Here is a 72,089-nt window from a genome sequence, read left to right on the forward strand (position 1 = left end):
AAAACTTGCCACTTTAAATTTCATTTTAAGCAGAAAAAAAATGTTTTTAAAGTCTCAGATTTGGAAGCTTTAACAGAGCTTAATAAAAATTCACTTGGGCAAAGTGCAGTAGACAACTGTATTTGTACTGATGGTTTCTGTTTAAAAAACATGTCTCTTGTTTGCTGCATCTTGCAGCTGCTGAGATTCTTTGTCTTGCTTCCTCTAAGTCTTTCCCTCAACATCTCACAGGCATCAGAGAAGGGAGCAAGTGCCTCCAACACTACCATTGCAGAGAATTTGGTTTTCTTCTATGTCATATGACTCAGACCTTTGTACTGCTGTGGGAATGATCTGGGCAACAACCAGGGATGCTGGGAGAACGAGATGCTCTCAGTAAATTGGGATGGTCAAACACTCCACCATGTTTTATAAACTATTGTTAGATACTTAGGCAGCAGGGTGGACAAATGCACGAGACTTTAAGGTAGGAGAAACACCCTTAATCCTCACTCCTGCTTTGTGACCCTCCTGTCAGGTAACTGGACAAAGAGCTCCCAGAAAAGCTTCTTGGGACAGAGATTATGCATGTTGAGCTGTCTTTAAGGCTCTATAGAGACAGGAATGACAGTGCTCTGGGAATCCTGCTCTGCTTTTGGATTTGGCATTCCAAGGACAGAAAAACAACAGCAAAACAGCCCACAGAGTAACACAGACTATTTCAAGAAAATGATTTAAGGGGGAAAAAAATTACATATGAATGTACATCTGTCTGGAGAGTCCGGGATCTGACTCATCCTGCTGTCACACTGCTGGATGGGACATCCCTCGTATCTCTAGGAAGAAGTTAGCAAATTGAAGAAAAGGAAATAAATAAAGTTAATCTCTTGCCTAGCTAGTAGCTGTATCTCTTTACCAGCTTAGCACTTCTGGGCTTTATATCCATGTAGGAACCCCAGTTGTACTTCTTTTTATGTGTATTGACTTAGTGAAGTGCAAACATGTTAAAAAGTTCACTTTCTCCTTTATACGAGTCTATAAAAAAAGCTCTTAAAACGGAGTCATAGTGTTTCAATGAGACAAATGAACAATCAGCTGAGACCCAACAGTCCTTTCCAATGGATTAGGTGCTTGTGTGAGAAATTTTAAGATGCTAATCAGCCTGGAGAGTTTTCATGCCTCCAGCACTATGTAATGACACAAAATATTGTGATGCCTCCAAGTTATAATGGGATAGGCAAGGGGAATGCAGTAATAGGTATCATTCCTGATATTTGATTCCAGCCAGAGCAAGACTTTCAGAAGTCTCTAGGCAGCAGAGATTTCTTATGCATTTATGGACACTGGAGTAAAACTAAACATATCCACACTAGCCTGGAATTTTTTCTAACAGCTGTTTGGACACAGTAATGTACAAAACTAATTATAAACACATGGACAAGTACATCAGTGTGTGCTTTCTGTGCCTGCCTTTTAGAGGAATCACACATTAACATATTTTCTGAATTTTGCAAATGCACTGCAAAATTGCAGCTCAATAAATGGAACTTTATATATTTGCCTAAACTGATGACACCAGTGTAAAATAAAGATATTTTCCAGTTGGGATTTAGGAAGCTGTAAGACATGACAGAAGTGTTCATAACTAGACATTTCAGCACAAATTTGAGTTCTCATGATGTTGATCCAAAAACAGTTCTCCAGCAAAGCGTGTATCTGTTTAAACACTTACTGTGGAAGGGATCGGTCCCACTGCCAGAGCAGTAAAATGCACATTTGCTGTGATAGCATAGAAGTGGGTCACAGTTTACCAGGAGGAATCACTTACAGTATAGAGCTGCTAGACTTTATTTCTGTACATTTGGAATTTTTGAGTTATGTCCTGTCACAGCTGCAGGCATGCAAGTGCTGTGTTTATATTCTGTGTTAGCCATTGAGAAAATAAAGAAGGAAAAAAGAGGGTATTTCCTCAGCATGAGGGTGGTGAAGCCCTGACACAGGGTGCCCAGAAAAGCTGTAGCTGCCCCATTCCTGGAAGTGTTCAAAGGCCAGGTTGAAGGAGGTTTGGAGCAACCTGGTCTGGTGGAAGGTGTCCCCGCCCATGGCAGGATGTGGAATGGGATATCTTCAAGTTCCTTTCTAACCCAAACCATTCTATGATTTATTTATTTCTAGGTGTGGTATTGTTTTGGGAGATAAAGAGTAAAACTGAGGCATTTCAAAACAGCCCTCAGCATGGCTGGCTATCTACAGGCTTCACTTAGCATTAAAGGATGCACCTGAGTTGGGGTTGAAATAGTTAAATAATAACACAGGGTTGGGAAATCAGCTTTCTGCCTGGCACAACTGCTTCAGGAATCCTGCCAGGAGCCAGTAGCTGAAAGCCTCACTAAAACCAACAGGACAACACTATTAAATTTCTGGAGTCTTAAATGATTTGTGGTTTGTCAGGGTGACACGCTTGTGGTCTTCATGGAAGTGCAACCTGAGAGACATCCCTGCTATTTACAGAAATGTGTAAGCCATGGAGCTTGTGTTTGTGTTGACATTACAAGAACAAAATTTTATCTGCATAATTACAAAGTTTTATTCTGATAGGGTTTCTTATTTAAGCCTGTTACATGCTCCAGCAAAGCAGAAAATCCCTTCCTGAGCACCGTTAATAATGGAGCATTAAGAATACACTGTTTTCTTTTCTTGCTTTATGCATCTATTTATTTTTAAAACAAATGTTTTCTGATGCTTTCTATGATTTCTTTCCTGGGTGCTGTAGGGAGCATTTTTCTGGAGCTAGCTACAAGAAGGAATATCTGTACAGCCACATCTGGTAATACTCCTGTGCCTTACTGGGACCAGCCCTTTCCCTCCACAGTCTGCAGCAGGGCCTGGGATAAGGAATTTAGATGGCCAAGGTTCATCAGCTCTGAGGAAAATGCATGGCCCAGGAGAGGCTGAAAACGTTAATGGATTTCTTTCTGTAAAAATTAAACTGAACTTCATTTTGCAAAAAGTCATGATATTGAGTGGTGGGCTTGGCAGTGTTAGGTTAATGGTTAGACTTGATCATATATTTTTTCAAACTTAAAAGATTCTGTGGTTCTATATGATGCCGGAGGACTAAAATATCTCTAATTTTTTTCCCCCTAGCAATCTTATTAGCAGAATTCAGTGGAGTGAACATGCCCTCAGAGATGCCCCAAGCATGAACTCATACCTGGGCAGTATCACCTTCAGGATGGAGGGCACTGGGAATCCTCCTTGGAGACTGTGGGGGCTTTTCAGGACTTGCTGTTATGCAGGGTCCTTGTAGCTGTTGAGGAGTGGTGTCTCAGGAGGCCACACCAGCCATTTCTGACGGGCTCAGCCACCTGAGCTTGCTAAGCCAGCCCTGTCCTCTCCAGACCTGGGGAATGCAGGGGCATCATCATCCTATTCAGTCTTGTGATGGGTTTGGGAAATATTAAATAATGTTCTTTGAAGTGAAAAGGGAAGGAAAGGAGTGGGAATCCCACAAAGAGAAGCAGGTGAGAAGGAAGGGAGGAGGGAAAGGCAGATAGGGTAACTCCTGGCAACTGAGCCTTTCTGGGGGCAGCTCCACTCCCTGGGCAGAATCTGCTCCTTTCACTGGTCCTGCTTGTGCACAACAGGACAAACAGCCAATGATGTTAAATAAAAGGCCACTATCAATCAGTGAACAAGGCAGCCCTCCAAGGAAACTGGTTTTCTATAAGGATTTCCATACAGCAGCATCCTGCTGTGGGAGGATGGCTTAGCAGGATAATCCAGACTAACTCCAGGCAGTTTCCTGCAGTGGTCCATGGATGTATCGCCCAGTGATGTGGGAAATAAGCTGGTCTGGTCAGTTTAGTTAAGGCACAGCAGTAAATTAAACAGTGCTAAAAGAAAGCAGGATTGACCCCTTTCCTGGGCACTTGCAGGACTGGAAGTGTAACACCAGTGTTAGTGGCTTTATTACAGGCATGTGCATGCTTGGATTCCAGGCCAGTGCCTACACTGAGCAAACATTTGTTTGGATGGGAGGAGGGAAAACATCTATTTTCTTGTGACAGTACAAAGGATGACTAATTACACCAGGAACAGCTGCAGTGCACTTGAAATTATAGAAGATCAGCTGATCCCTACCGTGCTTCCCCAGCCAACTGGCAACACCTGAGCCCTGCCAGGTAAAAACCAGGCTCTGTGCTTTGTCCAAGTCATTAGCGCTCCACTTGGAGAGAAGTGAGCAAGGAACAAGCTTTGCTTCACTGCTTAATGTTGCTCAAAAAGAAGAAAAATACCTGGAATAAATATTTCAGTCCAAAGTAATATTTACTTGGGTGCTTAAAACTTTGTAAAATGCCCTGAAGGTCATAAGACATTCATCCTGCTGAGTATTTCTCTTTAAGAAGGTGCTTGTAAGTACTACTGGAACACGTGTGTGATGAGGGGTTGCCATGGCAAACAGGTTTTGGCACTATTTAAGAGAGGGTTTTATTGCACAGCAGAATAAATAAGCATATTAAAGCCACATACTGTAACTTGTTGGCACATACATTAATGCTCCCAAGGGCTGCAATAACTTAAGCACTCTCCCTTTAAACATTTTTCAGTATTTTTTCTTTTTTATTGACTACCATGCATTTAGTATTAGACTAGGAATGTCCCATTTCCACCCTCTTTTGAAGTGAGTAATTGAGGCAAAAAAGGAGGACTGTCTAATAAATCATAAAGGGGCATTGTGCACAGACAAGAGGGGCAATTTTCCCATTCCTAACATACATGAGGCTAAGCCAGTGTGAGACCTGTCTCTGTGCTAAATCCTGACTTGCTCTCTCTAGACATAGGAATAGATTGGTATGTTCATATTTCTGATGGAACCTGAATAATCAGCAATAGTTTCACACAGTTTTCTGCAGTTTCTGTTGCTCTGTTGTGCCAACCCAGTCTTCTCCCACATCACAGCAGCAAACTCATTACTTGGGCTTTACTCATTTTTTGAACCACCTGCTCTGTTTCCAGTTTGGCTCCCAGTTCACATTAGTGCATCCCAGTGTTGAGGAAGTGCTGCAGGGAGGCAAGAGGCAAATCTGTGCCTGTGAGACGGCTCAGGTTTGTGGTGTTCTTAAAGGTGAACATAAATTACATTTATAATGAAAGTTCTGGTTTAAGAAGGGTTATTAGTGTATTAGTCCGGGTTTTATTAGCTCGGAGGTTTCACAGCCACGTGGGAGGTGTGACATTGGCTCCCTCTTCCGTGGGAACCCGTAACTTTTCTGGGCTGGAGAACTTTGAAGCCGCCAAAGGCAGAGAGGCGGGGCACGGCTCTCTCCTCCCCCGGGAGGGAAGGATGGCCAGCATTCAGCAGGGGCTGCTGGTAACTGTGCTTGTTTAAACCTGGGAGCTTGGCGAGTGTGATGGACCCATTGGAGAAATGGTTTATTGGGGAAGAGGGACAGAAGCTACATCTCACTCTAAAAGGAGAGCACAGGCAGTGCTGAACCCCATTATAGCCAGAGGAAAAAAATCTGGATTACATATTCCCTATAGTTTTAGGATGAAAGCTGTAACATCTTTTACTCTTAGAACCTTTTTTTGCCTCCTGCCTCATCACCAAAATTACTTCACACCCTTCAGTAAGGGTAATCATCACAGTAAGACTTCATCAGAGCTACTTGTTTCTCCAGGCCAGGCTGGATGGGGCTCTGAACAAGGTGAAGGGTGTCCCTGCCCATGGCAGGGGGTTGGAACCAGGTGATCTTCCAGGTCCCTTCCAACCCAAACCATTCTGTGATTCTCTTCTATGATTCTAAACTTTCCTGTACACTCACCAATCACTGAAGCATGCTTGAGCCTCAGGAAACAGGGGAGGAAAATAGAGAGTTCATTATTTTATGAAAGGTACATGTTTGTAATATTGCATACTGATGGGTTCATTATGAATTCCAATTTGCTGAATAGGAGGATTCCTGCGAGAGGGACGTTGCACGGAGAAAGAAGAAAGGCAAAGGGAGGGAGGTGATTTTTATGCCTGTAAAGGTGTCTCCTGGGCATAACCATAGTGAAAGATGTACCATTTCCTTCTAGCTGTTTGGATTTGTTTGCAATTAAAGTCTAGTAGAGCTGTCAGGGGCTGTTGACAAATATATTATAACCAACTTAGGTTAAGTGAGTTACTTAAAATTAATCCATCCCTGCACAACACTCTGTTTCACTTCACAGGAATGTGCCAGGAGGAATGAGTACAATCCTGACCATGTTGGGAGAACTTCCTCAAGGTGGAAATTTGCAAATAGGCCTACTGTAGTATGTAATGAGAAGCTGCAGGGCTTTCAATTATCCCACATAGTCTGTCTCTCTGCAACTTGACTGACAGCTAATTATGCTGGTGCCATTTTTTGGCAGTGGAATTTAATCTCCCAGATGGAAAGCAAATCAATCTGCCCATTGCTGCAGCTGAGGCATACTTTGGCTCAACTTTAATTTATTCTCCTAAGCCTAAGAAGGTTAGTCATTTCAAGGTACAAAAATATCAAATTTCTTCCGCTAACCAGGCTGGTGAAAAAGTGGGGAAGAGTTGGGATTTTATGGGCTGCACTGTGAAACATCATCACTCCTTCCTTTGTATTAGGAAACAGCAGTATCATCTGCCCTTGATTCCTGGTCGTGGAATCTAACAAGGATGTAGCATTTATGAGCAGGTTCCTTGTGATAATGGTTAAACATGAATTGTGAAGGCATTAAGTGGGATTCTACAGAGGAGTGAACTAAATCTCTGAAGAACTTGACACAAAAAGGAATCGGTGGCAATTTTCAAGCACTTTAGCCAGTATGCAATAGCCTGGTTCCCTTTGGGTTTCATGCCAGGGATATAAATACAATCCTCCTACTTACCTGCACTCTTCAGGCCTATCAATTATGTTGCTCCCTCCAAGTTGCTGTTACAACTTGAGGTATTACCGTCCTCTGTAAAACCAGTACAGAGCAGAGTATGTGACTGGTTAACACAGGCTACAGCCCTCATCTCTGAGGAGCCAGCACCTGCAGCTCCTGTCAATGCTGTTTCTCAGACTAGAAACCCCCATTTTAGCTGGGATCAAGGGGAAGGGAGCTCACAAAAACTTGGTGCTAATGAATGATGGAAACCTGGAGCCTTATTTTTCTGTAAACTTTTGCCTCTCTGGTGGTTTCAGTCTGAGTACGGTTCTGATGTCTTGTCTTGTGTTAGTATTTTCCCTTTTGGAGTGCTTTTTCTGAATTTTCTGTAGGTGTTTTAGGCCAGGCTGAGCTGGGGTCTGAGCAACCTGGTCTAGTGCAAAGTGTCCCTGCCCAAGGCAGGGAGCTGGAAAGAGATGATCTTTAGGGTCCCTCTGACCCAGACCATCCTATGACTCTGATTCTACTCTGGTTTTTGGAGAGTTTCTAAAAATAGGAAGGTTCCTGATTCACCTTCTTTTTGAAAAAAGCATTTCTAAAAGTGTTTTGCTCACACCTAATTACTCCAGTTCAGTCTTCCTCACATTTTTACAAAATATCACTTCAGTGACTCTTCCTTAGTACATTTGGTGGCTGATGGATTACACACTCTCCTATCTAGCTATTAACACCTACCTTTTTGTATTTCGTATTATCCTTATGATTATGTTGGTACTGCTCCCAATGGACCCTTGAATTGCATTTCCCAATTGTGATAAAATCTTGTACATGGAAGCATTTTTAGTGGACAAATCTGGAGATATTCTGATGTTGTCACATTGGTGGCTTTGTTAGCCTGCTGCACACTGGGCTTCTCCAATATTATGGTTAAGATGGCTTGAGTTATTTATCTAAAATTATTTTTTTTAAAATCCATCATTCATTAAACAATTACAAGAGTTATTTGTTCTCAACTGTGCTGTTAAATTTAAATACTAATGATAAAATGTAGTGTCAGACCTGTAATCTCTGAGTCAAGCACAGGGAAGCAATGCAGTCCCACCTATTCTTTGCCTAGTTGCTCTAAAATAGGGAGCAGTGGGATCTCCAGGATGCAACAGAGATCAGAAGGGCAAAGTCTCTGCCATGTGTCTGTACCTTCTGTCAGGGTAATCTTTGCTTAGCCACCTGACTTCTACTGATGTGAAATGAAAATCCTATTGGCCACAAAATGCTTTTAACTTTTTTACTTTGAAAGTATTGAAAAAGTCAGAGAATGTCTATTTTAACTGCTGTGTTCAGGTAAAAGCAAGAATGAACTTACCAGTAAGAGATGAAGCTGTAAAGGTACCTCACTGATAATTTTCCATGTGTGGTCTTCCCAAAGTGTGACTTTTTGTCAAGTGACTCTTGCATGTTTAGCTCCAACAGGGAAAATGCCACAGAGATTGCCAAAACAATGTCCTGGCCCCAGTGCACATGCTAGCAGGAATTTCTCCTCTTGTTTTCCTTGTAATGAATGTAACCTGGTATGTTACTTTTTAGGTTCTTGAATAGATGCCATAATCTACTCGGGCTGCCCGAGGTCAAGCTTGTTCTGGGATGTCTGGCTCTCCTGCCAGAGTCTGCTGGATATTGGGACCTTGGAGCAGCATTCCTTGGGCTGATGGAAGATGTGGGTAAACATGGATGGCTCTGGACTGTTGGAGGAGGAAGAAGAGGATGCTCTGGTGTTTGTATGGAAAGAGAATATGGCAATGCCCCACAAGACCAGCTCAACACTGGAAATGATTTTGGTTTTTCTTTACAAAAGCACCCTAATCCCAGCAAATAAAATGGCGCGTCAGAGGTGATCACAATGAAGTCAGCCAAGCTACTGATGGAGCCCACTGCTAAAAAAGGAGCTGAGATGATATCAGAAGAAGCAAGTTCATGTGATTTGAATTACAGTTCTGTTTGCTTTAGGATTTTCTAGTTGAAAGACAAAAGTTGGCCCTCCCAACCTGGAGCAGTGTCAGAGAGATCTATTAAACGACACTGGAGGTTATACTTTCAACTACCTAGAAAACATCTTTGGATAAACACTTCTGTTGACATTAAAACTTCCAGAGTTTAAAATAGTGAGATTCAATACAGTATAGTAAATTCTACACTGAAAACAGATCAGGATTCTGTTATCTGAATGCTCAGTGTGATGCACACTATCCTGTGTTAAAAATCCCCTCCTATGCTGAAAAGGCCCATTTCATTCCAAGCTGCTCATAAGTTTTTTGATATTTTTCAATTCTTTTAGTGACATCTAGCGAAACTTGGAGAAAGTGCAAGTTCAGCTGAACTCCAAGGATCAATCCAACTGCAGTAGCGGATGCTTCACAATTAAATGCCCAAAGTACTGCACCTTATTTCATTTACTGTCTCTTAAGCTGCTGTCCAAGGAATGCACAAAATACATTTTGTATTTTAAATTTTAAAGTTTGAGCTCATATTCTGGTCCAAGGAATGCACAAAATACATTTTGGCAATTATAAATTTTAAAGTTTGAGCTCCTATTCTGGTCAAACACTTTATGCATTTGAGGAACAAAAATAATTTACTCTGTTCCTTTTAACTTTGGGTATACATTTACAATAACTTTTATTTTGTATTTGAACTTTGCCTTCTGTTGTTGATTCCACTGCTCCTCTACACTTGAAGGCTCCAAGTATTTCAACTTCTACACAAAACCCCTCAAACTTTTGTAGGAGTTCAAGCTACACATTTTCAATATTTGGTATTCCTCAACTTACTGAAATGTCACATTTGGTCTGCTTGTTGCTCTGGGCCAATCCAGACTGGATGTGAAATACTCTTTCATCAGCAAATGAAGTTTTCAACAGAGATGGAAAACGTATGCCTCCAACCTAAAAATCAGCTAAAAACTTCAAAGGAAGAGCTGCCTGCCTCAGAGCAGCAACCACATCCATAGCTTTTAACAGTGTTAACTTCTTTTTCTCAAAGTACAAACTCAAGTGACTTCCATAAAGGTCTGTGTTGGTATGGATTTCAAAGGACAGAGCCACCACTACAAACAATATGGAAAAAATACGAAGTAGCTTCAAACAGGCCAGTATTAGATGACTGGAAAGAGTTCAAAAAATCTTAGAGGCCTTGCTGGATCTAAAAGGCTTCAATCTCCCAAACTGAATAGACCTAATTAGGGCACATTCTGAACAGGAGGATCTGAAGCAACAACTGGGAAGTGTGAACACTGGAAAAATCCCAGCTGTGAGTGTCACTGAGGACACTCACATACAGCCAGCACAGGGAAGATGCCCAACATATCCAAACGAGCTTCCAGGTTACGGATTCTGATCTGCTCTCATCCCTCTCACAGCTAACTTTTCAGAACTCAAAAATTTAAAGGAAAAATCAATCCAAGTATCCAAGATCAACAGTTCAAACATTTTACTAAATCAATTCACACAGTTTCAAAATTGTAAATATAATTAAGGACAACAGGGTTTCTGTATTTTTTTCCAGAATCATTAAGACAATAAACAAACACAAATTAGGTTTATAGCATCTGTTCTTTTAAAAAATGAAAGGAACGCCACTTGATGTATTGATAAAGCACCACAACACAGTTACAAAATAGGGTTGGCCTGTTTCTTTCACAAGTAAAAGACTACATACTCCTAACAGCTTCCTGCTTCAATTCATACTTCATTAAAATAAAACTATAAAATCTTCTAGATTACACAAACTTCAGACAATGCCTGGTAAAACAGTGCATTAATAGCACTAATGCCAACTATCAGTGCCAACATAAAACAGTTTAGAGAGGAAAAACAAAACAAACAAAAAATTCCAAAACAAAACAACAAAACCCTCACCTTTATTTCCCTAGATGAGCAAAATTTAAAATAAGGGATGCTCTGCCTCACAATGAGTTAAGGATTTGGGGATGCTGATGGGTGGAAGAGGGGCCTGGTACTGTAGCTTTCTAGGCTTAGTTGGCATCTAGTTTGGCCATTTCCTGCACATATATCCCTATACTCTCACTGTCGAAGAGCACGAAGTACACCGTCTTGATTGAAGAGGACATTGTGGACACAAAATAGCTGGAGATGGCTTTCAGGATCAGCTGAGCAGCTGTTTGCTTTGGGAAGCCATTTCTAGAAGGAGAGAGGAAAAAAAAGGAAGAAAATCAAGACTTGCTGAACCAACTTTTGATGGTTTAACCTCCCAGGGAAGGTTCCGGCTTTTCTCCAACACCTCACAGTAAATCAAGCTGCAAAGCCAGTGTTTAGAATCTGAATTAGAAGCTACAAACTTGATGATTTAGGCGAGACTTAAAATGCTCAAACAGAAGGAAAGGATTCCCAAAATATGAATACAGAGTCTACACACACTGATAGGTTGAACCTCATGACACCTGATGGGTCAATTATTCTCATTTAACAGGTAAGTAAACCAAGAGCCTTCTGTGTTCTGGAAAGCAGTATATGTGCTGGAGCTGCAAAATTAAACTGTCCTGAAACCAAAGCAACTGTTAAAGAAAAGTAAAAAGGGACAGATAACTTGATATAGAATATGAAACATGAAAAGACCCAAAGTACAATATGGTCTTAGCACTACTAACAGTAACTAAGCACAGGATATTCCAAGACCTAACCTGACAACCTTTCTTATAAACTTCTTCACATTTTAATCTAGGAATCCTTGTCTGAAAGATTAATCTAATCTTAAAACACGTCAAGCACAAGTAGAATGGTCTGAACAGAGCTATGACCTGAATTTTATGGCCTGAATTTTATAGGTCATGACAAACTCCTGGAATTACACCTGGTAACTGTGTGGAATGTGGCCTGAACTTGCTGTGTTGCTCCTGAAGTACTGCTACTCACCCAGTGGTTTTACCCTGCCCAGTTCTGAGCCCTCCCCCAGCCTCAGTGATGTGCACTCTGTAGTCAGTCTGAAGGGGAGGGGATGGGACGTGATCACTCTCTTAGGAGTAGCACCCAAAAAGAACCTGAAGAAGAGCCTGTTGAACATCACCTGGTTCCTTGACATGCACTTACAGATACCTGGTAGTTAATACTCCCCATTATAAAGTGTGTACTGTTGATACTACAAATACACAGCTTACACAGATGGACAAGTTTCTCAGCATTTCCTGAGCAGCTCAAAGAAGCTGGGCTAAATCCACTTCTGGATCTAACAGGTGAGCATTTCTCAGCACTTTCTCACTGAAGCATCACACTGGTAGTAAAATGCTGTTGAAATCTCCCTCTTATTCTGTGCTGCAACACACTGAACGTTAAGGGCAACTGCCTGTGTCATGGCCAACTTGCAGCATATTGCCTCACCAAAAAACAATCATAGCAATTCTGTGTGACTCCTGCCTGTAATGTGATATTATACATTCTGTCTTGAAGATAATGTTTGTGTTATTTAAAAAATGATGGCATGAAATAGCTTACACTTTTTTTCTTTTCTGCAAATGCGTGATTTTTTTCTTCCATTGAAGAAAAAAAAAAAGGAAAAAGCACTGTGCACAAAGCTCATACTGTTCTAAAGCCAAATGAGCTGGTCAGGGGTAATCAGCTGTGTGAGAAGTTAATCAGCTGAGAGCAGTTTTGACACAGGAGCTGCTTAGAAGCCAGCAGCCTCCACACCTGAGCACTTGCAGGTTACTTGTGAATGCTGCATCCTGGCATACAGTGAAGAGATCTTCCAGGAGTTTTGCTCTTGAGCTGTCATACAGGGCAGCATTAAAATGCAGACATAAACTGTTTCTGAAGTGTTCTCAGGGGCCTCTGAAGTCACACAACTTCCAAGTGCTCTGGCAGAGTGGCCACACCAGGGCACATGAAAGAAGAGTGGCCTGGTAAAAGGAAGGCACAGTGCCAGGCAAGCTAGTAATAATCCATTGGTCAGGACACCTCTCCCAAAAGAAACAAAAGACAGAAAAATTAGCAGGAAGGTGCTGGCCTGATGGCCATGTACGGGCTGCAACAAAAAGAAGTCTTATGTATTGATCTATAGGTCTGAGTTAAATTCTTGAGAAAAGGCAATTTGGGATTCATCCAAATCAGTGTCAATTCAGATCTGAAGTCTGAGCCTCAGAATGAAATCCCTTCTCAGAGGATGATTTCGTGTTCAATCCCTAACTCTCCTTTCCTTTTTCCCCTGCTGGTCCTACCAGACTGAACTTCAGGCTACCTCTGAACAGCACCCAAGTTGTGCTTTCCATAAGTTGGCTGTAGCTGAGCATCTGGCCCAATGAATGCTACAAGTATGCTATTTTAATTCCCCTCGTGATTTATTTGAACTGGCCTCATGTAATCCCATTCCTCAACTATAAAAGAGAATGAAACTGTTTATGTGGGTTTATTGGGTGATGTCTGCTTGACAGATGCCTGTACTAGAACAGCTGCATACATGTGGTGTCTTTGGCATTTGCTATCTTTTAAAGCTTTACTTTTTTTCTTTTTTAAATTCTTTTGACTTCATAAAAACAAGTAGAGAGTATTGTAAGAATATTTTATGTTGTCTCCAAAATTAACTTATGCTTGAGTATCTCTAATTAAGGGGAAAAAAAGGAAAAATACATAACCTCATAGATTACCAAAGGCCTTTTGATTCCTCTCCATCTTTTAAAAGCATCACTTCAACTGGCTCAAGTAAGAATGACATGTATATGCTGAGTGGAGAACCTGCCCCAGATCCTGCCTGTCAGTAATCAGATTTCAGAACAGAATGTGAATCCTGAGGATTGTCCAAGGCTTCATCATCTTACAGTACCAATCACCTACTTCACAGTAAGGGCTGGGAATGGTTCTTTGCTGGGAGCTATCCAGAAAAGACAGGGCTGTGTGGAAGATATTCAACATGGTCCCACTTTTACATAACCAATTCCACAGTCACTCTGCACTCTCCATATTGGGGGAAAATTCCCCATAGTGGGGGAATACTTTCTCTCAGAGAGTGAGTGAGAGCTTCTCTTTGTACTGAACAGCCTGTGACTCTGTCAGCTAATCCAACAGGTTATTGTGAACCCTCTGTTCTATTTCTCTATTGTTATGCAAAGTTTTCTCAAGTTATCTGCTTAAAATGACACCTATGCAAATTAACCTTAGCTGGAGATTTGTATGATGCAAGCTGATTAAATTTAGTATCCTAATGAAACTTTTATTTCTTGTCATTCACCCAAAATCTCAAATACTCTTTTCTGCCCTAGGCCACAGAATATGCAAGAATTAATCTAGTGTTGCAACACAGCACAATGGGAAGAATATTCTTGTTATACACCCGCCAACTTCTTTCACGGCAAATTCAAGAGGGTCAGTTGTTCAGGGTTAAGAGATACAACTGTGTAATTCAGCCTAGATTTGGCCCTTGTTTTTCCTACTGAGCCATCAATGAGGGCCAGGTGTTCCCAACCTCCCTCTGCACCCCAATCCAGGAGCCTCAGACTAAAGGTGCAGTCAGTCTGGACTGAGACTCTTAAGAACATGATCCAGCTTTCAAAGGCACTGAGCGCACTGTACAGAGCCAAAGGACCTGACCTTTAGACTGAGGCTTTCAAAGACCTTGGCAGGGGTTTTTAAGGTCTTTTTTTTTTAAATTAAATAGTCCCATGATGTAAACTGCATGGAATTCAGCTTATGGATTTTGGATGAAAGCTTGAAGTGACTCTGCAAATCCTGAGAATCAGAGCACTTCAGGTTTGCTGCTTAAACAAACACTAAGCCATGTCTTCTGGCCATCGTAAGACAGTAAGTTTCATTACGCAAAAGTTTCATCAGGCAAAATAGACCCCTTTTCTTCATGTTCTTTTCCACATTTCCAATTTATATGAATGAATTGATAGTCTGAAAGAAGTCTTTTAATAGTCTCTTGAAAGTTCATTTTATATTCTTTATCCCATTTGCATGCTTTTAAGATTTGCAGGCATCACTGAGATCTGCCAACACTAAACTAATACTCAGGAAAACACTGCAGGCTCCATGCACTACCTGAACAAACCTAGAACAGACTCTTAGGGAACCGATTTAAACAAGGAAGAAAAAAAGTCAGCATTGTAGCAATGTGTTTTGTACATGGGAAGGGACTGGAACATCAGATGGCACTTAAAGAATGTGACCTATTTGGCATAAGGTTTGCCTGACAGCCTTACCTGCCACTGCCAATGGAAGGAAACGCGATGGATTTCAGTTTCTTTTCATCAGCCAGAGCCAAGCAGTTCTTCACCGTCTTTTCCAGCAGCTCCTCGCATTTGTCTGAGCCCCAACCTGGGCTATTACAATGGATCACAAATTTTGCAGGCAGTCCATGGCCAGCACTGACAACAGCTAGGAAGAATTGAAAATGAAACATAATTACTTTCCCCTCTTCAGGATTAAAGGAGTGTACATGTGATTAGAATAGCACACAATCAACAGACATTTGTTTAACCCCTGAGAATGTTTTAGATTACAAATCACAGCCTTAAAATATAACATGATTAGAGACTTTGTATTTTCCATTTCCAGCTGCATTTTGCTGTGATAATTTATAAATCATAGCTAGAATCGAGCTTGTTTAAGAGAGAGCAAGAATTCATGGCTGACATCAAAGGAAGCACATTTATACTGAGGACTGGGTAAGGAGAAGGGCAGTATCTATTAGAACCCAAATCCAGACAAGGGATGATCTTGCTTTGGTTGGATTTACTGCAGAGATACAGTAAATACCAGGATGCTGGACAGGCACAAGGGGTTAGACTCCAGTGACCTTCAGCTTCTCCTGCTAAATGTACAGTGTGTTCAGCTGGCTTCTGATCATACCCCAGCCCAAACTGGAGCAGTTCAGAGCTACTAGTGCTCTGCAAACCCCAAGGGGAGGATAGAAAAGAGTTGAATTAAGATTCTGGCTTTCTTTCCAGCTTTGTCTTTGAATAACTATAATGAAGACTTTCTGTGTGATTTCAAGACTTTGGCCCTGGCCTTATTTTAGCTTTTCTGTGTATGGGTCATCCAAGATCACTTGAACAATGCTGGGCTGTTTCTCTCTTTCATCACATTCTTGACAGAGGGGTGGAGAGGATGAATTTACAGATTTGCAGTGCTTGATTCACACTGTTTGTGTACACACTTTGTATGTACAAAGAAATGAAAAAGAATTTTTACCATGCTGATCATCTTTTCACCATATTACCATGGATTATGTGGGGGACTAAGAAGTTGCAGCAGATCCTGCCTACAAACTGCTGAGAGGCAGGGATTCTCCAGATGAGAGGCCTCCTTTTCTGTAGGAGAACACATTCTGGGTTCACCACTTCCCATCACAGAGCAACAACAGACTGTGCTCTGCCTGTCAGAAACCAGGGTAAGAGGATCTCTGTCATTTCTGAACTCACCGGGCTGTGGTTGCAAATAAAGTTTTAACTTCAGTTTGTTACAAAAAAAAAGGTGGAGGAAAGCAAACCACCCTAATCACAAGCTGAGGGAAGAAAAACTATCTGAAATCTCACAAGAGCATATAGTGAGCCTTCCCAGTGAGTCAGCCCCTAAAATATCCCACAAAAGTAGGTGGGATAAAATGGCAGCTTATGTCTTCACAAAACCATAATAAAATACCAGTAAGTTTAAAAAAAATTTTAAAAATCAGTTTTGCAAAGGTGCTTAGAGGTCTGAAATCCTCTATTCCATTCTGGAATGTTCATGAGGCATTTTGCTATTAAAGTAACTCTTTGCACATGATCATCACATATGGATACTATCTCGTGGCTGCTGCAGGAAAGAGAAAATAGACTTTGTCATATGGATCCTGACCAGGGGTTAACCAGAACATTTTGAAGGACAATGGAAGCACATGCATTTATGTTCTTATGGGTTTGCACAGTCCCAACATGTTGAATAGCCTCAGTGTTAGGCAATATTAATTTGTCATAATGTGCAACTAAAATGTTGGCAGATTCAGAATACATCATAAATCCAAGAAAAAATCTATTAAAAGCAGCTGACATATCTCTAGTCAGATGTGAAATGTGGATATCATTTTCATCCTGAAAGAATAAAATACTGTATTGATACACATGACCAACTTTAATATTTCTCAGGGAGTGTTTTCCAGGGTAGTCACTAATTAACTCATTAGGATTCTGATGAGGACAACTGTTCATTACCAAGAGCAGCTGTCCCTTACTTGAAATGCAAATGCACTGAAATGGCACATAAGAAAGAAAGAGGCAACTAGGGACTTATTCTGTGCTAGTCACATTTCAGGTAAGCATTCTGGTTATGGGTAGATTAAAGGGAAGCCCACAGAACTGAGAAATCTGAAAACTGGGTATATGTGGGATTGAAAAATGGATGCATTAGTTCTGCTCTAGAGTCCTCCAACAAGTCCCTAACAGCCAGTTTATCCCAATGCAGTGCAGAGCTACCCTAGAGTAAAACTGCCAAGCAACCCCCAGATCTGAGGGATGCACTAACAGCTGAGAAAAAGAAACTTTTCTTTTCAATCTGCCACCTACTTGGAGTAGTTTGGTCTGGGCAGAAGTTAGTAAAAAGAAAAAAGTGAGTAATTGATTCTGCATATTTTTGCAGAACAAAAATTCCAAGAAAAACTTATTAAAATTTTTAAAAAGCAAGGGAGAAACCCCCAAAGTATTAAGCTCCAGAAGTAAACAGTTGTAATTTTTCCTGTCAGAGCTGAATTCTTACATCTCCCCTTCGGCTGTAGTTAGGATTTGTTTACAAAACTGTGCACACTGTATTTATTTTTATAGCATAAACACAGATGGCAGAATCAGCCTTCTATATGAACAACATGGATCAGCAATTTCACAGATGGTCTAAAATAATATATTGCCATTATCAAACTTTATTACTCACATAGTAGATTTTTCTCTGATATTACATAAATTTTGATAACTAGGCATCAGAAAGTCGTAAGCTTTTATAGTGATGATTTTGGCACTGATTGAACTAAGTACCCAAGCAGATGCTGAACTTTAAGCACATGCTTAAGTTCAGTGAAAGTCGGCAGCATTTCAGCAAAGCAGATGTTCAACAGAGTTGGACTCAAAAATAAGCATCTAATTAATTGCTTTTCTGAACTGTGTCCTTAATGATCAACACTGAGTGTGCATGCCCATACCTGTGAACAGCCTGGCTTTGCTGTAACACTACAGCACTGCCCATTTCCCAGGTGCTTTGGTAAAGGTTACTTAGGATGCAGTGTGTGCAGTTTAACTGTGGAGAATACAAACACACAGCCCTTGGGAGCTGCCTGCAGACAGCAGAGCCCCAGAGCTGCTGCAGGAGGAGCTGGGCTGTGTGAGCCAAGCCCCAAGGGCTGCAGAGCTCTGGGTCAGGGTCCCGAAGCGCAGCCTCACCTCCGGCTATGTCCAACGGCCCGTTCTTTTTGCGGAGCTCAATGACAGCTTCCACAAACTCCTTGCCGCCTTTCTTTTCCAAAGTGCTCCCTGAACAGAGAATTGTTAGTTTACTCCTCTGATCTCAGCAGACATGTGACTCATCATTCGCTTTTGTTACATCACTAGAGTTTTCTGCCCAAATATTTTTTGGGGACTGCAAAGTAAGATCTAAACCTTTTGGGACTTGAGAATTAGCTAGTCATTAAAAACAACAACAACAACAACAGAAAGAACAAGAAGACAACCCTAACAACCCAAAAACCTCACACTGGTATCCCTTGCTAACATTCTTAGACTTGAATTTACTGTCAAAAAACATCTGACATGACATCCCTACCTCCTTCCTTCTCCTGAGCATCTCTTAGTGTGAAATGTTCCAGAAGAATGTGCTAGCTCAACAGTGGTTGAAGGTTCATAATTCCTTCCCCTAGGATTCATTTCCCCTCTTCTCTTACAAATTGTTTTAAAGAGCCATTTGCCACAATAAGAATTTGAAACTCACCTGATCTTGGTCCCTGACCCCAACAGATGGCCCCAGGAATGAAACAGTCTCGTGAGTGCAGCGGGCTGCTTTACTTGGTAACTGCCCAGCTTGTTGAGCCACCTTTAACCAAGAGGAAGAGCCTCAGAAATAAGGAGAATCTCTAAGGAACACATTCCTCCAATTAACTTCTCTAACTACAACTAAGGAGCTGGACAAAGTCATTCTGGGAGGAGAAGAGCTGTGCAGTGTGTCAGGGCAACCAAAAGGTATGCTGTTTACAAAGGCAGTCCATCACTAAATGGTTTAGATCTTATTTTGCAGCTCTAGTTTTAAATATTAATGATAGAAAAAACAGCCCAATAAAGCATTTTCCTAACTACATAGCCATCCCACATAATTTTGCACTGTGCATATTAATTATAAAGGTAGATAAGTAAAAAGCAGTGATATCATAAAGGCTCTGATTTGAGATATTACTTTGAAAACTGATCTCCAAAAATCCAGAACTAGGATCTCTAAAGATCTAGACATTTATTTGGTGACACCCCTTACTTCCACTGACGAAGAAAGAAAAAAAAATGCAATTTCTGATGGAAGTGCACATACTATATGCTCCAGGAAGCAGTCCCTCCTCCAAGATTCAAGTTACTAAATCAGGTTATAGCTCTAGGAACTAAGAAGACTGCTTTTGTTTTGTTTTGCTGAATTTCTTCTGAATGTAGAAGCTAAAAACAATGCATTTGTTTTCCATTCAAAAACTGAATCTGTGACCCTGAGTCTATTTTGTTAGTGGGAGTTTATTGCTTTTGGGGTACAAAAGCTGAGGACAATTACAAAAGCTATGCCTTTTCTTTGGATTTTTTCATAACCAGTTCATAACAGGGTTTGCCAAAAACTGGATTGCAAGGCCCAACTGTGTAGGTCAGAGTGTAATTTGCTCTTTCTGCTCATTTTAAATATAAATACTTCAGCCAAACTCCCAATAATCTTCTGAAACTTGAAATTCCTTATCCTAGTGCAACTGAGTGGGAGGATCACCTTATAAATCTCTTAGAAAAGACACTAATGACTTGTGCTGACTTGTGGCAGCAAGGTGTCCTAGGAGAGTGCTGGGAAAGGAGATCCAGAGCAGCACTGAAATGCTTGGAAGCAGTCTGCCCTTCAAAGGCAACAAATAAAGCACAACACCCTGTGCCCTTTGCTGAGCCCATCCAGCAGATGTGACTGACTCCAGGGTCTTATAAAACCACTCTGACTGAGAAGGAATGGGGAGGGAATGAAACAGTCCTCCATTCTAGCATTCTAGTTATATTCTTGTTGTATATATTTCTATATCATTCCTATTTATATTTATATATATGCCAGTTATATTCCCCATGAGTCTGATCTCTGATCAGTCCTAAAACCCATGACATTCGTAATCCTTAATTTCTCTTGTTTCAAGGGGAAACATAATTAAGCCTTGTGCAGAACTCAGGAACAGCAAAGTTCTATTAAGTAGGTAATTTCTTTGCCATTGCAAAGCTGTTGTACATTTAATGGAATTTAGCCTAGTTTGGTTTAATTCAATCCAGAAGGATCAGCTTTTTCCCTTCTACTGGGAATTAATTTATAATTAAAAGCAATGAACAACCACGTCAGTTTATTCCACTGAGCTCTCTTCTTGCAGATCTGGTACAAAGAAGAGAAAAAGTAATATTTTGTATGAATGAGTGAAATATTCTCCATTTACTCCTCAATTATGCTCTTCTTCTGATTAATAGTGAAGGTTTATATTAAAATAATACTTGACATCTGTGTTGTAAATTAGCTTAATCTGGCAAAGGACAGACTGTATTTAGCCATTCTCCACTACACTAGCAAGTTTCTTTATGGAAGTCTTGCTTCACAGCTTCAAGGTTAGTAGTTTATTTGCTCACAGGCATAAATATGTGTCACTCCCATGAGAACAAGATCATTATCTCATGCTTTCCAAGCAGGCATTGGTATCAGTGTTGAAAACAGTGTTAGCAGAAATTTAGGTTCTAAAATTCTCAGGATAATCCCCCAGTACATTTAAGTTGTTAGGGAAAAAACCAACAAAAAATTAAAAAAAATTTAGATGGGTAAAAGTTAATCATTGGAAGCCAAGCATTTGTGCACTTCTTTCTTACAGCAGTCAGAGGCAACAGGCACCTACACTAAGGAACGAGCAGTCCAGCTTCAAGAGACAATTTTCTTTGCAGGGTAGCAAAGCATTACTTTGTCATAGGGTAGGAGACAGGCACATTGGCTAAATGGGTCTGACAGACTTTGGAAGCACATTCTTCAGGTACAGGCTACAACGACACTCTGCATATTATTTAGCCAGCAAAGTCACAGTGCTTCTGCCCCAACAGGCTGACCAGAGCTACATTTCTCTGCTTGTTACTCAGAAAGCAGCCCTTTCAGAAAAAGCAGGTGGTGCAGGACACATGTCCCTCAAAGTACTGAAAATAAGGCCTCGGGCATGGGGGAAGCCCATTCTCACAGTGATGGTGAGATCAAGACGAGATGCAGAACAGAGTCTAGAATCAGCTGACTTGTTCTTAAGCATTGCCAGCCACTTCTGCATTTAGCCCAAATTCTGATTTGCCTTCTCAAATTACCAAGGCAATTCAATCAAAGTACTCCTACCCTTTTAAAAAATCCTTCAAAATTCTATATGTGAGAGGGGTAAGAGAAGGGCTAGAGAAGAGCTACTCAGGGGACAGTTAAGATGGCTGAATTAAGAGGTCTGTCCTGTTTCCTGTCATTCCTTCTCTCATCTGTGTAGCTCAGGTGACCAATGTGTGTGCAGCACTAGCCTGGGCTTGGGGGCATGAGAACCTTGGAGCAGGGCTAGGAAGGTCACTGGTCTGTAAGGATAATCTTAAGAGTTTGGAAAATACAGACAGGTTAGATCCAGCCCGTGATTCCAGATGTGAACATCTGACATTTGGCATGGACAGGGTGCACTGGAGCTGGTTAGAAATCTAAAGATCAAGACTCAAACCACATTCAAAAAAACAGGCACTTAACATGTCAAACCAACAATGTTGTAATTCATTTTCCTTGGTCATGTGCCTGCATTTAACGCACTGTTCTTGCACTTCAATTTTGGTGGTGCACTCCATTGTTACTTCTGAAAGGCCGATTTGGCAATAAAAACCAAAAAATGCTCACTAGGTTTGTAAATGTTCATTTCTTGTTACGATCAGTCAGGACTGCTGGAAGTGAGAAATGAATGCAAATCTGCATAGCTACAACAAGCTGGTGGCTGCTGATCGACCATGCACACACATACGAACTCCGCAGCACTGAACTTGCCATTACCTACTTCACCACCGGTGTAGAAGTCAGAGTTTGTCGGGTGAACGACAGCATCACTGTCGATCGTGGCAATGTCAGCCTGTACAACTTGCAACTACAACAGGTAAACAGATGTATATCAACCACGTTGGACAGAGACCCAGCACAGGCTCTACATTTACACATGTACCAACGTCCATGTTTTCCTACCTTTACACCTCCAAACCTGGCGCCAAAGGAGTATGCTGAGTTGTGTGTGCAGGTGTGTGTAGAGAAAGGGGTGTAGGGAGCAGGAGGAGGAATATTGAGTATGACATGATCAAATAAATGTTAAAATGACAAGTCAGAGCAATTACATGAGATCATTTCCAAAGTTTTAAAATCAGCTAATGCCCCATTTCACTTTGCAGAAACCTAGAACAACCAGTTCCCCACAGAGCATGACATTAAAATATGGAATCTGTTTAAAAAAGAGAAATTCAGGATCATCAAGCCAAACAAAATAATTAGTTTCTCCATTTCGTCAGCACTAATAAGCTGACAGGAACTGATTTTCATATATAAAACCATTCATCATTTTGTTTCTACAAATGCCAGTTTTCTTCACATGTAGGAAACGATGTATTTGCAGCCAGGGTCGTACACAATTTGCTTTAACAAATACAAATAATTGTTTGTGTAGTTTAAAAGTAAGGCATATTTTTGACTTATGTGCTGGAATGGCTATGACACTTACAGAAATATATGTATTTCAAAAAAGGCTGATATAAAAATTAGTCTTCTTAGACCTTTTCTCTTGTTAAGTTACTTCTCTACATTCCCATAGGAAATGCAGCAGTATTATTGTTGTATTCCATTAAGGAAGTTTCAAAAAGGCAGCAGCAGGTCTACTCAAATAAGAAGGGAACACAGTACATAATACATGAAAGGCAATTTTTGTTTTGCTGAAGAATAAACTTCTGTTAAAAGAAGAATTTTTACAGTTTATTATCAATCTGAAACAAGAGAAAAGCTTTAAAAGTGATTCTTCACCTGTGATAATTCATTCTTGATATAATATCAGTATTTGTTTCCAGCTGAATGTAAAAGTGACAGGGAAGAATTGAATCATAATGGAAACAAATTATTGACTGAACTAAATATTAAATCAAGGTATGGAAGATTTTGGGATAGCTAATTATGTAATAAGCCTTTTCCAAAATTTTTAAGCCTACTCTAAGTATTGAAATAAATCCCCTGAGATTGCAGGTAGAATGGAGAAACTGCTTATTTTGAGAAAAACCTGACAATAAAGTATTTTAGTTCTCAAAGTATCCAAATAAGAAACCACCCAAAATAGCTAACAGTCACATACGATCATTATGGAAAAGAATTTGAAATTTTTGAACTGAAATCAGCTTGAAGATCAGCAATAGCTGCAAGGATTCAGAATTGGTCAAAAAGTATTTTGAATATAGTTCTTCAACAAAGCAGGACCTGCAAGATTTGAATTTCTCTTCTGATTAGAAGTATGAAGCCCTAGGCTGTAAATTCTGGGTTCCATAATTTCCATGTGACCGTTAGTTGTGTCAACCCATGCCCCATTTACCTAGGTCATCTTTAAGGTCAATGTCAGCATTGGTAGGATTGATAATGGCCTCCACCTCGAAGCCGGCTAAATTACTGATTTCACTGTGAATAAGGTTCAGCTGAAAAGAAAAGCATGAGGTGGGAAATAACAGGACAGCTGGGAAATCACAGAGAAGCTGCAGAAAAGTGAGCTATGCAACACAGATGGAGATAGCATCACTGCAAACAAATATGCAAAATAAAAGGCAGGTCATAAAGGGTTATTAGCTGAAAAAAATTCAAACACAAGACTCAAACATTGTTCATACTGGGAGAACTTGAATGTACCTACTAGTAAGCTCTATTTTGGTTTTATGCTGATCACTATTTGGGATTCTTATTATTATCCAGTATCTAAATGGGACTTACAAGAAGTCTGGATAGGGACTTTTCATGAGGACATGGAGTGACAGGAAAAGTGGAAATGGCATTAAACTGAAGGAGGGGAAGTTAGGATTAGATATTAGGAAGAAATTCTTCCCTGTGAGAGTGGTGAGGCCCTGGCACAGGCTGCCCTGAGAAGCTGTGGCTATCTCATCCCTGGAAGTGTTTAAGACCAGGTTGGATGGGGCTTGGAGCAAACTATTCTGGTGGAATGTATCCCTGCCATGGCAGTGGGTTGGACTGAGAAGAGCTTTAAGGTCCCATCCAAACTATTCTGTGATTCTAATTTTGGCATTAAATGGGGGTATTTGTTTCTTCCCCAAGTATTGATGAAGGACACCCTAAGCATCCCTTAAGCATCAATTACAGTGATGAGCTGGGAGCATTCTGCACTGAAACAGGATCAAAGCTGCTGCTCCTCCTTCTTTAAGCCAGCAAACACGAGCCTATCTCTAAGAAAGCAGACACTTGTCTCTAGCAATTCCACCATCCCAACAAGGGGATGTGGGTTTTTTTCTTTCCTTATCAGTGGTCACCATATTCTGTATTGCAGCACTTCAGTCCTCATTACAGCTCTGCAGCTTTTGGGAATGTCTGGTGAGGTACTGTAAGCAGGCACATGATATTACATGCTTACTGCTCCTAGTTTTTATTTTGTTTGCTTTACTTCCTTTTGTCCCTTATTAAAGCAGAGATTTTTAACCCATCCGTTAATATCCATTTACTCCTCTAAGTACCCCCATGTATTTCAAGCATGTCTTTCAATTTCTTTCTTGTTATAAATCAGGATGACTTCTCCTAGGCACACAGGAAACTGCCAAAGGCAGCACAGAGATCTAGAGATTGACCTCACATCTGCATTATGTTTTCTTAAAAGACAGTTTGGGTGTCTCCTCATAGGATGTGACCCACACCACAGAACCAACTCTACAATTTGAGGCAACCTAATGGGAATGAATGCTAAACTTGGCAAAGGTCAAAACTGCAGGTATAGGAGGTTTCTAACCAGGGTTTGACCAGGTTGTGACACCGCTTTGTAGCTTCTGTTGTAAGTCAAATTTCACAGGCACTAAGTTTACTACCGACAAAACTTTAAATACTTCAAAAGTGCAGAAGATTTTTCCAGACTTTTTCATTTGGGGAAATACATTAGCTACATCATGACCTACGTCTGTTTTTACAATATGTATTTTAAATTATTTTTTCAGTAGCTGTTTGGGTGATACAGAAAGCAGCTATGAAGGAGAAAGCTCTCATTCATGTATGCAATTCCTGTAACCAGCTGCAGTTAAGCCAGGCTTTCCTTTTAATCCAAAGCCCTCAGCCTAAAAAGCATAACACACATCTTCAGGTGTGGCACTTTATATCGTCAGTATTAGAATTTTATCTCGTTTGTTGTAGCCCACATTCTTAAACTTCACTCTTCAAATAATTTCTTTGTGTATGTTAATTTATTAACAGGAAATATAAACCAGTCCATGAAACCTGTACAACTGAATGGGACATTTAAGGAGACCAATATCCCTATATTTAAATTTTCTGAAAAAAATATTTCCATTTCATTCGATTCTATGAATTGGCTTTCTTTTTCTTTTTAAAAGCCTGCAATTTCATATAATTTGCATATGTTGCTTGAGTAAATTATGTTACCTCAAACTAGGGTGACTGACAAAAAATGAGTGTAATTCAGCCCTGTTTTAAGTACGTGTCTGTTTGGGAATTTGTAATAAAATCTAAGAAAGCTTCCTTTCCAAATAGCTTGGAATCCTTTAATACTTCACACGTGGTGAGTTATTTATACTGGAGTTTGAGTCTTGAGTTTGACTACAAGCAACTGCTGTTTAAAAAAAAAATCAAATCAAATCAAAATGTTAAAAAAAACTTTGTGAATTTTAAAATTAAAAAAAAAAAAACAACAAATCAGCAAAACACATGCATACACCACGACTGTTTTGTGGAGATTACAGTATGTTCATAAACATATTATGCTCATTCTGTAAGTGATCTTTTTGATTCCTAATTCTGTGCTCTACAAGTTTTTGCCCCAGATCTATCTGCTGCAGACTGTTTTTGTTTTGAACCTTAAATCTATCCCTGAGCCTACTCATATATGGGATTTACATAACAGCCAGCTGGTAATTAAAGTTTCAATTTAACAACAAAAAAAACACTTAAAAAGCTGCCCATGACTGATAGCATGTGTTGGCAGCTAAGTATTATTTTACTAAATTCTGCATTTACTGCTCAATGCACTGTTAGCTATCCAATTGCCAAAAACAAATAAAAAATTAATCAGAATTCTTCCTGTGGAATTAAATCCTCCAATGAGTAATTGCTCAATTTTACTACTCAATAGTATGAAGCATGTATTGGGCAAAAGCGATCCCCTAAAGGGCCACTTTAAAAAAATAAATAGATGCAACTTGCATATCCATGTGCAACAAAGAATGGACGTAACTTGAGGTGATGTTTCAATTAAATGTTAGTTAGATAAAATGCAGATGGCACTTAGCACATCCATGAGTATTTTCTAAGCCAAGCCTGGCATTTCTAATTTCAGACAAAATTACCTTACAAGTCTTGAAGCGTTTTCTAGTATGAGTTTCACACTGAAAACTGAAGATGCCTATTGCAGACTACAAGTTGAGGTCTCTTGGAAAGTCCAAATCTTAAATCTTAGGCTTGAGATCCTGCAATTCTGCCTCTACTTTGTAATCTTCACAGGAAAAACAAACTAATTAATGTGTAAAATGCCACATTTCCACTGGGATGTCACTTGTGGATGTGCAATCATTTACATATCAAACTAGATTTTAGTAATTAATGTGGCACTAATAAACTTCTACAGGTATAACTGCCATTTCATCACCTCTAAGAAGTTCCAGCTGAATGTCAGCAATTACCTATAGATTTAATGAAATAACTGCAATTTAAAAAACTGAACAATACCCAGGTTTGCAACATTCTCATTTGTGTTTTTTGCATCAAATTAAATCTGGGGTTATTAGAAGGATGAAGAGCTGCTCTTGCAAAGAAGTTCCTTCCCTTCCCTTCTGTAAACAGGGAGCCAAGAAAAAGATTTTCCCATTAAAGACTTATGAATGATGTGATATCAAAACCAAGCTTCCTTCTCTGCATTTAGCAAAGGATTTTCTGATCTGGCAGATAATGACTTTGCAAACCAGACAGACATGCTGGAAAGGTGTTCCAGAACATCACAAGGGGTTTGAAAGATCATGACTGATTGATCTCAGCAGCAATTCTTGAAATGCCTTCTCTAACCCTCAGAACATGATCTGTTTGATTTGGAGTGTTCCCTCAGAGAAGACAAACAGGTTTTAATTTTCTTTTAATTTCTCTTTTCATTATGTGTTACACCAAAAGGTTAACACCTGGTCCCTCATGTGCAGGGCTAACTGACAAGGACCCAGTGCAGGGATGGATGTGTCACACCAGTGATTTTCTTAGGGGGCTGCACTCCAAGTGAATGAGAAAGCCAGAAAGTCCACTCACTGGGAAGCTCTACAGCAGACACTGGCTTTGCCCACCAAAGCTTAAAGCAGTCCTGGAGTTCATGTTCCTTCCCAATAGCAAAGCCCCACCGATTTGCTGGGTCAGTCTTGCTGGAACACAACACCAGGTCTTTATTACCGGTTTCCTACGGTAACTAAAATGAGCTCAAAATCAGCTCCAGAAGTCTGATGTTACTTGCTTTCTTGAAACAGTAATGCAGACTATAAATTTTGGGTTCTAATTTAGTTATCAAAATGTTTTTGAAAAAACATACTCCTAAAGGAGTAAAATAAAAAAAAAAACCGCAGTGCTACCAAACCAGCCATTTAGCTGTAGCTGTAACATTAAATGTGGAAAATCAGAAGTCTTGAAAAAAACATTACTCTCATGCATGTTAAACTTGGCAAACAAACTGGAGGATAAATGGAGAACAACCTCAGTATGAAATAAAAATGAGTCAGAGGAGTTACATTCCACAATGGACAATGACTTGTCTTTTATGGCTTACCACACAATGATCTGATTATTGAATGATAGCAGAAAGATGCAGTTTTACTTAAGAAAGTTTTGCATCACAAATTAAAGGCAGGTTTCAGGACAAAAGACCAAATTAATTTAATGACTTGTCTCTTTAAATGGATCCTCTTTAAGCAGATATGTATTTGTATTAAACCAACCTACATCCCAAATCACATTAACAGGGAAAAAAAGAATTGTTGATCTCTAGCTTTTAATAAAATCATAGATCATTATTACACAGCATCAACTTCTGTAAATCACAAAGCAGAACATAGCATAAAACCATTATTATGAACAAATGTCTAAAATAGGTTTTGATAAAAACCTGTAAATCATTTACATCAGCAATGAAGTGGGCTGACTGTTGGAAAAAATACATTTTATGCTTAGAATAATCTCTTTGGCAGATGCTTATCTGTAGCAAGAATGAGACACATTACAAGCACACAGGCTTTCCTTCTAATTAATAATTTAATTATGAAGTCACATGAAGACTTATTTATGTACTTTTAAAAATGTTCTAGAAGTTGTTTCAGAGAATTTCTTTGAAATTAGAAAAACTTGTATTATACATCTCCTTGATTGCTGACTGGGGAAATATGCATTGTACCTAGATGTTTTGTGGAAAATGGGGCAGTAGGAGGGGGTGGTTGAAGGGGCTATTCCCAAGCAGAGCAGTAAAATAAGTATTAATTTATAAAAATGCAGGATCATACCTTCTGGCCAAGAAACAGGCTTTTGGTGGACAGGACTGTGAAACCATCTGCAGGAGTTCCCTCCGTTGTACTGTCAGCACTGGCTGATTTGCTCACTTCTCCCTGCTTCTTCTTCCAGAAATACAGTTAATTAGTTAACTCAAGGCTCTGAGAAAAACAGTTTAATGACACTAGATATATGACATGCACTAAATGCTTAGCAGGCAATAAAATGCCTGTACAAATAGTGGTGTTGGATTTTATCCTGTAGTCCAAGCAAAGTGCCTGATAACAGCTGAAGGGATCAATAGGAAAAATGACCTCAACGTCTGCAGACCTACAGGTGCCTCCTCTTGCTCACAACAGCACACAGTTGAGATGACAGTTATCTTAAATGTTACAGGAAAACATATAAACAGCCCCAAACTTTTAGCAGCTTTCTAATGGCTTGTGTGGACAAAGATTACAGATCTCTGTGTGTGGGCAGACATTCATTCTAAGCTAGAAACTGACTTGTCAGAGAATAAATGTTATCTGCGGAGGGAGGTGCTCCCAGATTTCACAGACTTATTTTTAGAAATTCTCCTTTGTAATGTGGCTGTCCTTAAAAACAGTGTCAAAAGAACATGTCTACTTTCTATCTGCCTGCTTGTAGGAAATGGGCTGAACAATTTTCTGCCTTATTTAACATCATCACCTATTTTCATCTCCAGTGAAACTGCTGGAGGAGAGAGGAGTTCCCCTCAACCACCACTTCTTTTTTCAACTTTATTACTGCAGTGAAATAACAGGTTTCAGGAATTAACTGATTTACAAAAAGGAGAATTAGGAATATTTTGAAAAGGAAGTCAATTCATGAAGGCTGTGGTTATAAACTCAAGTGGTGCCAAAAATAATTTCACATTTTCAATAAAATTATTACTTACAATTTCATACAAATATTTGGTGCCTCAGCAATATTTGTGTTGAAGCAAAGAAAGGAGGCCTGGAATACTGAGCAAGCCACTGTTCCCCTATTGTCCCTTTCCAAAGTATATAAACTAAGTCTGAGGCTGAACAACTAAAATGACTTTGATGCAAGGGTACATTATACTCTTAGAAGCTGTAACCATGCTTTACTTTACACAAGTGTTTTGAAAATTAGATTTTCATGGGTCTTATTTCAATTCCCCAGGAATTTACTATTAGCCAAATAGCAATATAGTAAGCACACAGTACAGTTTATTGTGTGGAAGAAAAACAGAACCCCACAACAGACTTCCTGCTTTTGTAATCAAGCAGGGTAAAAAAATTCCAGATTTAGGGGAATTATTAGTCATGGTTATTGGAAGCACTGCATTTGAAATGTCAACTAATAGGTGTTCTGAAGGGGAAAAATAAATTCAAAGGTCAAAAAAACCAAGAGAGTGAAACAATCAGAAGAGTGACAATGTAAACAGTAACAGGATAAAGAATCTTTCTTGACCCAGAGGCAACTTTCACATTCCATATCCATTTCATGTGAAATTCCTGCACTTTTCTTCCTACTTGCCTAACTTATTGCTTAACTGTAGTTTCTTTGCAAAAGCAAAAACATCCTTAGCACATTACATCATGTACACATTAGAAAGATTTCCTATTCCTACAAACTGATACCTGTAAGGCATGACCAGCACAGCCTCCAGAGGCTTTCCTCTTCTGTCTCCTGGTACACCCTCTGCCCACCTCAGAATGTTTCTTACAAGGAACAGAGCTGTGCTGCAGACCTTGGTGGCTCAGGAGTGAGTTCAGGCTTCAGCTGCACCAGGGTGAGGACAGAGCTCCTCCTCCCCTGCTCACACTGTGCTGAAATCACTATTGGTAACAACACACGCAATGGAGAGCTGACCAAGTGTGAAGCTCCCTGCAGCTACTGCTGGCAAACTTGTTTGGGTTTAAAATAAACACATTACCTTGGATTTCCTCGCTCCTTTCTTGCCGCCTGTTTTCTTTGATACAGTTTTTTTCTGTGTTGGAGACTTTGCCTTCTTTGCTGGGGGTGGAGTGATGATGGCTTCCAGTTTTCCTTTTGATCCCCGCTTCTTTGCCAACAGCTCAGGGTGAATATTGGGTAACACTCCACCACTGGCTATGGTGACCCCTTTCAATAGCTAATAAAAAAAAAATAAAAAGTTGTACATGATGAATTACAATATTTACTCACCAAGAAATAGAAAATAGGATTTACTGCAAATTTTGTATACTGCCTTGAGTTTCTCCACAATTATCCTTGAAGAAGAGACGAGAAATGCATGAAATGGAGCTGACCACATACTAGATTATACCTATAAAGGGAGCCTGTGTTCCTCTTGCACACATGCTTGTCACTGTCAGCATCCCTAGGGTTCACCTGAGATCCATTCCTCTGAATCCATGCCATTAAGGCTGTTACCCAATGAGGAAAAACAAGACAGCCCCAGGGACACACCTGAGGGCTCAGATGGGCAGCCATCTGAGACTACAACAGGTGCCAGTGCTGAATTTTCCTGCAATTGTGTTATTAAAAAGATTTCTTTTTTCTTAGAAAAAGAAACTTCAAAATGGAGGGCATAATTTATACAAATCTCTATACCTTGTCTTTCTTAAAAAAAATACACAGTTGAAAATCAATATTCAAAAGTGTGCAGTTCATTCAAGCCTTTAAAAGCTGAGGTGAAATTTATCATGTTCTGTATTTAAAACCACTTTAACTCATTTTTACACATCTAACTGAGACTAATTCACTATTCAGGAGGATACAGACAGTAGTATCAAAGTCCCCCCAGGTACTCCCACCTTCTGATTTGTGTTTACTGCTCCCCAATCTCAACTCGGTGAGACTCCAAGCTTACAAAGAGAAAATGAATGGAAAGTATTACCAAATTTCAGCCAAAGCCAAAGAAGGAGGGTGGTTGAAGGAATTTTTTTTTTCCTCTTCCATCATGGTACACAGATTTGGAAAAAGCATCTTTTCAGATGGGTTTTTACAGCACCTCACACAAAGATATATTAATCTCAGCTACTGCCTCTGGCTGACACCACAGCACTGTAATAATGCCTTTTTTTATTTTTTTGTGGCCAGGTTAAAGGCATCTTTAAGTCTGAAATGACACAGACATGCAAGAGTTTAGAGCTCTTCTGTGGTCACAATAACAGACTTCAATGAGAACAGAATAGGTCCCACTGGGTCCTCAGCTGTCTAAGGGGGGAACTAAAAAGAAACAAAAAAACCCAGCATCTGATGAATTTTCTCTGTGTTCTTGAAGAATTTATGACAATACCCCAGTCCAACAGAAGTGCTTGTACAAGTGTTAGTAAACATCATTTACATCTCCATTGTATTTTTACACATTTTAGAAGTGCTGAAATACATAATTAAGCTGAGTACTGCAGTTAGTTACACAGCCAGCATGCTAGTGAGTGTTTCGTGGAGTGCTACTCAATAAGCACAGGTCATAAGTTACAAGTCAGCTATGTAGAAAGACAATTTAAGAAGCCCTAAAGGAAATCCTGGTCTTCACATGGCAGAGGTTTTTCTTACCTGATTCAATTCTTCATCGTTTGCTACAGCCAACAGGATGTGTCTAGGAGTGACTCGACCCTTCTTGTTGTCCCTTGCTGCATTTCCAGCCAATTCCAGAATTTCCGCTGGGGAAAAAGTAAGCCCCTTTTAATTACAATGTGATCATTAAGAAAAGTCAATATTTAGAGTCCATGCAAAAAGGTATGGGAATTACACCATGTTAATCCTAACTGCTGTAGATACGCTCATAGACATCTAACTCTAAAATTATAATTTTGTTTTTATATGTCTAATCACAGAAGAACAAATGCACACTTAAGTCCTGTGCTTTAAACTAGAATTTTTTATTCTTTGAAGCAGTTTTCCTAGGTTCCTCACTTTTCAGTGTTCTTTTCACAACTACTGTGTGCTCATCTCTTAGGATCCCTCTCCTACCAGAGGAGAGAGTACAGTAGATAACACAAACTCTATAGGTCTTTTTCTCAGACCTGTCAAATGTGAGTTCTGGCTTCCATCACTTCTACTTTTTTATTACTGGAAAAGACACTGTTCTCAATGACTCATTTTTAGCATTAGGGAACCATGTAAGCACACATCCAAGTTAGGACACTAAAAATACAAATTCTGCTGCTACGCTCATTTAAAGATTTTTTCCTCTATCTGAGAAGAAGTTTTTAACCAGAAAAAGTAATTGATGAATCATGTTTGTTTGTTCCTCATAAATTATTTCCTTAGAAGATATTTCCAGTGCTGACAAAATAATGTTTAACAGCTATGCACATAATGACTTATACTGAATTAGGAAAAATGAAACTTGCTCCTCCTGCAAGGATCTTTGAAGAGAAAGGCTGGAGCATTACCTGCTAACTGATCTATCTGCTGCTCAACAAGTCTTGGGGAAGGATGCAATTAATTACAAGAAAGTCTGGGGAACAATTAAAAAAGAATGACATAACATGTTTATCAGACTTTGCAATTATGTGCTACTGCTGTCTCCATTACACCTAACCTTTCATCGCCCTCTCTACAATCTGTGTTCACTATTGCATTTGGTAATTTCCTTTTGCATATCTGGTAACTTTTTGAGAAAAAGTGAGGGAAAAAAAAGGAAATGTCTTTTTTATACATCTATTACACAGTAATATTAAAATGTAACATTGCAATAATATATGAGCTTGATTTCACATTTAAGAACTCACTACACCATGAGAGCTTTTCCATAAGCTTGCTTTAGAGGCAAAAAGAACTGAATGAAGGCATTAACCTGGAAACAAAAAAGACTAAAATCAAAGTTTTTGTGACCACATGCCTTTACCATAGGACACAGTAAATCTTCAGTAATACTATACAGCACAGACCACGGCTTCTCATTAGACTGAATCTAACATAATTCACCAATTATTTTTCATCCTAAGTCCCATAACAAGTAAGCTATGATGCTTACTGGAAAACTTTCAGATGCTTCAGGATATTCTACAGTTAAACTTGATTGAGGATTTTGGTGCGTTTTCACCATTTTTGTGTTCTTCAAAGCATACAATTAACTTCATTATAGCATATATAGAATATCAAGTCTAAACCCCCGAAGTAACTCAACATTTCATGCTGATAACAATTGCTTTAGTTTATTTTTAACCTGCTTTCCACACCTCCAAAGAACTGAATTAAGTTGGCATAATCCATTTCACATACTCCTCGCAAGGCTCAGCTCAGACACGTGAGGTTGAGCTGCTGGCAGGCTGTGGTGGCAAAGCTCTGCATCACCTCCCCGCCAACACGGTGAAATCCTGGCTACACCCAGGCATCCCCACCGACCTCAGCCAGGCTCTGCCACTGAGTAATGCCACCACCTCCACCTCTTCGCACCAGGAATGCAGCTGTTTATGTCTCAGACTTAATCCCAGCTGAAAAGCAAGGGAAGGCTTTGCTGCTCTTTGGTTTGCCTCTGCTCCCCCACCTCCGCTGCTTTCCGACACCAGGCCCTGCTGAACAGTCAGGCCGTGTTACTCTCTGTGACTGATCAGCACAGCTATGCAGACAGGTCATTCTGGAACTAAAGACTCTAAGAAAGTGTTATGCCTGTAAAGCACAGAGGAATGTTTTATTTGTTCCTCATAAAACTAAAATGTCTGCCTCGTACAGTGGAGAACTGTTCTTGTAAGTGCTAAGCCCTCTTCCTTGGACAGGAAACTCATTTTGAAATTACAGTTTTCTAATGGTCCTTTAGGGAAGTTGAGGTACCCCACTTCCTCTTCAGGAAGAGACGCTTTGCACTGGTGTTGAGGACCACAAAAGAGGAGCTTGGGGAGAGAGGAGGAGGCCATGGAGGGTGGAATTTCTCTTCTGGACTTCTCAGCGCTCCAACAATAATCAAGTATTGCTTGTATATGCAGAGAGACCCACAGCACCAAGAACTGCCAAACTCAGCTATGTACACAAGTCTGGTCAGAGGGGGACTCTCCTCTTTAGAAGCAGAGGATTAGGAGGTATTTAAGCTGAAGCCAACATAGGCAACAGTTTTTTGATTTAGAACTGACAAGAGACAAACCTAATCCAAATCCAAAAGATCAGAGCACTTAGAAATGCTGGAAATCAAGACTTTCTGGATGCAGACAAGATTCAGACTACTTGCCTGGATTTTTCTTGCAGATAGCACTATTTTCACATTTGTTTTATGCTGCTTTAATTCTGAAGATTTAAATGGTGTTTTGCCCATTTTTAAAACCTATTTTAAATTAGAGGAAGATCTAGATCTCTCTGTGAGGGAGCTGACTCAAATTTTCAGAAGAGTAACTGTGGATTTACCTGGAAAAAGGAATAGGTGGGAAAAATTGAGACTGGACTTGAACTCTTCTGTCAACCTGTCTTTAGTAGTGTCATTCTATCAGGTTCAAACATTTGAGTCATTGAGGAGTTCTGTTTCATTAAAAGTAATCCTCCCACAGCAGGAAAAAACAGACATTTAAAAATCAACTCCAGCAACTGAGCAGGGTCAAGAGAGAAAGTTTTGCTTAGAATTGTTGAGGCAAAAGAAAGCATTAAGAGCTTCCATGACATCGGGTTTCACTCAGCTTGTATTTATCCAGCCAGAAGACCAAAACAAAAATCTTTTATAAAAATGAGGCTTCACAAAAAGGGTGGAAGTTGCATAATGTCTATTCCATTCGTTTCATATATTCACTCAAGGCATTTCCCCCCCAGAGAATAATTACATCACCACCACTCAGGCAGCAGGCAACTACAAGACTTACTTTACAGAACCACAGAACATGAAGAGCTCTTTTTTTCATAAAATGAAGAAAAATCCTGAGTTTTTCAATATTATATGGTTTGAAAGGTATCCTTCAATTACTACATACTGAAATCAGCTTAATATGAAGAGAAATTCCATCTGCACAAATGACTTTTTCTGTGTTTTTGAATAATTCCAAACGAAAATGCAAACCAACATGTATTGCTTTAAGTACAGATATAAAACAAACTAGAAAAAGGTGTGAGAGCTCTGTAATTAGGAAAAAAAAATCCTTAGGAATGCAATGTCAGCATGTGATACATTCACGTATGCACAGCTGTTTAATAACAAAAAAGTCCTGGATGCCTCAGAAATCTGACTATACCATGAGCATATCAATTTGATTTAAAATACATAGTTATGATTAATATTTTACTTCTTTACAGTTATTATTAAAGTAGAAGCATTGAGTGGGAAACCCTAAAAGTTAAGAAATTTCCTTAAAATTTCTCTCCAAAGCAGTTTTCATTTAGATCACTTGAAAAACTTCTTTGTTATAGTTAGAGCTGGGATATGGGTAGTGAAAACTGGTCTAAGCCTGTTCTCAGCACTTGGACCAAGACTGCTTTTCTCCAGCTGAGGTTTTTAGAAGTTCATTTAAGTATTTTTAAAGGAGAAGAGCAAACCGGTTGTGTATCTTCATATTTAAGCTTGAGATAAGACCAGAGGAAAAGCTGTTCGCAAAACACTTCCTCCTCAAACAAAACCAAGAAGTGTCAGAAGTCTCCACAGAAACCTCATCCTGAATGGAGTTTTCAAGGTTCAGGATTCAGATTACAGTTTTCCTCACCCTTTACTTTCAGAGACTTTGGTCATCTCTTAGACATGATACTAAATTTCCAATTTCACTAGTTGCATTCCCCTGTTTCACAGGGGGCTGCTCTCTGCCCTGAGTATTGTTACATTGGTATTTCACAACACTTGCAAATTCTGCAACAGAACACAACACATGGTTGAAATGAAACCAATTACAGTAATTTCACGACTATAAGGCGCACCGGACTAGAAGGTGCACTTTTTTTTTTGCAGCAAGGATCCGCCCTCAGCTCCCCCTGTGCGGTTGCTGGCCAAGGCCCCGCCTCCACCTGAGAGCTGCAGCCCTTCCGGCTCGTCCCGCGACTTGTGGCTCACACTTCTGGGTTGGCAAATTCCCGAACTTTGTCCATATATAAGGCGCACCGGACTATAAATCGCACTTCTGGGTTCGGGCCAAAATTTTAGTCAAAAAGGTGCGCCTTAGAGTCGTGAAATTACTGTACTATTAGGCCAGAGCAAAGCAGGCACAGTTGAAACTGTGGACCTGGATGCTACAAAAGCCAATGCATTCTCCTCCCACTCCTGGAGTGCTCTAGTTCATTTATCACTAGCTTTCAAACAAAATTTACTGGTCATTACCGACTAAAACTCCTCTGAAGCCTAAATGACAAAGCCTTTAGCTTATCATACATTCCAGGCTCTAATATCTTCTCAAGGTAAATAGTCAATTCAATTGGTCTGACTTCATCAGTGCTGTTGCATCAAATCTCCTTGTCCACCTTGTCTTCGGGGAGATGAAATCATATCTTTGAAAATTAAACTCTTAACAACTAACAGGTGATGTGCTGACACAAGGCCAATTTCTGAACACACAAATTCCAATAGGAACAAGTCAGGGGTTTCTAAAAAAAATGTGAAGCCACTCCTCAAAAGAAAATTGAAAACAATATCCAGAAATCAAAGAAAAATGAATGTTGATACAATTCCACTGAGAAAAATATGTATTTGCTGCAAAGTCAACTACATGACAAGGAGTCTGCTTATTGTACTTAATCATCTTCCCCATCAGCATTTTATTGACTTGAGATTCATTTTACATGATTCCGGAAGGTTTTAACCCAATCAACCAAGGCTTTTAAGAGTTTCCTGCATTCTTCTCTCCATGTATTCCACCCAATCCCCCAGGAATCTGCAGTTGCAAGAGTGAAGGTAGAATAATTTAACAACACTTTCCCTCTTTCACATTCCAATAAAACAGTTCTCAGCCTTGGTCCACAATCATGGAAATCTGATGCAGTGAAAATCAGTTCAAGAAACTTTACTGCTTTGAACAAGCCTTGATGAAACCTTAACTCTCAGCAGGGCAATCGTTCTCAATCATTCTCTTAGGATGTGATAAAAATCCCAATCCTTTCAGTCTTGAGTGTCTGAGTTGTATCAAAACTAGGCTCCTTAAAGGAAAAATTGTTAACTTTGCCAAGTTATTGTAAGTCTTGCATTTCTGTCAGGCAGATGACAGACTGCTGTTTACATAAAACACAAATTCAAGCCACAAAAGCCACTGCCACTTAGAGCCTTCTGATCTGACTTACATGTCTCTTCAGCTTTTTTCTATACTTTAATACAATCCATTATTTTTTTGGTAAGAGAACCAAAGTTATTTAACTTCCCTTTTTAATTTTTTTTTTATTTTAGATTTTAATTTCTTGTTTACTATTGATTACTGATTGATATGAGATCAATTTTCAGGAAAACCTGCATTTCAACTCAGATGCTATTATAATGGACACACCATTAATGAGAATTAATTTGAAGAGGTACCTATCTCTTCTGCACTAGAATCTCAAATCAGCCTTTATTCTTTTTCAGTGGATTTTCCTCCACCTGGCAGTATACACTTTGCTGTTCCTCATAACAGCTTACATATGTTTTAGAAATGCACTCAAACATGATTAAACTGCTGCCAGACATTACCTGATCAAGTGCAGCATGTGGCACTTGGGGACATGGTTTAGTGCTGGACTTGGCAGTGCCAGGCTAACAGTTGGACTTGATGATGTTGGAGGGCTTTTCCAATCTAAATGATTCCATGTATGCTTTGGTCTGGCTGTTAAAGAATACAGGAGATCACTCATATCCTGAGACCCAGTCCTGGCTTAGTCTTTAATGTTGCATTTCTAAACATTGAAGAAATCAAGAGGACTTGCTGTAAGTTCCTTGGAGCAAAGCTCACACTCAGCCTGACCTCAGGTCCTCAGCCAGTGCCCAAGGGCAGGTGGGCTGGAGCATCAAAAGAACAAGCAAACCTAAAATGCTATTTTTCCAGAACAATCCCTCTGACTTCAGCCATGTGCAGCTGCATGGTTCCCAAAGTTAGAAATGCTGTCTTTTTGTTCAGTTTCCAAACAGATTTTACTTCTATGGATGTGTCTAATTATTTTCTGAACCCATTCAGAAAGGTTTAGCACCATTTTCAGTGTCCATAACATCTTACACTAACCATACCACAGACATTTTTGCCATTTGGGAGAAAAAAATGCCTCCTGTTTGGTTAAGAAATATTGTATTTCACTATATATTGCCTAAATTTATTTTTCCCCAGTGAAGTTTACATTGAGGATGGAGCATTTAATCTGATGGTACCGAAGAATCTGCATGGAACTTCATTTCTAAAGTTAATTCAGGGAAAAAATATACTTTGGAAAAATACTGAAGACAGAACATTATCTGAACTCAGGCATTCTAAATAATCTTCATGGAAAAAAGATGAAAAAAAAAAATCATGCCTACAATACTTGATGCAAGAACTTCTAAAATTTGAGAATATTTGAGGAAATAAACTGCTTGGTAAATACACTGTGGAGTCAGGATGTCTTCCTGCTTCTACCCAGTTGAGCTACAACTGCCATTCCAAGAATAACAGGCCAAAGAAGAGAAGACTTAAGCTTTATAGATTTTTTAATTCTTCTCAACAAGGAATTCCATTTAAGACAAAGATACGGGTGGGAAAAAATTGTGTAGCAAAATCAGCCACATTTTTGTTTTATGCTTCTCTTACACTCCATTCTTCCAAACACAGGCTGATACCAGCATTAAATTGAGTAGCAATATATAGACAAAGTCATTACTCTGTTACAACTTAACCAAATAAACAGATAAAATTACTTACTAAATAAGAAGTATTTCATATTAGATGGGAGGATATTAAAATATAACTGAAATATAACAAAAAATTAACATTTTTAAGGGAGGATATATTCACTGACATGCCATAAAAACAAAATTAGCCCCACTGAGCATTTTGTACATTATTGCAACATGACACATCACAATGTTGCATATTTATGTCTCTTAACTGCTATGCTGACGTAGCAGTATGTACTGTTAGAGCTTTTAGTACAAGAAAACACTCTTCTTGGCTCTTATAGTTTTTCATCAAACCTGACCTGTGCAGCTTGGTGAATACATTAGGACTGTAATCAGGTCAGTAATTTTGTACTGAGGGACCCTTTTTGACTCAGACATCCACAGAAGTTTATGGGACTACACAATGAGACAGATATGTTTGTAAGTGTTCACAGGGCTGGAGCCAAGGTAGGGCTTATCAGTGAAAGAAAACCCTTCATTTATATACATTTGAAATACACTGATTAGTGTATTTATAATTCAGAAAGTTGGTCATTCAGTTAATAGCAGTGCAAAGTTTTATATCTAAAGACACACTTCTTACAAGCAGAGCAATTTTAACTTGTGACGACACCTCACTTCAGAGCATGACACAAGTCTTATGTAAAAGAATGCTACAAAGGAGCTTTTCTATGCTGATATAATCAAAAGGTCTCTGCTTGTGAGGTTATTGCCATAAACAACCCTGCTGTATTGCAGGTGCAGCATTAATCCATATTAAAATCACACTACATACAAAGAGGTATTTTCATGCTTGCTCAGGGAATGCACAGGTCCTACAAACCCCTAATTTACTTCAGGCATCTTTGGGACAGAGTTTGTGGAGCCACCATACAATGAAGTAGCATTTCTAAAGTTGCCTGTTTAAATAGAAGAAATGTATCTTTGTAGTGAACGGACATTTCAATGGTATCAAAAAGATACTGTCAATTAATTATCTTCTTAAATTTCATTACTCTCCAAGGATGGTTATTTATGAGAGCCTCAGACTGCCTGGAACTTGAATCTGCTTTTAACCTAATGCTGTTTTTACTATGGACCCCTGAGCTCCCCTCTGCTTCCAAGCAGGAGTTCAGTGAAACATCTGCTTTGACAGAGAAGGCAAATCATTGTTTTCCTCTATGACCCTGTGAAGATTTTGGTCAGTGAGCAGAACACAAGAGGTGAACAGCAGTTCAATTTGCTCAATTTGCACATTTCAAAGTGAGCCTCTGAAGTGAGCAGTTAAACCTACTGCTCTCAGGAAGGAGTTTCCTTTGCAGCCAATCAGCAGCTGAATTTTAACACATTGAAAATTCACCAAGGTAAAAATGCAATGAACGAAGCTCAAGCACATGAACCCCTATTAGTTGATTGTGGTGACATCAGAATGCCTGAAAACAAAAACTTGGGTGAACACAGGAATGCCTCAGATGCAATTCTAACCATGGAGTACAAGAAGTGCTTATTTTACATTTCAAGAAAATATATGATCAACAGGACCCCTGTGCAAAAAACCCCAAAAACACATGGAGAAAACTGGTATAACAGGTATATTTCTCTAATGGAGAAAACAGGTATTTAACATTTTCTCCTACCTTCATATGTAGGTACATAACAAATATAAATCAGTCTCATCTCTTCTGTATTCCTGTGCTTCTGCTGTTTTATAAACTTCTCCCTCTCCTCATTTGCTGTGACATTTTAGCAACTGAAAATTATTGACAGTGTAGAACAGATGATGGGGGGAGCAGAAATCACTTGCAAGCCTGGCTCTCTCTGCCTTTAAATATGCTCAAGAGATTTCTGGTTTTCCAGGGCAAAGGAATATCTTTTTCCTTTACTAAGAAAGTTTGGACTACATATTGTAACTTGTGCAAGCTCTACATCTGAAAAGACCATACCTGATATGATGTATGGCAGGACCATTTCTGACAGATACAAACCACCAAAATTCATGTGAGTGGCTGCAATGCCCCAGATAAAGTCTGGGGCCATTCTCTTGACTGACCTAAAGCTCTTTTTTGACATAAACTGATACTTATGCTATACTTTGCAGAGAAATTAAGGAGAGGATTGCAATTTCTGAAGTCCACGTTAGGGAAGACAAATAGGCGATGAACCATTGGAAAATAAGTGCAGTAAGGAAAGAAGACTAAAAGAATTACCAACACTGAACGTGCCAACTGAAAACTGTTGATAATGCTTAAAATTAATTTCTACTTATGCTGCAGAACTGATCCACTATTCTGTTCCCTGCAAGGCAGGAAGTACTGCATGAACTTCTGCTGCAAAGAAGGAAAAGAAACAAGAACTGTGCATTTATGATTCTTTGGCATACACACTATCCCTCCAGAGTAAAGAAAGGAAGTATAAACACCTGCTTCAATATTGGTAACACTCAAAGGTACCTTCTGCACATTACCCACAAAAGACACACTATTTACAGTGGATACAACACACTATTTCCATAGATAAACAACAGGAAACAATAAGCAACTTGGCTTACTGGATACACTGCTTGTGTATCATCATTGTGCTGATGAGAGAATTATTTTCTAATGTTTCTTCTAAGTAGCAAGAACCTTTAGTGAATAAGTAAGAAAAGGAGAACACTCACTGTGCAATGTGTTTAAATGTGAAGTATATTGAAATCAAAGGACATGAGAAATCATAGAATGTGTACTCTTACTTTCTGAATGAGGAGTATGTCCATGATAAAAATAAGCTACTTTCAAAGTACAAAGTGACTAAGTCCTAACTCCAGATGAATCCAGAACAGAACTTCTGGAAGCATTTCAGAAGTTCAGATCTCAAATTGAACAAAAAAATCCCAGATCTGAGCAGATTATGGGCTAATTTCAGATTTACATTGAAGTTAACCCTCAGCAAAGACCAGCAAAATTTAGCACCTCACCTTCTAAAGGAATAAAGTTGGTTCCATATTCTGCACGCTGGTTCCTTTCTATTAGGTCATGTCTCTGTCATTTCCCTGCCTGTTTTTGTTTCTGAAGTTTCTCTTTCCTATGACTGCTTTTGATATTTTATACTTCTTCCTGGATGCACAGGATTGCTTTTTGATTTAGCCAATTTATTAGCATGCCAGTTCAAATGGTCTCCTTCCTATTATGTCACGTTCCTGGTTTTACTTTGAAATTGTTGAAGTGCTTTGATTTGGTCTCAGACCATGTGCTAACATGAGGATCTTTAAAAACTCTCCTGGAGAGAAGTCATGATTTCTCTGGTTTTGTGAAGTAATAACTGCCAAGAGGTAAAATAACACAAACCAAAAATCCCCAAGCATTCAATTTCAAGGGGCTGTTTCTGAATTACACTGAAAAAGATGAATGACCTCAAGTTCAGAAAACATACTGAGCACTAAAGACTAAAAAAATTATACTATACAGAGTGTGAAAAACTTAGAGAAAGGAAAAAAAACCAGAACAAAACCACCAGATTGGAACAGTAAGGGGTCTACAAGAAAGCTGGAGAAGGAAGGACTTGCAATGATGGGACTGCAAGGGGGAATCACTTCAAACTGAAACAGGATAGATGTAGATTAGATATTAGGAAGAAATTCTTCCCTATTAGTATGCTGGGGCACTGGCACAGTTGCCCAGAGAAGCTGTGGCTGCCCCATCTCTGGAAATGGCCAAGATGGTTCAAGGCCACCACACTGGATGTGGTTTGGAGTAACCTGGTCGAGTGGGAAGTATCCCTGTCCATGGAAGGGGAATTAGAACAACATGGACTTCGAGGTCCCTTCCAACTCAAATCAGTCTATGATAAAAGCAGTACTAACTCCAGAAAGAAAGGAGTATCTGTGCTTTTGAGATGCAGCTACATACAGGAATGAAAGACAACCCTGAGATACAGTTTACTAGGATTACCCACCTAGCCTTCTGAGAAGACAGAAAAACTACAGCAAAACTGCCTAAAGATAGTTAAAGGGAGAAAGAAGTAGTACTTTCTCCTTTAGTTATCCTTTCCTTCTGCTTTTTATTTTTCCTACATTTTGCAACATTTCCTTGTTTTTTTCTTTGGTTTTTTTTTGTTGTCAGCAATGTCCTCAGACAGGTCCCCAAGATGCACAGCAGCAGTTAAAGAAACATTTCCCTATTCTCAACTGCCTAAACTATCACTGCCTCAGTCAACACTTTAAAGCAGTTAACCAGTAACATGTGCTGCTCATTAGCAGAGCCTTAAGCTCACCTTTATTGCTCTGTTTCTTTAAAAGGACAGCATTCAAAGCACCCTTCACCCTAAGAAGCCTTTTATTTGAGTTGTTATTGCTGTAAGCAGGAACCTAGCTAAAGGAAATGTTAATTTTTTAAGGTCATCTATGAAGTTTAAAAGTGTTCTTTTAAAAAAAAGGCCCAAATAAAGAAAATATCAGCAAATGAAGGGGAAAAATTGATGGTATGAACACCCTACAGAAAACAAGCACTCTATTAATTATTTAGTAATATTACCAATCTTTGTCTTTAGGGGAAGAAAAAACCTGATAGGAAGAAATCTTCTGTCCTTCAATGTCAAGAGCCATTATAAGACATATCTAAAACTGTGGTAAGGTCAGGTTGCTCTGGTTTTAAATACTCTCAGTAAAGTCAATGCTTTATAACTCTGTGCTTGAGTAAAGGAAAAACCTCCACCTTTTAGAGGCTTGGCACACCAATACAGCTTAAAGTCTCCTGTCCACTGAAACACTTGAATCTATGGCAAGAACACTTCCATAAGCAGATGCACTGGAAAAAGAAACACTGCTTTGAGAAGGAAGATCCAGTTCAAGCTTTTTCTTTGTCATGCTAATAGAATCTGGCTCTAAACACTCATCTATCTGGCACTTGGGCTTTTTTTGCTAGATCTCTACACCACAGGTATATACTAAAGATATCAACCACATAAAAGTGACTGAACCTTCCTATCCTTTTTTTTTTTTTTAATTTTAAGCAAACCATTATTGCAAAAAGCTGATACACTGATTCTATTAGAGTTGGGGTTTTCTGTCAAAACATTGCATTTGTAATGTTGTTTGGGGAGGTAAACTTGCAATATCTTAAGTTTTGTTTGAGAACAAAACAGCTATGTAAAGATCTTAACTTGTATGTCTGGTTGTTTATGGCAGAAGCTTCTTTCTAAATGGAGGAAAAATAATACTTTTGTCCAGGGAGAAGGTGAGGATGAGATAGTTATTGAAGGTATTCTCATTCTGACGTGATGAAGGGAACAGAGCAAGAACTACAATTGTAAGCAAATAAGCCACACAGATTCAGGGCAGATGAAGAGTGTGCATTGTATACACAGACTCAATCAAATTGCAAACAGCATGTACAGCCTGAAAAGAAATCTGTAAACTGAACAAAAATATTTAAACAAGGCTGTAAGCAGTCTCAACCCTGTGTAAACAGAGAAAAGCTCTTTATTTAAAATTAATGTATATACTTAACAGACAATTATAACCCATAAAATGTCATCAAGCACAAAATCAAAGCAAGAACTGCAACAATGTAGTCCACACACACTGATGGCAGTGGGAACCCTGACTGTCTATGTGGAAGGAGTATTTACAAGTGGTGAAAGCAAATTCTATCCTGGAATGAACAAAAGTCATCAAGGCTCCGAGGCAGGAGTGATTTTTGGCTTAGATGTGTGATCAGTATAGCACACACTTCAGCTCTAACTTCTTTAGTTTGTTTGGGTTTTTTTCTGTGCAAATTCTATTTGTGTTTAATTTTTACTGCTGCTATTTGCCATAATTCAGCAAAACCTACCAGTTAGATATTCCAGTACAGCAGCCATGTACACAGGAGCACCAACACCAATTCTGTACTTCGGGTGGCCTTTCTTAATGTACCGGAGCATTCTTCCAACAGGGAATATGACCCCAGCCTTTGCAGAGCGGGAAGTCTTGGTAGACTTCTTCTTTCCACCCCTGCTGGACATCTTGTCTGTATCAGGTCTGAAACACACTCTGTATTCAGGCAGAAAGGAAAAAAAAAAGAACAAAAGATAAAAGGTTATTAATAAGGATTCATACTATAAGTTCACAGACTGAATTCCAAGGCAAATCAGCATTTTGGGGTAAACAATGCATTAAGTGTCCAAAATATACAGACCAATTGCCTTTTTAGCATATGCACTAGAACCTAAACTAATTTCCCACAGAATACTTACTTCCCACTGTAATTTGGCCTAATATTATAAGGAAAATAAATAAAACAAGTTATTTCCTAAAAATCTCCTTTCCTGAAATTCCCAACAGTTAAACTCAGTACCACTAATGGAACAAAGAGTGGTAAGTACCAGATTTAAAACAGAACTTCAGCATTGAAGCAGAGGATGCTTTGTGAGAGGAGACTGACACAACACCCTGATGTCCACTAAAAAACTTTTGATGGAGCATTTGAACAGCTGTGGTAGGGCAGTTACGTCCACACATAATTACATTCCAAACTAGGAGAAACTGTATCCACTAAAGCTTTCTTAAAGTGTATTCATCTCCTTTAAAAAACTCCGTTTTCCAGATCTGTGAGAATTGACAGAACAAAGGTCTATGAATGGCAAAATATATTTCCTGTACAGTAAATGTTCTATTTTTTGAAAGATCTGAAATGACCCCCTTGAGATTTGAATCTACCAAAACTCAGCCATCTCCACACTTCAACATTCTCTCCAGGAATCTGGCCATCTTCTATCTGCCACCTTTCCCTAACAGCACAGTGATCTGAACACCCAGCACGTATCTGACAACTGTATCTCAGTTTATTTCGCTAAGGGAACCTACTGCTGATACAGCTGTCAAACATATTCCGTCCTCTCTTTGATTTCTGCTCAGGCTGTAAATAGCAACTGACAAATCCAAAGAGGTGGAGGGTTCACAGGCTCTCAAGGCATCTTTGAAGGTTTAGGCAACTCACGGGGTTTTGAAATCACCTCAGAGGAAAGGAGACAGTGCTCATCTCCCCATCTCTCCCCTCCCTCACGTCTGAACTCCAGGGAAACCAGCAGAATGCATCAGTGATACACACATACATACACACCTCTGTGCACCCCACTTCTTCCCCTGCTGCACAAATCTTACCTAACACACATGCAAATTCACTGATGTGTTTATACACTCCACAATGAACCCCCCTTGAATCCTGCTTCCCCATCACACCATTTCTCTACTTCCCCTAATTTTCACTTGTTTACTCTGAATTCTCTCCTTGCCCTTATGAACCTAACTGTATTTCCCACGTGCCTGAATCCACAATGGAGCAATGGCAGAATTAGGCAAAACAAGTTCATCAGCCCCATTTCTAGGTTTTGCAATTTCTGTTCTGTGCTGACACATCCCACACTCCTTCAATTCTCAATGAGTCAATAAGATTCAGGCTACATTCATAATACATATATAATATGTATGTATTCATAATTCATAATACATACATACATAAGATTCAGGCCAAACAAAGACCAGTCAGGACAGATAAAGGAATATGAGTATGAGAGATTTCCTTTCCACTTCCACATTCTATTCATAAGAATCTACACCTGCACAGCACATTAAGTAAATTAAATGCAATGGGTTTACTGTTTTTTAAAGCTAAACAAAATATTCCCATCTTCATAGATAAGATGAAAGTCACACTACATTTAGGACATTCATGTCCAGAAACAGATAGGAATCCTTGGGAAGGGGAAGCCATCAAAAGGGCTCCTTCTCCTTTCATCTGCTGTGGACTCAGCTCTGTAACAACCATTATTCTGTGAAGAAGAGGACAAAAGCCAATTTTCTTGCCTTGAGAAATGTCCCAAATGCAGCTCACCCATGATTTTCAAAACACCCATTTAATTGCATTTTCTCATCTCATTAGCTCTTTGTTAGCAGGAAGGCTGGGTGGGGCTTTGACTCCTCTACAGACCTTCTGCCAGGAATTATTTTCATATTTCATAAGCGATTTTCATCAATAGTACTAGAGATGTTTAACCTCAAATAATAAGATGTTCATTGAATCAAACACCATGGAAAGGGGCATAAGAAATATCTGTGCTGTCCTGCAATATACCTGGTTTGTAACTGAGAGGTCAATGATGAAAAACAGTCTTTCTAGAGAAAGCCTGCAAGCCTTAAGCAGTAAACGTCTACTAATCATGTAGTGAGTTTATGGGATACCAAAACAGCTGGAAGAGAATATGGAAATCCTTACTTCCTAATGTTTTCTTTCTTTGGGAGAGCATCATCTTAACTATCAGTTGCTGTAACATTTGTACCAAAGCAGTAATAAAGTAGGTAGTAATACAGAATAACATCAATCCACAGATTAAATGGTGTCCTTTTTTTTCTTCCATAGGCTTATTTTATCACCTCTGCAAATTCTACAGGTAATTTCTCTCTTTATTTTATGCATTTGGTTCCATTACTCAAATTAATATTTAGGATACCCTGGACAATTCATGTGATCCCCTTATACTTTCTAGCTGTAAGTTTATTTCTGAGGAAAAACTTTGTCTGAATTTGAAAGATGCTGGTACACAGGGCTGCATAATGAAAAAATCAAGAACTTCTGAAATTTTTAGCATTAAAGGTGAAACGTGAAACAGATAAGTTTCAGACCTTCCTATCTCAAGGGTCCCATTCCTCCATGAAGTGAATCACTGGATGTTCAGGTTGTTTAGGTGTTGGGGGTGGAGGGAGGAAAACTTTAATTAGGTTTCAAGTACCACTTTTACTGTTACCAGCGTAATTTGGAAGGTGAAAGTGAGAGCCTGGCACAGAAATCTTTTTCAGAGCTTAATTGTGTATTCAGGATCATCACTTTGCAGAACCTGTTTGTCCTGCCTTTGAGCTGCAGCATGGCCCAACCAACTGTCAAATGTCTCTTCCCTATTTTTAGTTCTCCATCGAAAAAGAGAAGGGAAAGAGACTTCACTTGCAAAAGCCACCAGAAAATGTATTGAGGTGAAATGTAAAGAGCATGGCAACAGATCAAAAACCAAAGAAGGCTGTATGCCTTACATGTTCTGAAATGGTTTATCTTTGTAACACCAGAAACTCTGGAATGCTGCCAACACTAATGAATTAGAGCTGTTTGCTGAGTCACCGGGAGCCCGCAGATCAGAGGCAACCGAAGGCAACCTTATCACACAAATCATAGTTCAGACAAGATCTGAGCAGTATAATGAAAGTAAATACATTTTAAAATAAATCACAGTAAACGGACCAGTATTTTCCTTCCTTTCTTCTGCCCTGCCTTTGCAATGGAATTTTTGAGAACTCTACCATATACATTGCAAAGTCTCCAAAGATTTGACAATAAAAGTATTTTTTAAATGTGAGAGTTATTAAAATTATCACTATGATAATCAGGGGATATCACTGAGGAATCAAGTATCAAAGTTCACCTTTGACTTCAAATCAAATTTAACACTATATTCTTCAGTAAATCTGCTGTGCTTGGACACAGATTGCCCTAGATACAGAATTTTGATTCACAGCCTTTTGAAACCCCATAAAGACTGTGGCAAGATCTGCACTGCTTTCTAAGATCTCCAAATGCATAAACAAGATTTGATGGTGTAATAATTGGGTCATAGCAAAGATTCAAGCTACAAGGCTCCTCTGCTGTCACATCTTCATGAGCCAGAAATACATTTCCTAAGAAACAATCTTAAGGTTGATGCGATGAAATCAGCATAATTAACATTTTTCTCATTGAAATTGGCTGGAGTAACTCTGGTTGGCCAGAGTTTTTATGTATCTGTGTGAAGACAGATACTCTGCTGAACCACACTTTCAAATACCATCTTCCTCAAATGCACATAGGAATATATTTTTCTGTAAGGTTTAACATCACATAATAATTCTTAAAGTACAGCCTGAACATGCTGGTAAAACAATAGCCAAATTCCAAATACCAGAACTTCATTAGTTCAGTTGATTTGACACTTTGATCAAACAGCAGTAATAAACCCAGTCTGTTATTAGCAGTTTTCAGGTACTGGTTCTTAATGACTACACAAATTACTATGAATCTTTTAAGCTGTTAGACAGAGACTGTTCTGATCGTGGGCTTACACTGGTGTATTAACTGCACTCAGCAAAGAGATGATTCAATTTAGATCTACATCATCATATCAGTAAGTAGTGGAATCCAAGAGATCATTACTACAATAGGAAAAATACTAAGATGCAATTTATTTTTTTTCAGTACAAGCTGGAAAGTTCATTTTTGTATCATGAGAGATGAACTGCAATATTATTTTCTTTCCACTGTTTCAAAAGATTAACAATGTAAGTGCTGCAATTCTCTCTTAAATCCATTTATGTCCCATAATAATAGCCACTTGCTGAACCTTTGCTGAAAAGGTGCATTTGACTTTGCCGCGACAATGAACTTGCTCTGTTCTTAGCTAATCAGAAGCTGCACTGGCACATTTATAAAATGGTATAGAATGGTCTCTACAATAATACTTGCATGGCACAACAGAGTCTCTACCTGGGGCTGTGGTTTCTAGGTACAACAGTACTAAAAAGAGCCAATCACTCAGTCATTTGATCTGATGTGATCTCAAACTTCAGCTCAAGTTCTTTATCAAAGCAGTAACACTTTGAGGTCTGAAACAGACAGAAGAGTGAAACCAGTTGTAAAACAGTTGTTCCAAAACTCCATTGACTTCTCATCTGAGAAGATAGCACCATACATTTGTTTTCATTTGGAAAACCAAGAGGACACTCCCCATCTAGGAATGCACAATTGGTGTACTTTCTGTTGAAGATTAAGACAAAATTCCTACAGCAGTAACATAAAGGATGGGAAAAAGAGGAATAATGTTTTCACAAAACATGTGTGCTAAACAAAATACTGTTGCACAATTGTACAGAACTGGCAGAAGTCCCTCCCTCCCACAGTGGGTCTGAAACACCAAAACAAACACCCCTTAATGTGCAAACCCTCACTAAGAACAGTGCTGGGAGTGTGACAAGAGTTTCTGCTGGGCATCCTGCCACCAATAGCCAGGAAAACGTAAACATAATTGTCTTCCCTGACCACTACTGAGAGAACTGCCCTGAAATAACCATTTATATATTATAGGCTTTTGTATACTAAATAGTATAAAAATTTAGAGAGGGCCTTAAGTCACTGGACCATTTGTGAATTCAATGCAGAAAAACTGATTTAAATAACATTCTGAAAACAACTTTGTCCCTTAACATTTTTGTAAGAAAATAATAACATAATAAAGCATTAACGTGGATGCTTCCAAGGCAAAATTCAGATGCAAAACAAAATTTAAAACAGATATTATACTGCTGAGAGAAGGGATTGCAAAAACTTGACCCATCAAGGAGGTCATGAATGTGTGATTCTTGCATCACTCCTGGAACAAGGACCATGAGCTGAATCCTGACCATCCTGTCTTTGGAATAGGTTTGGGTAAGCAACTACAGCTTCTTTATGTGCTCACAGCATCTTTCCCTACCAAGCAAGCAAGCCAGCCCTGCAGTCTTTGCACAAGTACTGCATTTTTCTTTTCCAATTTTACCTCTTGAGATGACAAAACCAAATGCTCAGCACTACCCACAGGGTCAACATTTCCTCTCCCAGTGGAGGAACTATCCAGAGGCTCTTTTCTTCTCTTGTGGCATCAGTTCCAAATCCCTGCTCCTTTATCCCTACTTTATAATCTTGCTGGGGTAGGACCACCTTTTCTGTGGAACAGACAGCAGGCCTTGATCCTAGCTGACAGAGTTGCACAAAAATATTTCTGCACTTCTCTGAGAGCAAAGGTTCATGACTATTCTTCCAGAGTGTATCACCTCCCTTATCAAGAGAATATATTTTTTATCAAAGTTCATTGCTACGTATTTGCAGAACTTGGCAACTCCTAAGCACAAATTTAAACACACTGGTTTCTTTTAAGACTAAGTTTGCAGTGTTGGACTTCTCTTTTTGCTCATGCTGGTCTACAAAATAAGCAATGCTTAAGTACTTTACCAACTTTACTGTCATTAAGCCAAATTCTAGTCTTGCCACTAGTTTTTAGATCAGTTATGACTTAATCTACACTGTCAACATCTGACTTTACTGGCAATCAGAAGGGTATACAGCACACACCGCCAAGCAAAGCTACTCTTTAGAAACCCAGGAGACCTAGATTATAGTGTGAAAGGTTACAAAACATAATGCAGCAAAATAACCTGCAACCATTACTAAGTAAACAATGTAATTCCTTTCTTTCACAACACGTAAAAAAAAAAAAAAGCCCCAAACTTTCAAACTCACTGGGGAGTTTTCTAGGGACTCCTTGATGCAAAATATTTCATACCCAACTGCATTAAAACACAATTTTCAAAGCAACTGTAATTGTCTTGTTCTAATATAAGTCTTTAAACTCTGTGCTGTCCCTGAGAACCCAGACATTGTTTTTATTAATTGCACTCTTGATCCTTCGCTCATTTATTTCTTTTACTCTTCAGAATGAGGGAGAAAGTGGATCTGCCAAGTTGTCTATAGACCTGTTGCTAAGTGACAGCCACACACACTCCTGGGGAAAAAATGGTTGTTCACTTGCATGGTCAAGAGATAAATAACAAGTCTCATCCAAGTACATTTCAACGACAAGTCTCCTTCCATCTCTACAAATGAAGCAACCTCAGCTTTACGCCACCCTGCTTGCACAGGAGCTAGTTCCAACTGCTGGCTTCAGACACAATTCCATGGGCCTTCTACAACTTACTTTTAAAGATTACAGAAGAAACAAAAGGATTACTGGGAGATGCAAGTCACAGAAGCAGCCTGCTGCCCTCAGTGTCTGCCACACACGCAAACACGTCAGCCTAGGGTCTCGGTGCCAGCGCTCCTGAGCGGAGCCGGTGCGGAGCTCAGGAACCTGCATTCACCTGCGCCCTGCGGCACTCGCGGTCCCCTCGGAGGAACACCCAGACACTCCGTATGGGCTGCTCAAATCCTGCAGGCAGACATATTGCAGCCTCTACGAGAAGTGAGAGTCCTAAAAGAATAAGAAGCCCTGTTTACAGAAAACATTTATTTTCGCTACTCTGGGAAGCCTCCGCTTATGGTTTAAAATACATCATCTGGCTTTTTTTAATTAAGTCATTCACAAGAAGCAGGCAACTTTTACACCACGGGTTCTTTATCCCGAAGTGAGACACACGGAAAACGCGTCCTGGCGTTTTTTGCCTTGTTCTTTTCGCAGTCTCCCCCGAACAGCCTCCCCTGCTCGGTGGGAGCGAGGAGGACGGAGCCAGTCCGTGCGTGGGGACCGCGGCTCCACACCCCGCCGGACTCCTTCCAGCCCCACACGGTCATTCCATAGCGGATTCCATGGAAATACAGCCCCACTGCCACCATTTCGTGGGGCGCGGGTGGATCTCCGGCTTTACCCGAGGCACAGCAAAATCCAGCTGAACCAAGCCCCGGTGTCGCTCAGGGGAAGGGACCGGCACCCCTCCGTCCCACGGCGCGCCTCGGGCCCCCCCACCGCCGCCGGGTGTCACGGCGCCGCGACAGAGCCCCCCGCGCCCTCTCCTTCCCGCACGGCGGACGGGCCACGGCGGTGACTTACGGCACGGGCAAGATGTCTCCGTTCGGGCGGCGGCGGCCCCGCTGCCGTCCCCGCTGTCGCTGCCGCTGCTCCGCTCTGCCCGCGGGGCTACCGGGATCGGCTGGACGAGCTGGCGGAGCTCCCACAATGCCCCGCGCGGCCGCGCGTCACATCCACCGCCCGCCCCTCGCGGCGGGCCCCTCGCGGTCCTGCAGGAGCGCTCCCGGTGCCCCGCGATCCGCTCGCAATCGCTCACGGTCCGCTCACGGACCCCTGGCGATCCTTCATGCCTGGGCCACCGGTGCCGCGACCCCGAGGTTCCCAGGGGCTCTCCTGCCTCTCGTCCCGCACGGAGCGCAGGCGGCAGCTGGCCCGGCCTGGCTGTTGAAAAGCTCCGTCCCTGCGTGGGGCTGGGCTTTGGCACCGCGGCCTCCGCAGCTGCTGCCGGCCGAGCCATTGTGTGCAAACGTGTTCGCGTCCAAATTTTCAGCACGGGGAGGTCAGAGCGAGGGGTTCGCGCTGTGTGCTTCCGAAGAATGAAGTTCATGGAGGGAAGAGAATAAGCAGTTGGATTGTTCCGCGAGGAGCATGCACTTTCTTCCTCGTTCTATACAAAAATGGCTCAGTGCCATTTTACCAAGGCCTCAGATGGAGCCTTTGTGCATCGGCTACACGGATGTCCTTGATCTCACCTTGTCGGGTTGGTAGTGCTGGGTTGCCGCTGCCCCTTGGCCCCACGCCCTGTGCCAGACTGGGAGTTCAGTCCCCCTTCACCTCTCCTCTCCTGCCTCCCCTAATTGCCTTGCCCACCAGCTGCCAGTGGAAAAGAGGAGCTGCCACAGCGGATCTTGGCTGCAGGACAGACGAGTCACAACAGACTGCCACTGTGTTTACGATGGTGGGACTAGAAGCAGCTGGAGTTCTGAATGTCCTGGAAGATTCCTGGCTTGCTCATGCTCCCAGACTCTTGTGCCACTGCCATTTGAATGGAGCATCCTATTTCTTCAGTACCCAAAGCAAAATAACCTCCTGCCCAGTGTTCCTTGCTGTTCTTTCATGGGTAGAGCTCTACCAGATGACAAGTGGCGTAATACCATTACTACTAGATGACAAGGTGTTTCTCTCCTGCTTTTATCATCAATCACTCTGAGCTCCAACTCTCCTTATTATCCTGAGTATCAGCGTATCATCATGGGGCCTTTGTTACACAACATAGCAAGCAGAAAGGAAGAAGGGGGTTTAAAAGCAGAAGAAAAAACAGCAGTGGGGATGACCTATGTAAAATGTGTGGCTGGTCTGAGAAACATCCCTTCAAAAAGTGTTTCAGGCATTATAGTTGTTGTGCTGTCATCCATCTAAATGGCCAGACCTGGTCTAGTTTCTAACATAGCTAAACTCAGTGTCTCCAGAGATATCTCTCATTACTTCTCAGTGCACCACACAGTCCAGTGCAGCCTAGTCCTCACTGCATTCCCTGAGTGCTAAATGTACCCTGCATGTCATGCAGTGGGGCATTTTTGCCCAACAAAGGCTCCCTACTGGGTCAGTACCCTAGAGTCCTGGATTGCCCTTAACCCAAGAATATGGATATAGTCCTTACTGGGCCATTTGCCATAGCTCTTCTTAGGAAGCTGAGGACACACTCTGCTTTCCCTGTGTTCCTATCCACACACATCATCTCATCATCTACCCACCTCCTCCTCCTCTTCCTCCTCTGCATTGCCCCACTCGCTTTTTCCTTACTGGTAGCGCTGCCCACGCAGTAACCTTTTCTGTGTGCTGTACAGAGTACCCAGCAGAACTCGTCCTCCAGTGCTTGGCTCTTCACACTCTGTTTTCCAGTTACCCACACAAGCTTTATTTAAATAAAAAGATCCAACAAAACAAATAAACCCAAACCACAAAACTAGCTCTCCCCCAAATATCTTGGTTGACATGAGCTGCATGTAAAATTAAAGAACGCACAACATTGTCTGATGAGATTGATGGAAAGCTGCAAGGGGTAGGGAGTTGTGGGTTGTAACTAGATGATTTTAAGGTCCCTTACAATCCAAAGGTTGCTTTATATACTCGTCTACTATAATTGTTCATTTTGTCTGGTTTGAAGGGGAGTCTATGGATTTTATGCTTTTGAAGAAAGCCTTCAATTTTAACTTTCAATTTTAACTTTGAAAGCCTTCTCAGTTGGTGAGAATTTCTGGAGTGGGAGCTGCCTGAGTTTGCAGAGGGCCTGAACAATTTGTCCATGGAATAGGATGCTACCATGAAGACTGCTGTTGATAATGTGTAATGTTAGCATTGACTGGCTCACCTCCCACCAAAGCACAGATTTATTGTACTGAACATCTGCTGGGTCTACAGAGAGTGCCCATTTTGAAAGCACACAATGTGTCATGACTGTCTAGAAGTTTGTACAAAAGCCTGTGAAACTACACTACATCAACTACCTCACTAAAACAAACCTTGGCTTAGATTTTGTTCTCTTTGCCAGTTGTGAGGTATTTACAGAATGATAAAAAGCACCTTTCCAGGGTCCCACTGTCTTTGTTTCTGATATAAACAGTTCATATTCTAACATTTATTTACTCTTATTTTATTTTGACATTCTGATTCTATAATCAGTTCTAACAACATGAAGGGACTATTTGCAGAAGAAAGTTCTGAGTGATTGAGAATACAAATACTTCACTTGTTTATGCAGCAGAGGTGCTGGAGAAGGAAATATCACCTGTGAGGGGGCAGAGCAGTGTGGGAAGGGTTGTGGCTGAGGGTAATCCTCTTAAACTTAGATAGGCATTTTCACTTTGGGATAGCTATCCTAATTCTAAATGCATCACCTCTTTTGTCACTGGTATTTGTTGTTATGTGTTTATTGGCTACTGAGAATGCATGTCCTAGGTTGCTGCAGGTTGCAGAAGTATCCCTTCAGGATGTTACGTGCCTAACCAGCAGATACCTGCTGTTTTCTTCAACCTTCACATGGTCAAAAGAAAGTGCAAATTCCTCAGATGTGACCTGCTTCTCAGAAGGGGTTATCTGAACCTCCTTCAGCTGCTCAGCCTCCTCTCTCTTTGCAGACCATGTGACTAATCCATCTTCTCAGCTTCAGGTTACAGTGACACAGATAAATATACCTGTGCTGTGTGTCGTGCTAGTGACATTCTTGCCTTCACCATCAGAGGGGCACAGTGACCTCATACCAAATCCACTCAGTGCTCATCATGCTTCTAATGTGCCTGATAACCCACAGACCTGTCCCAGGGGAGTATTAGCTATGACTTTCAGAGGGCTGACCCTGGCCTTCCAGCAGATTACTGTAATCCACCGGTGTCATTACCATCCCGAGGAGTGACGCACCACAGGATTTGAATGTGTGTGAGCCAGCCCTTGCTTTCACTTCCCTCTATTTTCCAGCCACTCTGAAGGTACTCAGCTTCCTCATTGTTCAAAATTATCCCATCAAGATCAGGAGGTTCTGCAACTAAGGTTGCCCACAAACTGGTACTGGAAGCACCAGTTTGATACCTCTTCGGTTCAGGGTCAGAGTAATTGATCTTAATGATCTCTTTTTATCTCTTATCTAGACCACCCGAGAATTTCAGTTTGATTTCAAACCTGACAGCTGACTGTTGAACTGAGCTGCTGCTTTATCCTCAGTTTTTCTTTGTCTCCCACAGGTGAACAGGATTAATTCTATTTTCAATCAGTCAATCTTTGCTTTGACATCCAAGTCATGACAATTGGGATATCCTCCCTCTTCAGAACATTTCCTCTGGCCTCGACATTGTCAAGGCACTGGTGACTCTACTAATTGCCAGGCATATTGTTCTGTATCAGATGTGCTGACTAGTGCTGTTATGGTGAGATTAACACTTCCAGGGCACAAAAAGTGGATGTCTGGGATTTCTTTCCCAGTCTGGTAGACGGAGGTAAGTTAGTTCCAGTAATTTACTTTGTTAGAAATCTTTCTAGGCTGGCGACCTCTTATTGTTTTCCCCAAGATGATATTTGTGCAACTTTTTCAAACATGTATGCCATTTATTGTTGCTTTCTTCTAGAAAAATGTCAGTTAAGGAAATTTTTAATCAATGTTTATACCCACTGTCAGAATTGCTTTCAAAATACTTTAAATAAAATGCTACTTTTTTAAAAAAGAAGGCAAAGGTCTTAAATTTTTTAATTTAATGAGAGCCACTATGATAGCTGCACCTTTTAAACCCAGATTTGGAAGTCATTAATACAGTTAACGGGTGCTGGGACAAAAGAAGTAGCCAAAGTTTGTAAAATCATTATTAATCTCTAGATTAGGGATAATATTAACCTGCAATATAATACATTTCAAAGCTTACTTCTTCTAAATAGAATCTAAGTGCTTTTTGATTTATAAAGCCAATAGCCCAATAGCAGTGTGACACAGGCCTCAGGAAACATACCTGCCTCTTTCCCAGCCGTGTGGGAGAAGTGTGCTTTGAAACAAGCCTGATACACCCTGGCCACTAAAGGAACAGGCACACCTGTTCCTCCTGTGGTCACAGCTGCTCCCAGCATAACCTGACTCCCACACTGTCTTTTGAGCATATCAGTTAATTCCTTTCTGCTATTGAAAACAGCTTCTTGCATTGCTGCATTTTTAATGTCAAGTGGCAGGGGAAAGTTCTGCATTATTGTGCAAAGAAAATATTGAATCCGAGAGTTATGATTTATATTATTAAGTCAAAGAATTCAAAATTACTTTACATGATGATCAGCTCAATGGTTCCTGGTAGCTGGTATAAAGCTTGGCAGATAGCAGTGCAGCAATAACTCACATTTCTTATATTTAGTTATTAGGTTCTGTTGCTCCACTACATTAATTTTCCATGTAAGCAATAGCTGTACTTGCCAGAGGGATTTTATATAATTGCAGATGGTAGGAGACATAGTTGGTAATTGCAGAAATGCAGAGGGAGATGTCCAGGAGATGATCTTCTATTAAGATGTGGTTGCTATGGAGTACTTTGCTAGCTGCTGTTCTGCATGGGATTGCTATGATGCATCATTTCGTATAAGAGGTTATTTTTAAAGCAGACCCATTTCTTTGCCTGCAAAAGCAAAATCAGATCATCTCTCTGAGGAATATTATTTTAAAAAGTTCCTGTGCTGGACAGCAGACATTATATAGAATATGGTTCATGAAGTAGGCAAGAGAATTGGAGTCTACCATAATACCAGGCAGCAATGAAATCAGGCACTTTCACATCCATCTCGTGAGACAAACCCTAGTCCTTAAATTTAACAAAACTTCTCTTGCAGATGCAAAGATCATTGGCTGTCATAGCAAGCCATAGGTTACCAGAGGGTGATGTCCTCAGTTTAATCTGAGCTTCATAAATCCATTATGTCAGAGACAGCCCATCATTCCTTCTGTTTATTTTGAAGTATGTTCTCTGTGTGGAGGTACAGAATGAGGAAGTGATGGTGCCAGCTATTTGTGATGGACACAGAAGTATGTTCATGTTAAAAGTGCCAAGTGATGTGGTCAGCCTGGCTTTTGCTGAAGGATCCAAAGAGTGCTGGGAATGCAGTAGCTGCTTGATTGCTTTGTAAAAACAGTTTCCATCTTCATCCCTCTTTAGGAGTCATAGAATCACAGAATGGTTTGGGTTGGAAGGAACCTGAAAGCTCATCTCATTCCAACCCTCTGCCATGGGTAGGGACACCTGCCACTAGACCAGGTTGCTCAAAATCCATCCAACCTGAATGAACACTTTCATGGATGGGGCAATCCCAGCTCCCCTGGGCAACCAGTGCTTTGACCTCACCACCCTAACAGGGAAAATTTTCATCCTAACATCTAATCTAAGTCTCCACTCTTTTAGTTTAAAATCGTTCTCCCTTGTCTTATCACTAAGGATAGGACATCTGCCCTTGCAATAAGTTTCTATCCATTTTTATAAGCTACCTGTAAGTACACAATGCAGTCTCCCTGGAGCCTTCTCTTCTCCACTTAAACACCCCCAGCTCTCTCAGCCTGTCTCTGTAGCAGAGATACTCAAGCCCTCTGATCATCCTCATGGACTCCTTTTCACAGGTTAGGAAAACAGTCAGGAATAGTAAATTCAGTAATGCTGGCTCAAAAAAGCCATATGGTAGGACAATGGAAAAATTTAATTTGATAATAGACATGACTGACAAGTTCTGATGAGTGCTGTGCTCATCTTAAAAATCTAAGTATTGGGAAGCGTCTGTGCCATGACTGGAGCACATGAAGTTTTTCCCATGACATGGGTAGAAAGACTTTAAAATAAGGAAGAAACAAAGCAACATCTCCCTCTATGGGAATCACCTGTTTTGCAGCCCCAGGCTCTGGGCAGCTGAAATCTCCTGCAGTGTTGCCTTACCTGTCTGGCCAAGCTTCTGCTGCTCCTGCTAATTCCAGACAGGCTTGGTGGGCTGCTGGGATGCAGATGTGAGGGTATCAACGGTAACTAATTATTTCTTACTAAAGTCTTCGTTTCTTGTCAGCTGCTCAGAGCCTGTGCTTTGAAAGAGTTTATATATGTTAACGAGAATCCCTATGATTATTGCTGGGTTTAGCTTTGCTTTTTTTTTTTTTTTTTTGGTTTTTTTTTTTTTTTTTTCCCTCAAACAGGCTTTGCACTGTGGTTGTCCTCTCATGTGCTATTTTTGAAAGCTAACAGAGTATTACCAGCTGAACAGGTCCATCCTTTTGTCATGTTTAGATTCTGTCACTAGGCACAATAAGAATCAGCAGGTGCCTGTAACATATATATTCTTTTGTGTGTGTGGGTGTGTGTTTACATAAAGCCCTACAATTCATGTCAGGATATGTTATTCTTTTCTACTTGCTTCTTGCTTATTCATCTAATGACAGTTTTATCCATAAAAAATGGCTTATGAAAAGCACTGGGGTGAATATCAGTGAGAAATGGGACAGGGTATTTGTTTGGAAGTGCTTAGAGGGTCATTCTGAAGCTTGTGGATTAACCAGACAAGCAGAATTAGTCTCAAGTGTCAGTTGAACTGCCCCACAAATTGAGCTACAGAAAGTGAAGCATTCTCTGGGTGATGGTTGTGGTGAACACTTTCCAAACAGTTCATGCAATATAAATACAGTCACATAAACTGTTTATTAGATAATAAATTAATATGAATATGGAACAAAATTAATATATTTTTAGGCACTGTTTTGAAAAGAGAATAGTCAGTGTTTGATGACTTCCTGATTATAGTGATTGTTGTCAATAACCGTCAAAGCTAGGAAATATGCCTTTTAAAATATTTTTTTATCTCCTTGTATGCCATGCACTGAATTATCAGAGATTTCTGTCTCATTGGTACCATAAAATTTTTCTAAAGTCTGGCTAGTTTTAAGAAAATAGAAGATCCATAGTTTTAAACTAAATTACCCTTATCACACATGGAAAAAAATTACTAACGCCCAATATTTTTCCTGAATGAACCTCATATACTTAAACTGCTCTATAGATTGTTTTTCCACTTAAGTTAATTTTTAAGTACTAAAATAAAAAAGGAAAACAAAATCCTAATTTTCTTTCAATGTATGGTTTTGTAAAAACACAGACACATAGGAGTCCCAATGGAATTAAATGTGAACTCTGCATGTAAACTCTGCACAAATCCCTTATTGTCACGTGTGTGCATTGTGTTCTCTGTGTGTGTGTATGTACAATTAGTGTTCTACAGTTACTTGAAATGTATCTCTGGAAACAGGATATGGGAAACGAAACAACATCTGGTCACTCAAACCCCTATTTCAACTTCTTCATGAAATACATTCCCCTTTTTTTAAACTGGTCATTTGTTGCTTCTCCTTAGACCCATTTGTGTTTCAGAGTATTTCAGGGTTGTTTCTGCCAGCATGTTCAAATGTGATTAGTGATTTTGCAAATCAGATCTTTTAGACATGTTTCTATTAAACAGAGCTGTAGAGATCATTAATCACTTTAGAAAGTCTTGCCTGGTATTTTTCTTAATGGGAAGTATCATAGATCTTTCTTAAGCCCTTTAGCACTGGAAGGGGAGCATCCTTAAGCCTCTTTACCATCTGTATGTGCAGACATGATGCCATTAAGGAGCTCAGCCAGCAGGTGGAGTTTAAATTGCATTTAAACAGCAGTTTTAAACTTTGATTAAGGTTTATCTGAAACTGTGCTACTGGAAATGCCTCCTATGGACACCTTTGAAAGAGTGTTGAGTTGGTAAAGTTTTGTCACCTATCAGACTGTTTATACGTAGAGCACATTGCTGCTGCAAAGGTGGCATGGGCAGTTTATTAACTTGCTTGACTCAAATTAGGAGCAATGTGGTGGAATGCTAAATAATTGTCTTTATATATAAATAATTTTTTTTTTAAGTAATCTGTCTTTTTTATGTATAACTGAACAGAAGACATGAGGGGAGAAGGAGCACTCAGATGAACTGAATTCCCAGTTTAAACTGCTTTATTTTTCGCCTTAATGGCAAAAAGTAGTATTAGGATAAAATCAGTGTAGGATTTGATGGCAGTGCTTCACTAGAAGCTGCATTAAGCACTGAAAGAGATGGAAGGGTCAAGAAGTATCTGACAAAAACCATAACGCTGCACTGGTAGCAATGGGAGGTAGATGAAAGCAAGATTTTATTGCATCTGTCACTGAGCTTTATTATGAATCTCATGCTGAACAGCAGCCAAAGCAAGAGAGACTGGAGCTGGCCAACCCCTCTGAGCAGGATATGGCTATGGCTGGCATCTGCCTGGGAATGGAGCCAGGCTCCAAGGCTTGTACCTTAATCTTAGAGATGAACTGTGTGGTCTGACATCACTTTATCTTGCCCTGTGAGTTCTGGTTAGAGGTTAAAGACAGGAACTCTGTAGTAAATGCTGCTCTGATAAGCTACTCTGTTCTGGAGGCAGTTTTGCTGTTATCCAGGAATCAGTGTAAGAAGTGTGTAGACTGTGAAGAAAAACTATAAGGGGATTTGCTTTGGTTAACAGAGTTGTAAGCAGTACTGGCACACAGGGAATACCTTATGTCACAATTTTTAGGGGAAAAAATGGTTACACTGTACTGTGGTGATGTATATGTGAAATTTTGCATCCTTTTCACTAGGAATAGTTTGCTGACCCTCACGTAAATGGAGTCTATAAAATCTAGAGTCCTTCTGGACACAAATAAAGCAGGAACATGCAAAGAGGAAAGGAAAAGCAAACCAGATGGGCAGATCAGGGACTGCCAGGTTACCTTGACTTCCTCTGAGCTATGCAGGAGAAGAAAGGGAATTGGCAGCAATTGAAAGCACATGATGACACAACTCGATTGATGCAGAGACAATGCAAATTACAGGCAAAACACTGAAGCAAATTATACAGACTGAAATTTCAGTTGTAGAGGCTACAGAAAAATTACTGCTTTCATCTAAACCAGGTCTGTCCTGAACTAGTGACACTAAACATGTGACGAAGGACTCAAAGGAGAGGTGTAAAGCACTACAAAAATCATGTTCAAAGGCTTCCTAGGAAAAACCTAGGAAGTGTCCAGACATTTGGAAGCATTGAAATGTTTTTCAGATCCTTGCATCTGAAAACGTGCTTGTATTCTCAAATCAGTCAGCAGAATGCCTCCGAAGAGAGAAGGGAGTAACAGGAGCTATGTAACGAGCATCTCAGCACCCATCCCAGAGAAACTGCACTAGACCAAAGTAGTATTAAACAAAGCCAGAGCCAGAATTTACCACCAAAGTCCCTGAGTTCAGTGAATACATTTCACCTGGCAAAAAGAGGAATTTTCTCCTTACTAAGTGGCAAAAAAAGGAAAGTTGGCAACCGATGCTGGAGAAGGAGAGCAGCCGTGGCCATGAGGCTGTCATAAATAACGCCAGGAAACGTTCCAGGGGGCAGGTCATCCCTGCCTGGGTGGGCTCAGACAGCCCTGGCTTATTCCTGCTGTCTCGCCAACTGCAAAAATTAACAGCGCTTTGCTTGCCACCTTAGAAAACCTCAGCAATCCAAAGGCCTGGATGATGTGCTTTCTGCCACAGCAGAAGGCTGACTCTGCTGATTTAAGGATCTGTTCCAGTGCTGGGTCTCGTGTTTCAGTTTCACATCATCACCCTCTCATGGCTCACCAGGAGGCAATGCTGAATCAGCACCTGACTCCACGAAGACTTTTTAAAGAAGGCTACAAAAAGCAAAGAAAATATATGGCATTCCACTCTTGAAATGATATACTATAAACAGGCTTTCCAGCCTCCTGGTACAATGCTTCATGCTTGTGTAGTCAGTGCTTACAGTCCCAACATCATTTCACCTGCCAGGATGGAAGGGAGTTACAGACATAGGAGGAGAAAAATGTGCAAAGGATGAAGACTGAGCTACTGGCAGGCTATAAACCTCTCTAAACTAGAATGGAAAATTTTGTCTAGATCAGGCTATTTATTTTTTACTTAAAGAAACTCTTATCATATTTCTGTTGGACTCGATGATCCTGATGGTGGTCTTTTCCAACCTCAACCATTCTATGGTTCTATATATTTTTTTTTTGTCTGTTTCTAAACAAAATCTAGCTGCCAATGTATGGGGTATGAGGTCAATGGGATGCACCTGAAATCAGATAGGATTCCACAAGTAATATGCTGCTTGGATTCCCACATATTAACTGTAGTATCTCCAGCACAATAATTTTTATTGCAGACATCAAAAGAAATGAACAAGTATTTTAAAAAAAAAAAAAAAGACAGAAGAAGGAAAGGATTCAAAGTCAGTGATGGTGAATTACTGTACAAGATAAAAGAGGTGCTAGTGAGGCAACACATGATTTCACCTTTTGAGTTGCATCTGAACCTCAGTCAATCAATTCTGCAATGAGCTGCAGTTTTACTTGGATTTGCTGTGTATTCTGTGTGATCTTGTCCTTTACTGCCAACACACAGCTGCTGGGAGCAAAATTGCTGTTAGAGTATTGCAAAATTAACTCTATTGTAATGTCTTGCAGTGAGGGTCAAACAAAGTTTGGTGATTTTACTTTTGCCAGGGTTGAGGAATGTTTGGACAGTCACCTCGAGACTGTCACAGAGACTGCTAGAGGAGGCAAGTGTTGTTTTATATATGTGCCAAAAAAATGGCAAATTGCAGTGAGGCTGGGGAGAGCAAGCCTTCACTTCATTAGTCAGTAAATTACGACAGATGGTTTTAAAATGACTTCATCAGCAGTGAGGCTTTGTTTTCTGCAGAGATCCTTACCACCACCTCAATCCGAAGACAAAGCGGACAGTGGGGGTTTTATTATTATCATCTCTGTGCTGACTTCTGGCAGTCAAAGGGAATAAGGAGCGGGGAACCTAAGGTGGGGAAATGGTCATGGAAGAGGATTGTAGGAGATCACCACTTTGGTTTGTAGGAAACTCACTATTCTTTGTTAAAGGACACGGAGGAGTTCCTGCTCTCGTATCATGTAGCTTTTAGCGTTCAGGACACCTATGGCAGCTCGTCACCAAGGGTCTATTGTTTTTTTTAGGTTAGTCTCCTCAGGCTGAAATGTCTCCCTCCTACTGCAAAGAGTGGCATGGTTCCTGTGGCTGTGTCATGCCCCAGTGCAGCTCCCCTGCAGATGGCTGTGCTGAAGATTGCTGTGATACACACACAGCTCTCCTTTGTCACGCTCCTTTCTTTAAATCTGGGAAACAACTCCATGGCTACAAAAAGCAGTTGTTCAGAAAGCAAAGGGCACCCCAGTTTTTCTCTCTGACTGAAGTAATTACTGAATTAAAATGAGGAGGTTATGATCAGTTTGCAGCGTGTAAGAATTGCTGTTGACTGTTTAGAGGAGGGGATTATAGCATGGGAAGCAAAGGGATAGAACACTGCAGCTGGAATAAGCAGGTTTGAGCTCTTGAGGCTGTTGAGGTTCATCAGAAAAGAGTTTGGTGATTTTATCGAATAAAGGCCTCTGTCAAATATGCATCCTAAAAATGTGTATCTCTCATTAGGCAGTACTTGCAGTGTATCACATGAGGTATTTATTATTTTGCCTTATAATGCTATTTGTCAGTGCTCTGGATTGTGTAAAACGTGCTGAAGGAGTTCATTCTCCCTGGCTCCTGGACTCCATTATCTAAAGAGTATTAGCTGGGCTAAGTCTATTTCTCCAGAAGGCATACAGGAGACATGGAACTGTATTAAAAGATTTAAATGTACAACCCTAATATCTCTATTTTGGTTATCAGAAAGTTTTCAGCTATAAAAGAAGAATTAACGTAATTATACAAAAATTCAGTGTTAAGATAATAGAGAAATTTGCAGGGACTGTAGCAGAATATGAAGACAACCTCTGCACAGGGTGGTGATGTAGTGTGATTGCGTCTAGGACTTAGTCTGTACTTTCAACAAATAAATCCTGAATGTAGCTAAAGAGCTGCCAGGGGAATGGAAATGAAGGGATGCTGGAACAGTTTCCTCAGGGCCTGGCAATAAATAGTAAGAGGGTTAGAGAAATTATGAATATATACAGTATTTTACTGCAAGTTAAAGGGTGGATGAGGAAAAGAGTGGCATGACAGAAGGTCATGTCCCATGCAGGAGATCCCTGGTTTGATCAAGAGCTTAAAATACTTGAAACCCACTCAGCTCTTTCTCTTTTTCAATCCAGAGAGGCTTCACTGCAGGAGGTTTCAAGTTTCATCCAGTTCATGGTTTGGTTGATGCCCATATATGAAATTATTAGGAATATGAGCTGATGCTGTCCACATCCAGCTGGTGAGTAACAGAGCTGGGATTTTTATTTCTGGGAAGCCTTTCCTCATGAGCCAACTCAATTGCAGCCTGTGCATCTAAAGTTTTCATCAAAGAGGTTTGGATAGGAGACAGAGCTAGAGCCAGAGACACTTGTCATGGTTTCAGGCAGGTGATAGCAGGATAATGAATGTGCAGCAAAATTTTTCAGATAGGTATCAGGAAAATACAGGGACAAACTGGTTTGTTAAAGAAGCAGAATTAGTCCAAGTCTTCTTTTCATACTTTCACGAGTACTGGCTTTCAGAATCAGTCTTTCTCTGATGGCAGAAGGGAAACCAGACTGCATTTTCCTGATGAGAGAGTCAATCTGAGAAGACATGTTGCAGTTCCACCTTTCAGGAAGCAATGGTTTCAAGACACAGCCTTTTTAATCCCTGTGGCTTGATAACCTTGCCACACATCATTGTGTTTTCCCAGTTTGGGCTCAGGAAAACTAAAGTAAACCAAGTAAGTCAAACCAAAATTTTTCCCTCCAAAGAGACAGTTATAACACTTGAACGCAAAACATGCCAAGGTTTACATTAAATATTGGAAACAAGTGAGAAGCAAACCAGAACATGAAGATTCTACATGTCTGTAATTAACTGCTAACAAATCTTAGTGACTGGCCAGATGTGCTGACTGAGAGGTGGATCTTGTCAGCTGGACTCAAAGTTCTGAACTCATCAAAGTCTAAAGCTCCAGGAAAATGGCAATGAAAACAACTTACTTTAGTGTGGTTGCATTTTCAGGCTGACAGCAAAGAGAATGTACAGTGAAGTGTAAAGAAGTTTTAAATTGTCTTTTATTAAACTGGCTTCAAAATATAGGTAAGCAATTATACTAATTGGAAATATATAGCACTGAGTTGTCCATTTGGGGTAAACTGGCACAGCTCCACATAAATGATACTTCTGCACCCTTTGACACCAGGAGACAATGTGCCTGTGGCCAGTGGCACTTTGGAGGTTGCAAAACAGCCCTGTTAAGCAGTCTAACCTGTTTCCAAATTCTGCCCCCATCATCCTTTCCCAGGTGTGACTCCTAATGTGTCCCTGCTCACCCTGCTGGTTCTTGCTGTGGTGTGAAGGCACAAGCAGTGCTGTATATTCCCAAGCAGGCACTGCTTCTGTGAGAAGAAAATTACAGCTCTGACGTTTTATTATCACCTTACCACCACCTCTTTTTCTATGATTCATATTGCTTTAAGAGATTAGTTTTCTTTACCATTTAACCTTTCTCAATATTGCTGCCTGGACCAAATTTATGTCTTGGATAAAGCTATGTCCTCCTTTTATTGAATCCAGGTACTTTTCATAATGAAACTAGGGTCATGTGATCTTTGATTGTGGTACTTTAAATTCTTTATTGAAAATATATAGTACATATTTTTATGACATTAATTAAATGTTGCAAAATAAATGACAGCATAAAAATATTTAATGTCTCTGTTTGGCTCATTATCTCTTTGGATTTGATTTGTGTTAAGAGCTGGAAATTCATCTGATCCATATAGGTTTAGATGTTTCAGAGCACTGCCTCATGGCAGAATTTAGGACTGTAGAGAGAGGGGTCATTTCATGAGTATGGCACTGTATTTTTTTATTTGCTTGCAAGTTCTTTGGGTAAATTTCTTTCTCATCTATACAGGATGTTATTCCACCTTCATCACCAGAAAATATCTGAGTGCCTTTCAGCCAAGCATTATGTGATCCAGCTAACATCTGCCATGCTCATTCTCTCTTTCATCCTTACCCCAATGTGTGCATGTTTGGTTGTTGGGTTAGATCTATGTGCTGCCATGTGTCAGTGTTACAGAAAATCATATGTGCATCAAACAGTCTTCTAAATAACTTGCATATTGATCCTGCAAGACCTTTCTGGTTTATGGCCTGTGATTCCAAAAACTGAACTGGAGGTATGAAGCTATTATAATCTTGCAAGACAGAAATAATTATAAAATCCATCAGGATTTTATTATCTCTATGTATATTTGTATGTTATTCCAGCATCTTGGAGATCTTTAACCATGAATTAGAGCATTTGTACAAGAAGCTGTACAGTCTGTATTTTCAAATCATTCACAATCTAATTATAAGATAACAGATCTTGTCCTTTGATACATTAAACCACCTTAATAGAGAAAAAGAATGCAGTTGCCTATTAAATCCCATAGAGGATTTCTAAATGTCAGCAGAACTAGGTTTCTTTTAAGTCTTTGCGAGTAACTTCTATATGGGTATTATTATTAATAATAATACTGTTTTTATTATTTTTCAAAATAGAATGTGCTGTACAAACACAGAATTGTTCCCAAAAGGTGTTTAAAAACTCCTTCTGGTGCACAGCAGGGAGTTCAGGTGCTGCTCAGATTCTGGTTCAAACCCTGCTTACGGCTTCATGAAAGAAATCATCTGATGAGGTATTTCAGGAGAATATGGAAGCACTTGAAAGACAAGTCCAGTGTTAGCAGACGATTGACATTTATTGACTTCCTGCACCATCTAGTGGGGATTAAAATTAATTGCTCTCATTTTATGAAGACTAAACTGTTCAGGATGCCCATGGCTTCCTCTCCCAGGCACTGAGAACAGCACTGGGGGAGCCGGTTCTGATCATCCTTTGCTCAATGGGAGTGGGCTTCACTGGGAGCATCAGAGCCACCCAAGACAGTGAATAACTGTCTCATCCAGGGGCATATAGGGATCAATCCACCTGAATTAAGACCAAGAGGACCATGTGGAAGGGCAGACCTCAAGGAGCATTACTGGTGTGCCATTGAGCTGTGGCCATAAGGAGGACTGTGGAGTCAGGCAGATCTCCTGGCCATGGGAAACAGAGAAAATACCTGCACACAGTTCTGATGGGCTGACATTGTGGACAGTGTGTTGAGATGAATTTCTAGAGATCTGAGTGTGGTTCCTCCTTCTCTTTCATGACCTGGTTGGAATTAAGCTATGTGACTGTCCTGAGTGAATAGGACTTAGGAGAAACCCTTTTCATCACACATTAAGTTTTAAAGATCCTCCACAAACTACAGAGGAGAAGCCATGATCTGATCCTACACATGGAAGTGAAATTCATTGCTGTAACCTTAATATAAGGCATTCCCTTGAACATAATTTGCCTAATTATCAGTGAACAGGATGACATTAGGTGATTAAACTCCTAATTTTCTGTACAGGAAACAGGAGCAGCTTTTTCTGTTGCTGGGCAACACTGATATGCTTTGAAATTTGGTTGAAGTAGTGAGTGATAAATATTTTTAAATAGACATGATATCCTGACAGAGGCAATCCTGATTGCTATAAACAGGCAGGAGGCTGGAAAATCCCACCTACATAATATAGTTTATGAATAAAAAAAATTCCTCAGGCTTAATCCAAGGGAGGAATATAAAGAAAAGCTTGAAGAAGCAGAGAGAGATCTCCCTTGAGAAACTGCTCTAATTGTTTCCATATGACTGTGTTTGTTAGTCCTGGTGCAGTCCCTGTTCAGTCCACTCGTTACCCTTCCCTTCTCAGAGACTTTGCTGGACATGGTTGTCCATGTGTGTGTGTTTCATTATAGCAGGTAGAGAATTGCTCTCTGCTAGGAAATTGGTGCATCAGAGGCTGGAATTTGTCTGTAGAAAATGTTCTTTGCTGCAGAATTTTTCCCTTTCCAGCCCAGGGCTTATCTGACCTCATTTCTTGAGAAATAGGGACCAAATGGATTTGAAATACTGCCTGGGTAGCTTGAAAAGTCTCTCTTTATCTTCACTTCAGCAGGGTCCCAAGGAGTTCATTGACCCATAAGGAGCTGGGCTCTGCAGAGACATCTGCTCATCTTCCTCCTTTTTAAGAAGGTCCCAGCATTTTCCATGAGATTTCATGGTGATAGGGACTCTTGGAGCCTTTGCTGGCTATGATCAGCTTTGTGGCATGACAGAAACCAGAAAGGATAAAGACCTGAACATAGTGTCTGCTTTGTTGTCTCCTTGTGAGTGCAGGATTCCTGTTTTTCAACATGAATTTCACACTGGCAGTACATCACTCAGTTGTTGCTGTAACATCCCATTCTATATCCTAGTTTGCAATGACAGAATTTCATACGGCTTTGTTACAGGGTTTTTTTTGTTGTTGTTGTTGTTTGGTTGGGTTTTTTTGTTTTTTTCTTTTTTGGCTTGTCGCTAACTATCACTGACACCTACTTTGCTGCTTTGTCTGGGAGTTTGGAAAGATCTATTGCCTTGCACTGATCTTGACTGAGAGGCAACTGGCGTGTAAAGTCCCTTACTGAGCCGCTAAAAATACCCATTCCAGCTGCCACACTTGCTCTTCAGACACAAATGATAGGACTGTTTTAAAATAGTGTTTCCTTTAAAAGCCTACATTGCAACATATCAGAGCAAATACTTTCCCGAAGGTGCTACCCGTTCACATTGATCACCTTAGCATTTTTCAGCCCTAAAGAATTTTAAAGCTGATGGAGAAAGTCTTATTTCTCACCTCCCCCAGAAGGTAAAGGGCCTCCTACCAGAGAAATGTGATGTGCATTTCCCGGTGCCTGGGGTGCTGGAGCAGCAGTAGATGTTGTTGAATCTCCTGTCTCATGGGTTCCATCAGTGAAACCTACCCAGCCCTTCTCTGGGAAGCTCTCATTCCTTCGGTATTGGCAGCTGTCTGCTAACACAGGCCCTGCCTGGTGAGCTCCCTGGTCTTAATTGTCTTCAAGAGTGTCAAAAGCTGCCTTGCAGCTTTTTCCTAGGATAAAGAATCTAAATCCACAGGCATTTGTGACTATTCATATTTAAATTCACTGAGAAGGAAAAAGGAATGTCAGCAATTTTGGATGACTCTTACACTGAATTCACTTCTTTTCCTTTTAAGCTTTTTTTTTTTCCACCCAATAAATTTTGCCAAAAACATACTTTGATCACGTGCATTACTTTGACAGATCTGGCAGATTTGCAAACAGAAATGACTGCTGATTCTGTGCTGAATATGTAAAAATGGAAATTCCATTAATATCACTCTTAAAAATACGGCTTTAAGAGCTTGGTTTACTTTTATTTTTCTTATTAATTAATCCAGGTGATGAGAGACTGAAAGTGCTGGTTTGAAATCCCCCCTTTTGCCTTTCTCCACTCAACTCTGCCTGCACACCTCAGTCCTGATCACCTTTTCTAATCAATGTCTGGCCTTCTTTGAGGAGTCACGGAATCACAGAGTGGTTTGGGTTGGAAGACCTTTAAAGACCATCTCTTTTGAACCCCTGCCATGGGCAGGACACCTTCCACTAGACCTGGTTGCTCAAAGCCTCATCCAGCCTGGCCTTGAACATTTCCCGGGATGGGGAAACCACAGCTTCTCTGCATGTTTGTACCAAGCTCTCAAATATTTTTGCTGCTAAGACTGTTGACCACAGTGACTTAGTCATGATACCAGTAAACACCATAAGCTCTTTCTAAACCCCAAAATGAATAAAAATTAAAGATCGCAAACCTGTCTTGTTTATGCTTGAACTTGGGAGTTTTCTTGGCTTTGTTGTTCATTGCTTTCCACAGTAAAATTGTCTGTGTACCTTAATGTATCTGTCCAGCAAATACCTGCAGACATGGCTTTCTTTGCTTCTAATTTTGATTCTGATCACAATCACAGAAAAATAAAAAAAAAGGCCATTCTGGAACTTAGGTGGGTGTTAATAACTAATGGGACCCCAACAAACTGCCTGAAATACAAAGGTGGGTCAGATGAATGGTTTCTATATAAATAACTCCCAGTGAACCATCAGGTGGGAATTAAAATTTAATTTAGAATGTACTATCACTGCTGCAGTGGTAGTGGTGGTGATTTACTTGATTGACTGCTGGTTTCTTTCACCTTTGCAAGCCTTAGGTTTTTACTATCTGAGGAAATTAAGGCTGAATTGCAGCAGGAAATTCCTTGTACCCAGGTGTTTCTGGTTATCCCATGAATAGTTTGGCTGGTGGGGAGGTCAGGATTAGGATGGGATGGTTTGGAATCTAAATGATTCTCATTGCCTAGTACCACACATTGACATTCTGTCAGCTCCGTGTTTGTTCTCAGCAAAGGATGGGAAATCCTACTGAGCTGGGCAACAAGTCCAGCAAGCAGTGATAATTCCACTGTTCTTTATAAAAACTAAGGGTGGAAAACTGGTTTTATTTGGTTGTCCTGATTTAATGCACTGAATTTAAAAAATGGTTATTGAATTCTCT

General features: G+C 40.1%; 1 protein-coding gene across 4 annotated transcripts; it reads right to left on the reverse strand.

Moving 5' to 3' along the window:
• Window positions 1-10,320: 10,320 nt before the first annotated feature.
• On the reverse strand, window positions 10,321-53,216 carry LOC117003196 (core histone macro-H2A.1). 4 transcript variants are annotated; one of them, XM_033072916.1, is made up of 9 exons: window positions 53,116-53,216; window positions 45,315-45,514; window positions 32,349-32,455; window positions 30,742-30,939; window positions 28,832-28,939; window positions 23,680-23,779; window positions 18,257-18,346; window positions 15,053-15,227; window positions 10,321-11,045 (listed from the first exon to the last, which is right to left on the reverse strand). In XM_033072916.1, exons 2-9 carry the CDS (start codon window positions 45,484-45,486, stop codon window positions 10,880-10,882), a joined length of 1,116 nt encoding a protein of 371 aa, XP_032928807.1. In that variant the 5' UTR covers window positions 45,487-45,514; window positions 53,116-53,216; the 3' UTR covers window positions 10,321-10,879. The 4 variants fall into 4 exon arrangements, with proteins under 4 accessions (XP_032928807.1, XP_032928806.1, XP_032928809.1 ...); XM_033072915.1 differs by having other exon boundaries at window positions 28,832-28,942; XM_033072918.1 differs by lacking the exon at window positions 23,680-23,779 and adding an exon at window positions 22,116-22,206 and having other exon boundaries at window positions 53,116-53,214.
• Window positions 53,217-72,089: the final 18,873 nt, after the last annotated feature.

The sequence above is a fragment of the Catharus ustulatus genome, chromosome 15 (genome assembly GCF_009819885.2).
Source record: "Catharus ustulatus isolate bCatUst1 chromosome 15, bCatUst1.pri.v2, whole genome shotgun sequence".
Taxonomy (NCBI): domain Eukaryota; kingdom Metazoa; phylum Chordata; class Aves; order Passeriformes; family Turdidae; genus Catharus; species Catharus ustulatus.

Bases quoted from the DNA above. Each gene is read 5' to 3' on its own strand.
- LOC117003196 (XM_033072915.1), bottom strand. From the start codon at position 45,486: ATGTCCAGCAGGGGTGGAAAGAAGAAGTCTACCAAGACTTCCCGCTCT. The intron at 28,943-30,741 runs GTAATGTGTTTA...TATTTCTGGAAG, and splicing joins AAGGAGCGAGGAAATCCAAG to AAGAAGCAGGGAGAAGTGAG. The intron at 18,347-23,679 runs GTAAATGGGGCA...TTCTCTGTTCAG, and splicing joins TGACCTTAAAGATGACCTAG to GGAGCACTTTGGAAAAGAAA.